General features: G+C 53.2%; 1 protein-coding gene across 1 annotated transcript; it reads left to right on the top strand.

Annotated features, from left to right (window-relative positions):
• The first annotated feature begins 13,603 nt into the window (after window positions 1-13,603).
• Window positions 13,604-66,038, top strand: ADGRA2 (adhesion G protein-coupled receptor A2). Its single transcript, XM_038746324.1, has 19 exons — window positions 13,604-13,881; window positions 35,261-35,332; window positions 48,827-48,898; window positions 49,226-49,297; window positions 49,523-49,594; window positions 49,940-50,103; window positions 50,696-50,909; window positions 51,677-51,841; window positions 52,256-52,454; window positions 52,754-52,903; window positions 53,057-53,218; window positions 53,518-53,745; window positions 54,615-54,831; window positions 55,902-56,119; window positions 59,179-59,306; window positions 60,303-60,426; window positions 60,606-60,754; window positions 64,489-64,578; window positions 64,787-66,038. The coding sequence occupies exons 1-19, from the start codon at window positions 13,613-13,615 to the stop codon at window positions 66,036-66,038; spliced, it is 4,017 nt and encodes a 1,338-aa protein (XP_038602252.1). The 5' UTR covers window positions 13,604-13,612.
• Window positions 66,039-67,187: the final 1,149 nt, after the last annotated feature.

Here is a 67,187-nt window from a genome sequence, read left to right as displayed (position 1 = left end):
AGGACCTATCGTCCCTCCCCCTAGGGATTCCTCCAGGGCTTAGATCAGATGGGGACTTCACTAACAGTGAAAATTTTTTATTTTGGGAACCATGACTGCCAGTCCATTAAATCCCATAGGTATGGTTAAATCGGCCTTGCAGCTGAGTATTAAAAATTCACCAGCTCACAAAAAGATTTTAATGGCCATCCCTCACTATGAGAGAGGCAAGGGGAATAAAGTCAGTGCTCTTCACAATTTGCCCTACATAAATTGTTAGTTTGGGTGAATGGTATTTTATACAGCTGGGTGGGAGAGGGGGGCTAAAACTCAATCACCCTGCGCCATAGCCTCCCATTAGCCCCCCATTTTAATTCCTGGATCTCCCCAAGATTTCAGGTCTGCTTCTGTTTTCTGGGGTGAAGAGGGGTGAGCTAACAGGGTAGGAAGGAACTGAGGTACATTCCTCCTTTTGAAAAAAAAAATGCAATCAAATTCCGTACTTCCATCACGCAGCCAACCCACCTCTCAGGCCCAAGGCTTCTCAGGAAACTACCCTACTCTTTTTCTTCCTTAAGCAGCCCGGAAGGGTGATCAGGATCCCTTCTGCCTGTTGCCTCTATCTGTGACTCCTATTTCCCCCACGAGGAGCTGATTTGTTTTCCCTAGACAGGCACGGCACTGTCGTGCATCTCTGGATCCAAGCTGACCCCATAGCCGAACTGCAAAATAAAATAAATGTGTGACCTTATTCACCAGATGTTCAAAGGAACGAGCACACACTAGGGCCAACTTTGAAGCCAAGGAGGGAAGATGAGGGAAGGGGGAGGGAAGGGCTCGCTGCGGGGAGGGGGGAAGGAAAGGAAAAAAAGAAAAAGAAAAACTTGGCTGGACATGAAAGGTGTCTTGTCTGTCTGTTCCCCATTAGACGCAATTCTCTTGCAATCTGCAGCCTCGACATAATTCTCCCCACCAGAAACTCTCTGGAGAGATAATGTCAGAAGGAAAAACAAACCAAACAGCATCTTCTGAGGGCAAAGTCACTTAAAAACCTATCTGGGGAGAAACGGCAGAGATGTCAGCGCGTCGGGGGAGAGCGCCTGGCTGACAGGGACGGCACATGTGGAGAAACGTTTACTCTGGAGACGTGACAGGGAGGGGGAGGCGGGGTGAGCAGGAGACAGAGGTCAGCCCTGCGGCCTACGTCAAGCTGACCTCAGGAGCTACTACCACAGGCCTCTTCTTCCATTGACCTCTGTCGGCCTTTGGTCTGGCTTGCCCGTCCTTATTTACCCAACTCCTGGGGGCCCTTGTCGTTTATGACCTTCCCCGCCATTCCAAGAAATGTGGAGGGTCTTTCTACCCCTAAGCCTCCCAGCACCCGTGTCCTGGAGGGGGGCTGGAAGCACCCCAGGGAGGGAGGGTCATTTCTGGAAAATGCTTCCTCCCGTCCTATCCTACAGAAGTAGAAAAGACCCATCCCGGACTTTAAAGGGCTGAGGCCCATCGGGCCTGAGGCGGGGAAGAAGGAGGTGAAGAGACAAATCTCCCTCCCAGTGATCTCTCTCTCAAACATCCTTCAACCTCCATAGTCTTGGGTCCCAGTTCCCGGGGAGCAGGGGGCCCCACCCCGGCCCAGATGTTGTAGTTGGCTGGTGGGAGTGGGCGTAGCGGGGTTAGGGGGAGGAGGCTCTGGGCTCGCGTTTCTTGGGCCCGGCATCCTGCTGCCGAGGAGGATTTTTTTTTCAACTAATCAGAAGAGAAGAGAGAGCGTTTTCCTTCCTTGGGTCTTGTTTATTAGTTAGATATCTGATTTCAGCAGAGGAAGCCGGGGCCAGAGCAAGGTTTTTATTGGCTGCGAGTGAGAGGAATTCAGAATTTGCCTTTGATTTGGCTTCCCCCAAACGAGGGGCGCCGAAGGGTGTTTTGCCGCTTGGATGGGGCAGGCCGGCAGTTGGCTCCCCAAGAATGAGGAGGAGGGGGTGGAGGGAGAGTGGAAGTAGAGTAGCCTGGCTGGGGCTGGTAGGGGTTTGAGGAAAAGTTTAGATCTGGGGGTGGGGGGCTCACAGAGGGAGTCCAGAGAGGCACCCGGAGAGCAGTCCCAGGACTCTTAGTTTGGATGAGGGTAGGAGCGTCCAGGAAGTTGTAGCTTGAGGATCTGGGAAGGCCGCAGCAGGACAGGACAGAGGACTGATCATTGCAATGTGCCTGGCAGTCCAAACCAGAGATTTGCATGCAAACACCGCCGCCGACACTGGCCTCTCAGTTCCAGTGAAGAAGAGGCCTAGGCAAGGTCCTTACTGGCCAGACCTGGTCCCCCGCTTCTGGCTTTCATTTCAGACCTCTTTCCCCGCATCATTCCCCACTGTAGGCACAGGTCTTCCACAGACAGCCTTTGGCCTCTTCCAAAGAGAGAGGCTGCTCTGCTTGGAGTCTGGAATCAGCTCAACTGGGCTGGCAGGGGAGCTGGGCTTCTAGAGCCTCGAGTGCATCTCCATTTCCCATTGACTTCCAGGAAGGAAGACCCTCTAGCTCTGGCCAGGAGGAAGGGTGGGGACAAGGCATCTCTACACCTTTGGTCTTCCAGCCCTGCCAGCTCTTCTCTCCATTCGCCTGCCCATGAAACACCTCTAGTCCCCATCAGTCCATCAACCACTCTGCCTTTCCTGATCTCTCTCTCTCCCTCTCCCCCCCACCCCCTTAATGGCATTTGTTGAGCACTTACTATGAGCCAGGCACTGTACTAAGCACTGGGGTAGATACAAGATAAGTTTGGACACAGTCACGGAACCCACAGAGGCTGTCTTAATCCCCATTGTACAGATGAAGTAACATGCACAGAGAAGTTAAGTGGCATGCCTATCGTCACCCAGCAGACAAGTGGCAGTGCTGGGATTAGAACCTAAGTCCTCTGAGTTCCAGGCATGCTCTTTCCATTAGTCCATGCTGCTCTTCTTTCTCTCTCTCTCTCTCTCACACACACACACATATACACACTCCTCCCCCCACTCCCATCTTCATTACGCCACCAGAGACCAAAATAGCCAATGGTCTGGGCTGCTCAAAGGGGACCGAGTTGCTCTTTTGGCTTAATTCCCTTTGATGTGGCACCAGATCCACTCAGCACTAAATGTCTGCCATCATCTGGTGGCCAGTGTGGGCAGGGGGAGATTTGAGGGTTGAAGTAGGGGCTTTTCCAAGAGACGACATTCTAATTGCAAGGTTTTGCAAGATGGTATGTATGTGCCTGTCTCTCTGTCTCTGTGGGGTGGGGCGGTGCGAGAAGAGTGTGCCTCTATGTTTGGGATATGTCACGGGGAGGACATATATGTTTCTGCTATTTAGGCATATGTATTTTGGTCCATGTGAACATATGTTTGTGCTCCTGTCTTTCTGTGAGCGTACATCGTTGTGCTTCAGCTTGAAGGTGTGCCGATATGTGCAGGTCAGAGGTTCCGCTGGATGGGGACATATATGTAACCCAGGCTCTGGGCAGGTGTCTACTCTGCGACCTCTCCATCACTACTGTGGTCACCGATTAAGCTCCCAGCTTCATTTCTGTTTGGTCTTTTTTCTGGCAAGGCGACCCCTAACCCAAAATGGAGGGAACAGGGCCTCCACTGTTTGCGCTCTGAGGAATCCGTTCATAAAAAGGACTTTACGCAGCAGGTTTGAGAATGCTCCCGAGAGAGAAAAGTGCTGATGCCAAGGTTCTAGTCCAGCAGCTTCACATCCCCAGGCTAAAAAAAAAGGTAAAGGGTCCAGCCTCCTGGGCCAGCTCCATGCTAGGCACGGGAGCGGTCATGACTGAAGACCTGCAAGAGTGGAGGGTACACCCCCAGAAAACTCAGTGGGGGCAGATTTTGCAGAGGGAGGGGTTTGGTTAATGGAGAGAGGGTGCTGCTGGAAGCCAGTGGGCCTGAATTCTGATCTGACTCTGCCCCCACCACTTAGTGACCATAAGTCAGTCACTCCACATCTGCAATCCCTAGAGTTATTCATCTGTGAAAGGAGGAGAACCCTGGACTCTCCCTGCCTGACAGAGAATAAAATGAGACTATATACATGGGAGGCCTTGTGCTCTGTGAAAGAAAGGCATTTTGGAAACCCAGCGTGTTATTCTTTCAGGAACCAGAAGGCACTCACTGCCAGGTTCCAGGTCCTAATGGAACTGGGCTCCAGCCTACATCATCATCATCATCATCATCATCATCAATCGTATTTATTGAGCGCTTACTATGTGCAGAGCACTGTACTAAGCGCTTGGGAAGTACAAATTGGCAACATATAGAGACAGTCCCTACCCAACAGTGGGCTCACAGTCTAAAAGGGGGAGACAGAGAACAAAACCAAACATACTATCAAAATAAAATAAATAGAATAGCTATGTACAAGTAAAATAAATAAATAAATAGAGTAATAAATATGTACAAACATATATGCATATATACAGGTGCTGTGGGGAAGGGAAGGAGGTAAGATGGGGGGGATGGAGAGGGGGACGAGGAGGAGAGGGGGAGCTACATCGGGAACTATAGCAGAGTCTAGAGAAAACAATTGAGACCCACAAATGAGAGGAAAAGTCCACTAAAGGAGACGTGCGTTAGGGCAGAAGGCAAGCGTGCTTGGGCTCTCAGCAGGCAGGAGGACTAGGAGAGCTTGAGAGGGAGAGAATGAGGACCAAGGGAGCTGAAGGGGGAGACCAGCAGGCCAGGATAGAGTCACAGAGGTCCATTCAATTGTATTTAAGTGCTTAGTGTGTTCAGAGCACTGTACTAAGTGCTTGGGAGAGTATGGTACAACAATAAACAGTGACAATCCCTGCCCACAAAGAGCTCACAGTCTAGAGGAAGGGAGACAGACTTCAATACAATAAATAAAATTACAGATATGTACATAAATGCTGTGGGGCTGGGAGAGGGGGAGAGAGCAAAGGGAGCAAGTCAGGGGGATGCAGAAGGGAGTAGGAAATGAGGAAGCCAGAAAACCCCGAGGAAGTTGATTGGTTTGTTGATTTGGTCAGAGTGGGAGAGGGAATCAGAAGGTGAGCAGCTGAGGTCTGCCTAGGGCTTAAGTAACAGGGAGGGAGAGTTGCCAGCCTTCCCCCTGCTTCCCACCTTAATGGCGGGAGGCTAGTAATAATAATAATAACGATGGGATTTTATTAAGGGCTTACTATGTGCAAAGCACTGCTCTGAGAGCTGAAAAAGCCAAAGAATTGGGCTGGGGGGCAAGGTATGGGGCAGCAAGTCTCCTGGAAATTGGACGAAGGATTGTGGCTCCTCTGAAAATCACAGCTAAGTCCTGCCTTCACCCTGGCAACTGCACTAGCTCAATCGATCAATTTATTTATTATTTATTTTATTTTATTTTATTATTTATTTTGTTAAGCGCTTACTATGTGCCAGGCACTGTTCTAAAGCGCTGTGGTAGCTACAGAGTAATCATGCTGGACATAGTCCATGTTCCACATGGGGCTCACAGTCTTAATCCCCATTTTACAGATGAGGTAACTGAGGCACAGAGAAGCAAAGTGACTTGCCCAAGGTCCCACAGCAGATAAGTGGCAGAGCCGAGATAAGAACTCAGGTGTTTCTGAGCCCACGCCCCGTGCTCTATCCAGTAGGCCACTTTGGGAAAGCACAGTAAAATAAGAATCAGTAGACACAATCCCAGCCATTAAGGACTCTGTCCAACCTCATTCTCTTGTATCTACCCCAATGCTTAGAACTCTGTTAGATGCATAGTAAGTGCTAAACAAATACCATAAAGAAAGCAGCTAGCAGATCAATTTCAGTTAGGGGAAGCAGTGATCTAACTTTTGGCTGCAACCTTGAAGTGAGAGTGAAGGAAAGGGTGGAGTTCCACTTTGGAAATGTCATCCAAAGGGGTCCATCTCTCAGACAGTCATGTTTTGATGGCCAATCGGACAAATAGGCACGCAAATAACTTCTCCCTGTGCCTTGGGCATCTGAGCCGAGGCTGATCAAGTAGGGGCGTTACTCAGCTCTCCACCCCCAGTGCCTCCACCACACATTTAAATCTCTGGCTGGAGGTAGCAAGGAAGGCACCCTGCTGCCACCTCACTGGTACCCACCCACTCTAACCTTTGCTTATTTGCAGGCTGGTCTAGCCTGGGAGTCAAATGGATTTGAGTTCTAATTCCAGCTCCACCATTTGCCTTGGGCTAGTCCCTTAACATCTCTGCACCTCAGTTACCTCCTCGATAAAATGGGTACTAAAATTGTGAGCCCCATGTGGGACGTGGACTGTGTCCAACCTGATTAGCTTGCATCTACCCCAGCACTTTGTACAGTGCCTGGAACATATGCTCAGTACGGTGCTCTGCACACAGTAAGCACTCAATAAATATGATTGAATGAATGAATGACCGCTTATCAAATAACAAAAAAAAAAAAAGATTTCCAGGGCATCCCAAGGACTGATGCCAGTAATGTCCATCCTCTCAAGAGCTGGAGGAAGAGAATACAACTGTGACTCTGATTTGGAAAGAGCTGGGTTCTTTTTCCTTCTCCACTCATCAACATCATTTGGACTTTCTCTCTCCTCCCTCTTTCTCCTGTACTTCCTCCCTAGGAGCCTGCATTCCTTCTCCGAGGAGAGCCTAGTGCCTGTATGTTTCCCCCACATTACCGAGGCCTGACTGGAAAGACCAGTGTGAGGCAGGGGGAGAGAGGAAGGGCAGACTGACTCCGGCTCCCAAGCAGCTGTCTGGGGAATGAAAGGCAGCAGCTGGGCAGACCAACCGCCCAGGGTGGGCCTAGAAAGAGCTGATCACATCCCCATGGCAGATAGGGAGTGGCTGGGACCCGCAGGATGGGGGTGGAAGCCCTGAGAAATGGAAGCTGTTTGGACGGGCGTGGACATACCGGGTGGACAGGAGGATCTAATAATTTAGTCACAATCTGCCACCAGTGGTCCTAGGTTTGATAACTTGGGCCACCACCGAACCTCTCCGAGACTCAGTTTCTACAGGTGTAAAATGTGAATGAAAACCTCTGCTCACTCCTTACGTCAGAGTGAGTTAGGAGGTTTGAAGTATTTACAGCTGTCCTTTATTTTGGAAGATGTCCCCACTGACCAAGACCCCTTGTCTGAGCCTGCTGGTCTGACTGAAAAAAAAAAAAAAAACCAATGCGTGACTGGCAATCCATTCCATAATGGGTATGCCTATAAGGAGGTTCAGTCTATCAATAGTATATATATATATATAACAAATACCATCATCATTATTATATATATATAATAATATTATAATATATATACAATAATGATGATGGTATTTGTTAAGTGCTTACTATGTGCAAAGCACTGTTCTAAGCGCTGGGGAGGTTACAAGGTGATCAGGTTGTCCCATGGGGGGGCTCACATTAATCCCCATTTTACAGATGAGAGAACTGAGGCCCAGAGAAATTAAGTGACTTGCCCAAAGTCACACAGCTGACAGTTGGCAGAGCTGGGATTTGAACCCATGACCTCTGACTCCAATCAATCAATCAATTGTATTTATTGAGCGCTCACTGTGTGCAGAGCACTGTACTAAGCGCTTGGGAAGTACAAGATGGCAACATATAGAGACAGTCCCTACGACTCCAAAGCCCGGGCTCTTTCCACTGATGTGTGTGTGTGTGTGTGTGTGTGTGTGTGTGTGTGTGTGTGTGTATACATATATACATATATATACATACATATATATGTGTGTGCGTTTGTGTATAAATATATATATATTTTTAAGTGGTATTTGTTAAACACTTACTATTTGTTAAACAGCACTATACTAAGCGCTGGGGTAGAGAAAAGCTAATCAGGTTGGATACAGTCCATGTTCCTCATGGGGCTCACAAGCTTCATCCCCATTTTACAGTTGAGGTAACTGAGGCACAGAGAAGTGAGGTGACTTGCCCGAGCTCACACAGCAGACAAGTGGCAGAGCTGGAATTAGAACCCAGGCCCATGCTTATCCACTAGACCATGCTGTTTCTCATCTTTAGGGAGCCCCAACTTGTACAGAGCACTGCACTAAGCAGTTGATAGATTACAGTCAAGGTGGAAGGCACTATCTATAAGTTGAATATTACAAATTCTTCATTTATATTTCTATCTGTCTCCCCTTCTGGACTGTAAGCTCACTGTGGGAAGGGAATGTATCTACCAACTCTGTTTTTAGACTGTGAGCCCACTGTTGGCTAGGGACTGTCTCTATATGTTGCCAACTTGTACTTCCCAAGCACTTAGTACAGTGCTGTGCACACAGTAAGCACTCAATAAATATGATTGATTGATTGACTGTATTCTCCCAAGCGCATATTGCCGCGGTCTGTGAACAGTAAGTGCTCAATGCCTACTGATGATGAAGATGATGATCCATGCCTCAGAGAGTTTACAGTCTAACAGAGAAGACAGACTTGAAATACTTTTTAAACAAAAGGCCGAAAAATATGTAAAGCAATGTGTACCAAAGTGCTCTGGGTGACTGTGAGTGCATAAGTGCTATGGTGCTTATGAAGCACCATATGAAGTGCTATGGTGCTTATTATGGTGCTCAGCTGAAGTGCTGAGATGGAAATCATGAAGATGTGACCTGAGAAGAATAAAATTTAATAGCAAAAATACCACAGGAGGAGGAGATGTTTCAGAGACATCACCCCCCCACCCCCAGCTGTCGCCAATCCGTGGAGCATTTCTCCCTTCTTCCGCTCTGAGAAACCACTCTCCAACCTCAGCCGTTTCCAATTCATCCTTGTCCCAGGTGGAGCTCACAGTCTCCATCCCCATTTTACAGACGAGCTAACTGAGGCCCAGAGAGTAATAATGATGGTATTTGTTAAGTGCTCACTATGTGAGGAGATGTGATTTTAGGAAGGCTTTGAAGATGGGGAGTGTGGTGGTCTGTCGGATATGAAGGGGGAAGTTCCAGGCCAGAAGGAGGATTTGGGGAAGGGTTCGACGGTGAGCTAGACAAGATTAGGGTACAGATAGACAAGACTCAGTAGGGGGATAGACAAGATTAGGGTACAGATAGATAAGATTCAGTAGGGGTATAGACAAGATTGGAGGAGTAATGTATGTGGGCTGGGCTGTAGAAGGAAATCAGTGAGGTAAGATGGGATTTACTTGTGCATATTTGCTATTCTATTTATTTTGTTAATGATGTGCATTTAGCTTTAATTCTATTTATTCTGACTACTTGACACCCGTCCACATGTTTTGTTTTGTCGTCTGTCTCTCCCCTTCTAGACTGTGAGCCCGTTGTTGGGGAGGGACCATCTGTACATGTCGCCAACTTGGACAGCCCAAGCGCTTAGTACAGTGCTCTGCACACAGTAAGCTCTCAATAAATACGATTGAATGATTGAAGGACTGACTGAATGAATCCTTGCTTGCTTTCACTCAGCCCTTTCTTCTACTCAGCAACATTCCTCTTCTTCTTCATTGACTCAATCAATCATTGACTCTCATGCCTCCTCTTCTTCTTCATCGACTCCCATGCCCACTGGCTTTGGAGTTACTTTAAAGGTGACAATGAACGTCGAGGGAGCAGGTGAGCCCTTTTGGAGAATGAATACAAAGTAAGGAGAGTAAGGGACCCAAAATAGAGTTTGGTGGGATGCCCACATTCAGGGGGAGAGAGGTAGAAGAGGAGTTAGCAAAAGGGATTGAGGAGGAATACCATAGAAGCGATAGGAGAACCAAAAGAGAACTATGTCAGTAAAACCAAGGAAGGATAGCATTTCCAGGAGGGAGTGGTCCACGGTGTCAAAAAGGTGTCGATAGAGCAGGTAGACACGAACCCTGCCCGTAAGGAGTTTCCAGATTGGCGGGAGGTGGAGGAAATAATTAAAATAAACCACAGTCGGAGATGTACGTAAGTGCTGCGGGGGTGCAGTGAAAATCAAAATGCTTAAGAGGTACAGATCCAAGTGCCTAGGCGCTGCAGAAGGGAGGGCAAATAAGAGAAGTGGCCGCTCAGTCAGGGAAGGCCCCTTGGAGGAGTAATGATTTTAATAAGGCTTTGAAGATGGGGAGAGTGATCGTCAGTTGGATATGAAGGAGGAGGGCGTTCCAGACCAGAGGGAGGTCATGGTTAAGGGGTCAGCGGCGAGAAAAGGAGAGCGATCTGTCCCCCGGCTGCTGCACATCAAGCCGGTAGGTTGGCTGTGATGGTCTCCTCTGCTATGTCGTCGCATGGTTTGAGACAGATTCACTCTGTCTGTAAATGATTGGTTCTGCCCTCCCTGTTGCTGTGTACCTCCCTTTAATTCACCATACAGGACCTGCCAGGAATCCTGAAATGAAGCTTTGAGCTTTAGTGGGAAGCTGACTGTCCTCCAAGATCTCCTTGTTGGTAGTGTTCCCGCTGTACGGTTCATAGGAAACACTATAATAGAGAAGCAGCGTGGCTCAGTGGAAAGAGCGTGGGCTTTGGAGTCAGGGGTCATGGGTTCAAATCCTGGCTCCACCAATTGTCAGCTGTGTGACTTTGGGCAAGTCATTTTGCTTCTCTGTGCCTCAATTACCTCATCTGTAAAATAGGGATTAAGACTGTGAGCCGCCCGTGGGACAACCTGATCACCTTGTAACCTCCCGAGCGCTTAGAACATTGCTTTGCAGATAGTAAGGGCTTTATAAATACCATTATTATTATTATTATTATTATACTCTGCACACAGTAAGTGCTCAATAACCTCCGTCCCTTCCCCACAGCACCTGTATATATGTATATATGTTTGTATATATTTATTACTCTATTTATCTATTTATGTATTTTGCTTGTACATATCTATTCTATTTATTTTATTTTGTTAATATGTTTGGTTTTGTTCTCTGTCTCCCCCTTCTAGACTGTGAGCCCACTGTTGGGTAGGGACCGTCTCTATATGTTGCCAACTTGTACTTCCCAAGTGCTTAGTACAGTGCTCTGCATGCAGTAAGCGCTCAATAAATACGATTGATTGATTGACGATTTTGATATACAGCCAAGGTAGCAGAATTCTTTGGTACAAAGAGGTGGTGTAAATATGAGTCCTCAGAATTTTTCATTGCTTGCTCTGCATGCTATCCCATCATCTCATCAGCCCTAATTCCAATTCTGACTCTAATCAAGAGGACAAGATCTCCCATCCTCGTGTCTCTCCCCACTTCAATCCATACTTCATGCTGCTGCCCGGATTGTCTTTGTCCAGAAACGCTCTGGGCATGTTACTCCCCTCCTCAAAAATCTCCAGTGGCTACCAATCAATCTGAGCATCAGGCAGAAACTCCTCACCCTGGGCTTCAAGGCTGTCCATCACCTCACCCCCTCCTACCTCACCTCCCTTCTCTCCTTCTCCAGCCCAGCCCGCACCCCCCCACTCCTCTGCCGCTAATCTCCTCACCGTGCCTCGCTCTCGCCTGTCCCGCCATCGACCCCCGGCCCACGTCATCCCCCGGGCCTGGAATGCCCTCCCTCTGCCCATCCGCCAAGCTAGCTCTCTTCCTCCCTTCAAGGCCCTACTGAGAGCTCACCTCCTCCAGGATGCCTTCCCAGACTGAGCCCCTTCCTTCCTCTCCCCCTAGTCCCCCCTCCTTCCCCCCCATTTTACCTCCTTCCCTTCCCCACAGCACCTGTATATATGTATATATGTTTGTACATATTTATTACTCTATTTATTTATTTATTTATTTTACTTGAACATATCTATTCTATTTTATTTTGTTAGTATGTTTGGCTTTGTTCTCTGTCTCCCACTTTTAGACTGTGAGCCCACTGTTGGGTAGGGACTGTCTCTATATGTTGCCAACTTGTACTTCCCAAGCGCTTAGTACAGTGCTCTGCACACAGTAAGCGCTCAATAAATATGATTGATTGGTTGATTGACAGGTCTCTTCCTCGCTATGTGTCTCAGTTCCCAGGTTAGGAAAGTGTGAGTAGTTTCCTGACTTGCTTCCAAGCGGTGTGGATAAGGGGGAGACCAGTAAATAACTAGTGAAAAGGCCTAAATAACAAGCTCCAAATGGGCCACACTGGTCTAATGTGGGACAAGTTCTTTGAAGGAGCTGCACGGATTGGCCTCCAGGCAGCCCAGGGTCAGGGTTTGGGGTGCTGAGGCACGGGATCGGGGGTCGAGGGGAAGCGAAACAACCCCATCGCGAACTACCACAGAGCAGCCTAAGAGAGCTAGCCAAGTGGGGTTGGGGGAGCCCAGGGGACCGGAGGTTGGAGCTCCTGAATCTGGGGGCTGGAGAGTCGGGGCATGGAGGAGAGGAGAGGGAGCATAGTTTAGTGGATAGAGCATGGGCCTGGGAATCAAAACATCATGGGTTCTAATCCCGGCTCTGCCACTTGTCAGCTGTAGGACTTTGGGTAAGTCACTTCACTTCCCTGTGCCTCAATTACCTCGTCTGTTAAATGGGGATTAAGACTGGAAGCCCCACGTGGGACAGGGACTCTGTTCAACCTGATTTTCTCGTATCCACCCCAGCGCTTAATACAGTGTTTTGCACACAGTAAACGCTTAAAAAACGCCATAATTCTTTATCCCCCCCCTCCCCAGACTGTGGGCCCGTTGTGGACAGGGATTGTCTCTATTGCAGTATTATACTTTCCAAGCGCTTAATACAGAGCTCTGCACACTGTAAACGCTCAACAAATACGATTGAATGAATGAATGAATGAATGAATGAATGGATGGATGGATGAATGGATGGCTGGCTGGATGGATGGATCCGAGGGGGTCGGAGGCAGAGCGCTTGTGGAAGGGCTGAGCCCCCTCCAGGGTCCGGGAGGCGCTAGGGCCTTGCGGAAGGGCCGGTGGGGAAGGGGAGGAGGAGAGGGAGGGACTGGGGGATGGGGGTGGGGCTGGGGCTGGAGGCTGAGGGGTGGGGCTGGGGATGAGCCCCAAGTGGGACAACCTGATCACCTTGTAACTTCCCCAGCGCTTAGAACAGTGCTTTGCACATAATAAGCGTTTAATAAATGCTATCACTATTATTATTATCATGGGGCGCTGAGGGTGGGGCTGGGGGTGTGTCTGGGGATGGGGCTGGAGGCTGGGGACTGGGGATGGGGATTGGAAATGGGGCTGGAGGTGGGGCTGGGACTGGGGATGGAGGGGGGTCTGGGGCTGGAGGTGGGCTGGGGCTGGGGGATGGGGCTGGGAGCTGGGGGTTGAGGGGGGGTCCGGGGCTGGGGGCTGGGGGTTGGAGATGGGGCTGGAGCTGGGGCTGGGGACTGGGGACGGGGCTGGATCTGGGACTGGGGGCGGGTCCGGGGGCGGGTCGTGCCTGGGCGTGGCGGCGAAGCAGCCTCCCTCCCTCCCTCCCTCCGTCCGTCCGTCCGTCCGTCCGTCCTCCGTCCGCAGCAGCCTCCGTCCGCGTCCCGGAGCCGCGTCGGGGCGGCAAGCGCCGCGCAGCCCGGAGCGCAGCCCGGAGTCCGGGGGGGCGTCCGTCGCCCTCCCTCCCTCCCTCCCTCCCCTCCCCGCCCCCAGCCCGCTCCCCTCGGCCCGGCCATGTCCCCGGGCCCCGCTGAGCGGCCGGAGGACGGGTCCCTCCCGCCCCGGGCCCGGCCGATGGGCTGACGGGGGCCGCCGGGGGGGGGGGGGGGGGGGGGCCGGGGGCCGCCGGGGGCCGCACCATGCCCGGCCCGGGCCCGCTGCTGCTCCCGCTGCTGCTCCCGCTGCTGCTCCCGCTGCTGCTCCCGCCCCTGCTGGGCCAAGCTTGCCCGGCCCCGATCCGCGGCTGCAAGTGCGCGGCGGACAGACCCAAGGGGGCGGCGGGGGCGGCGGGGGCGGCGGGGGCGGGGGGCGTCCCCCCCAGCCCCAGCCGCCGGAGAGTGGTCTGCAGCGGCGGGGACCTCCCGGACCCGCCCGAGCCCGGACTGCTGCCCAACGGCACCGTCACCCTGTGAGTAGCCCCATCGCCCGCCCGTCTCCCCCGTGCCCGGCACTGTGCTAAGCGCCGCGGGACCGGGGACGGAGCCCCCCTTTCGGAAGGCCGCGGGCTCTCCCCCCAACCCGGCCCCCGCCGGCCCCGGACGGGTCGCTGCTTCACTTTTCTGGGCCCCCGAGACCTCATCTGGAAAATGGGGAGCCCCACGGGGGACGATCTGATCGCCTTGTAAACGCTTAACAAATCAATCGATCGATCGTATTTATTGAGCGCTGACTGTGTGCAGAGCACTGGACTAAGCGCTGGGGAAGTACAAGTTGGCGACATCTAGAGAGAGACGGTCCCTACCCAACAGTGGACCATCGTTATTATCATTATTCTCTGGGCCCCCGTCACCTCATCTGGAAAATGCGGAGCCCCACGGGGGACGATCTGATCGCCTTGTAAACGCTTAACAAATCAATCGATCGTATTTATTGAGTGCTGACTGTGTGCAGAGCACTGGACTAAGCGCTGGGGAAGTACAAGCTGGCAACATATATAGAGAGACGGTCCCTACCCAACAGTGGACCATCATTATTATCATTATTCTCTGGGCCCCCGTGACCTCATTTGGAAAATTGGGAGCCCCACGGGGGACGATCCGATCGCCTTGTAGACGCTTAACAAATCAATCGATCGCGTTTATTGAGCGCTGACTGTGTGCAGAGCACTGGACTAAGCGCTGGGGAAGTACAAGTTGGCAACATCTAGAGAGAGACGGTCCCTACCCAACAGTGCACCATCGTTATTATCATTATTCTCTGGGCACCCGTGACCTCATCTGGGATTGCCTTGTATCGAACCCACCGCTTACAACAGTGCTCGGGACGTACTAAACGAGTAACAAATATCATCATTATTATCATTATTCTCTGGGCCCCCGTGACCTCATCAGGAAAATGGGGATGGGGACGGGAGCCCCACGGGGCACGATCTGATCGCCTTATATCGAACGCACCGCTCACAACAGTGCTCGGGACGTAGTAAACGCTTAACAAATACCATCATTATTATCATTATTCTCTGGGCCCCCGTGACCTCATCTGGGATCGCCTTGGATCGAACCCACCGCTCACAACAGTGCTCGGACGTACTAAACGCGTAACAAATGCCATCATTATTATCATTATTCTCTGGGCCCCCGTGACCTCATCCGGAAAATGGGGAGCCCCACGGTGGACGATCTGATCGCCTTGTGTCGAACCCACCGCTTACAACAGTGCTCGGCTCGTAGTAAACGCTTAACAAATACCATCATTATTATCATTATTCTCTGGGCCTCCGTGACCTCATCTGGAAAATGGGGATGGGGACGGGAGCCCCACGGGGCACGATCTGATCGCCTTGTATCGAACCCACCGCTTACAACAGTGCTCGGGACGTAGTAAACGCTTAACAAATACAATCATTATTATCATTATTCTCTGGGCCCCCGTGACCTCATCGGGGATCGCCTTGTATCGAACCCACCGCTTACAACAGTGCTCGGGACGTAGTAAGCGCTTAACAAATACCATCATTATTATCATTATTCTCTGGGCCCCCGTGACCTCATCTGTAAAATGGGGATGGGAACTGGGACCCCCACGGGGGACGATCTGAATGCCTTGTATCGAACCCACCGCTTACAACAGTGCTCGGGACGTAGTAAACGCTTAACAAATACCATCATTATTATCATTATTCTCTGGGCCCCCGTGACCTCACCTGGAAAACGGGGATGGGGACTGGGAGCCCCACGGGGGGACGATCTGATCGTCTTGTATCGAACCCACCGCTTACAACAGTGCTCGGGACGTAGTAAGCGCTCAACAAATACCATCATTATTATCCTTATTCTCTGGCCTCCGTGACCTCATCTGGAAAAAGGGGGTGGGGACTGGGAGCCCCACGGGGGACGATCTGATCGCTTTCATTCATTCAATCGTATTTATTGAGCGCTTACTGTGTGCGGAGCACTGGACTAAGCCCTTGGGAAACCCACCGCTTACAACAGTTCTCGGCACGTAGTAAGCGCTTAATAAATGCCATCATCATTATTAATTATTCTCTGGGCCTCCATGACCTCATCTGTAAAATGGTGATCGAGACTGTGAGCCCCACGTGGGACAGGGACTATGTCCACTTCGATTTGCTTGTATCCACCCCAGCGCTTAGAGTACAGTGCCCAGCACAAAGTAAGCGCCTAACAAATACCATCATTATTATTATTACCGCCGGGCCCGGGGAGGGACTGCCGAGGGCGCCCTGGCGGAGGAGGAAGAGGAGAAGGAAGAGGAGGAGGAGGAGGGGGAGGGGGAGGAAGAAGAGAAGGGGGAGGTGGAGGAGGAAGGGAAGGAGAAACAAGGAGGAGAAGGAAGAGGAGAAGATGGAGAAAGAGGAGGAGGAGTGGAGGAGGAAGAGAAGGAAAAGGAGGAGAAGGAAGAGGAGGAGATAGAGGAGGTGGAGGAGGAAGAGAAGGAAAAGGGAGAGGAGAAGGAGGAGGAGGAGGAAGAAGAGAAGGGGGAGGTGGAGGAGGAAGAGAAGGAGGAGGAGGAGGAAGAGAAGGGGGAGGTGGAGGAGGAAGAGAAGGAAAAGGAGGAGGTGGAGGAGGAAAAGGAGAAAGAGGAGGTGGAGGAGGAAGAGAAGAAAAAGGGAGAGGATAAGGAGGAGGAGGAAGAAGAGAAGGGGGAGGTGGAGGAAGAGAAGGGGAGGTGGAGGAGGAAGAGAAGGAAAAGGAGGAGGTGGAGGAGGAAGAGGAGAAAGAGGAGGTGGAGGAGGAAGAGAAGGAAAAGGGAGAGGAGAAGGAGAAGGAGGAGGAAGAAAAGAAGGGGGAGGTGGAGGAGGAAGAGAAGGAGGAGGAGGAGGAGGAGGAAGAGAAAGGGGAGGGGGAGGAGGAAGAGAAGGAACAGGAGGAGGTAGAGGAGGAAGAGGAGAAAGAGGAGAAGGAAGAGGAGGAGATGGAGAAGGAGGAGGAGGTGGAGGAGGAAGAGAAGGAAAAAGAGAAGAAGGAGGAGGAGGAGGAAGAAGAGAAGGAGGAGGTGGAGAAGGAAGAGAAGGAAAAGGAGGAAGAGAGGGAGGAGGAGGAAGAGAAGGGGAGGTGGAGGAGGAAGAGAAGGAAAAGGAGGAGGAGGAGAGAGAGGAGGAGGAGAAGGAAGAGGAGGAGATGGAGGAGGAGGTGGAGGAAGAAGAGAAGGAAAAGGAGGAGGAGGAAGAAGAGAAGGAGGAGGAGGAGATGGAGAAGGAGGAGGAGGTGGAGGAGGAAGAGAAGGAAAAAGAGAAGGAGAAGGAGGAGGAGGAGGAAGAAGAGAAGGAGGAGGTGGAGAAGGAAGAGAAGGAAAAGGAGGAAGAGAGGGAGGAGGAGGAAGAGAAGGGGAGGTGGAGGAGGAAGAGAAGGAAAAGGAGGAGGAGGAGAGAGAGAGGAGGAGGAGAAGGAAGAGGAGGAGATGGAGGAGGAGGTGGAGGAGGAAGAGAAGGAAAAGGAGGAGGAGGAAGAAGAGAAGGAGGAGGTGGAGGAGGAAGAGAAAGAAGAGGAGGAGGAGGAGTTGGAGGAGGAAAAGGAGAAAGAGCAGGAGGAGAAGGAAGAGGAGGAGATGGAGAAGGAGGAGGAGGTGGAGGAGGAAGAGAAGGAAAAGGAGGAAGAGAAGGAGGAGGGGGAAGAGAAGGCAGAGGTGGAGGAGGAAGAGAAGGGGGAGGTGGAGGAGGAGGAAGAGCAGGAAAAGGAGGAAGAGAAGGAGGAGGAGGAAGAGAAGGGGGAGGTGGAGGAGGAAGAGAAGGAAAAGGAGGAGGAAGAGAAGGGGAAGGTGGAGGAGGAAACTAGAACAGTGTTTTGCACATAGTAAGCGCTTAATTAATGCCATTAAAAAAGAGGAGGAGGAGGACAAGGAGGAGGAGGAAGAAGAAGAAGAGAAGGAGGAGGTGGAGGAGGAGGGGGGAGGGCGGACCTGGGGATGGGGGTGGGGGGATCGGACCCCCTCGGGGCCAAGGTGGGAGCCCTGCAGCTCACCTGGCCGGGAGGAGGTTGGGGTCTCCCAGCCCCCGACCCCCTGGGCCGCAGCGCCGCTGGCCGTCGGGCCGGACCGAGTGTGCCGGGGTGAGGGGAGGCCAGGGGCTGGCTGCGGGGTCTGAGGAGGAGGGCTGGGGGGGGCCGGGGCCGGGGGGCCGGCGGGCCCGGGGCCGCTCTCCGAGGGCAGCCCGCGGCGTGGGGGCCGGCCCGACGGCTCCTCCGACGGGGCCCGGGGGCCTGGGCAGCGGGGGGCCCCGGCATTTGGTCCTGCCGGCCGCAGTCAGGAGGCTGAGAATCAGGGCGGGGCGGGGCGGGGCGGAGCCGAGGGGGAAGCGCTTCCTACATGCACCCCTCGAAGGAAAAAGCCTTTGAAGTGGACTGCCCACTCGCTCGCTCACTCACACACTCGCACACACGCTCACCCCCTCGCTCGCTGGCTTTCTCATTCGCTCTCACATGTTCACTCACTCATTCACACACAAACGCTCACTCACATGCTCACACACACGCTCACTCACATGCTCACACGCACGCTCACTCACATGCTCACACGCACGCTCACTCACATGCTCAGACACCGAGAAGCAGCGTGGCCCGGTGGAAAGATCCCGGGCTTGGGAGTCAGAGGTCGTGGGTTCTAATTCCGGCTCCGCCACTTGTCAGCTGGGTGACTTTGGGCAAGTCACTTCACTTCTCTGTGCCTCAGTTACCTCATCTGTAAAATGGGGATTGAGATTGTGAGCCCCCCATGGGACTACCTCCCCAGCGCCTAGAACAGAGCTTGGCACATAGTAAGTACTTAACAGATACCATCATCATCATTATTATTATTATTATTTCACACGCTCACACACATGTTCTCACATGCTCACATACTCCACTGTCTCATTCACTCTCACATGTTCACTCACTCACACACACGCTCACACATGCTCACTCACATTCACTCACATGGTCACAAAAACACACTCACACACTCTACTCTCTCATTCACTCTCACATGTTAGAGAAGCAGCGTGGCTCAATGGAAAGAGCCCAGGCTTCGGAATCAGAGGTCATGGTTCAAATCCGAACTCTGCAAATTGTCAGCTGTGTGACTCTGGGCAAGTCACTTAACTTCTCTGTGCCTCAGTTACCTCATCTGTAAAATGGGGATTAAGACTGTGAGCCCCACAGGGGACAACCTGATCACCTTGAATCCTCCAGTGCTTAGTACAGTGCTTTGCACATAGTAAGCGCTTAACAAATGCCATCATTATTATAATTACGTTCACTTGCTCACACACACACACACCCTGACACATGCTCACACGCTCATTCCCATGCTCACACACACACACACACGCTCAAACACATGCTCCCTCCCTCCCCCTCTCGCTTCCTCATTCACTCTCACCTGTTCACTCGCTTAGTCTCCAGCCGGCTCAGACGGTCCAACGATAGTTGTCCAACAAAGGACAACTATCCTACGTCCTCCCTTTGATCTGAAACTCCCTCCCCTTTCATATAGGCCAGACCACAACTCTCACCACCTTCAAAGCCTTCTTAAAATCACATCTCCTCCAAGAAGCCTTCCCCCCAAAAGCCTCCTTTTCCCCCACTCCCTCTCCCGTCTGCATCTCCTATGCACTTGGAGCCGTACCCTTTAAGCCCTTGACACTCACCCCACCCTAAGCCCCACAGCAGTTTTGTACATATCTGTAATTTATTTATTTATAGTAATGTCTGTCTCCCCATCTAGACTGTAAGCTCCTTGTAGACAGGGAATGCGTCTATCAATTCTGTTATGTTGAATCGTACTTTCCCAAGTGCTTAGTACAGTGCTCTGCATTCATTCATTCATTCAATCATATTTATTGAGCGCTTGCTGGACGCAGAGCACTGTACTAAGTGCTTGGGAAGTACAAGTCAGCCACATATAGAGACGGTCCCTACCCCACAATGGTCTGCACACAGTAAGCGCTAAATACACAGAATCAGGGCATAAGTTGCTCTGTCTACTCGTTTTGTTTTGTTGTCTGTCTTCCCCTTCCAGACTGTGAGCCCGTTGTTGGGTAGGGACCATCTCTATATGTTGCCGACTTGTACTTCCCAAGCACTTGGTCCAGTGCTGTGCACACAGTAAGTGCTCAATAAATTCTAGACTGTGAGCCCCTTGGTGGGTAGGGACCATCTCTATCCATTGCCGATTTGTAGTTCCCAAGCGCTTAGTCCAGTGCTCTGCACACGGTAAGCGCTCAATAAATACGATTGAATGAATGAGGGGTGGGGCGGAAAGGGGAGGTGCTAATCCTCAGTCCACGGTCAGTCTCCAAAAATTTGGGAACCCATCTGCACTTCACTAAATCGCACTTGAAGGAAAGGAAAATCCAGCCCAGACCCTCCTCCTCCTCCCCATAAGGACAGCAGGCTCCTTTAGCAGCCCCTCGTTGCTGGTCCAGGCCCGTCGCCCCTCTCCCTTTTCCCACCGTCATTCACTTAATCTTATTTATTGAGCGCTTACTGTGTGCAGAGCACTGGACTAAGCACTTAGGAAGTACAAATGGGCAACAGATAGAGACGGTCTCTAGCCGACAACGGGTTCACAGTCTAGAAGACCCCTGGTCGGTCCAGCAGCGCCACGTCCACTGGACACCCCTCTCCAAGGACTCCTCTCCGATCCTGGCTTTCCTCCCCTTCCCAAAGCGGAGGGCTAGCTTCCAGCTGGGTTCAAATTCTTTTCCCAACAATACTCCGAGAGGCCTTTGGCCGGCGGGGGTCGGAGACGGCCTGCTTCCTGACAGGACACGCAACCGGTCAGCTCTGGGGCTGACGCCTGCCTGAATTCAGGCTCCGGCCTAATCTGTCCGGAGGAGGCAGGGGGAGACGGGGAGGAGAGGTCAGCTCCGCCTGCTTCCGCTCTGGCTGTTTTTGTCCGTGGCCGGGGAAGGGGGTCAACTGTTACCGAGGGTCAACTGTTCTGGGACCCAGAGTCTAGCATCGACGCGGGTTTTTCCGGGCTTAAAATCGAGCGCAGATCAAAAATCGCAGCCCTCTCGTAGTGGCTGTTAACGGGCTCATTGGCGTTGACGTGACGAGCGTGGCTCAGTGGAAAAAGCATGGGCTTTGGAGTCAGAGGTCATGGTTTCAAATCCCGGCTCCGCCACTTGTCAGCTGTGTGACCTTGGGCAAGTCACTTAACTTCTCGGAGCCTCAGCTACCTCATCTGTAAAATGGGGATGATGACTGTGAGCCCCACGCGGGACAACCTGATCACCTTGTAGCCCCCCCAACCCCAGCGCTTAGAACAGTGCTTTGCACATAGTAAGCGCTTAACAAATGCCATTATTATTATTATTATTATTTCTGCAGACGCAGAGAAGCAGCGGGGTCCAGGGAATACAGCCCAGGCCTGGCAGTCAGAAAGACCCGGGTTCTAAACCTAGATCTGCCACTTCTCTGCTGGGTCACCTTGGGCAAGTGACTTTACTTCTCTGTGTCTCAGGTGCCTCACCTGGAACGTGGGGATTAAGACTGAGCCCCATGTGGGACAGGGACTGTGTCTAACCTGATTAGCTTGTATCCACCCCAGCGCTTAGTACAGTGCCTGGCACATAATAAGAATAATAATAATAATAGCATTTATTAAGCGCTTACTATGTGCAAAGCACTGTTCTTAGCGCTGGGGAGGTTACAAGGTGATCAGGTTGTCCCATGTGGGGCTCACAGTCTTAATCCCCATTTTACAGATGAGGTAACTGAGGCACAGAGAAGTGAAGTGACTTGCCCGAAGTCACACAGCTGACAATTGGTGGAGCCGGGATTTGAACCCATGACCTCTGACTCCAAAGCCCGTGCTCTTTCCACTGAGCCATGCTGCTTCTCTAAGTAAGCGCTTAACAAATACCACAGTTATTACCAGTAGATGTGGCACCTGAGTGCCCCCATAGGTGGAATGCAGCCCTTAGTGTGCGTGGGTACTGATGGCTGGTGTGTGTTTGTGTGTGTGTGTGTGTGAGTGTGTGTGTGCTTGTGCACGCGTGTGTGCGTGTGTGCATATGTGTGTGTGTGTGTGTGTGTGTGTGTGTGTGTGTGTGTGTGTGTGTGTGTGTGCCCAAGCCCTTTTGTCAATGAGTGCCTGAAAGTCCCTGTGAGCGTGGGCCTGGATGTGTCTATGTCAAGCCGGAGAAGTTTAACAGAGACAGACCGCGGGAAGGTGGGTGAAAAGAAACAAGCCGAGAGTCTGTCCTGCAGACTCCTAATGTTTTCCATCCATGGCTGATTGTCACTGGCTCGGCTGGGAGGTGAGACAGTTCATTGGAGAGAACACCCAGGGTGACAAAGATGAAAACCTTCCCCACCCGAATGTCTCCGGGGTGAATGGACTTTGGGTTTCCCCCTCTGGCCCCCAGGTCCTGGGCCGAGAGAAAGTAGGGGTGAGGAGGGGGCGGGGATGGGAGGAATTCCAACCCCCCTCCCCAGAGGAGACTTCAGCCCTGGGCCAGGGTCCGGTCCTTCGGGCGGTCCTTTGGGGCTCCCTCCTAACCCGAATGGGAAGCTTAGTCAAGTGGAGGAGAAAGAGAGCTCCCGGCTAGTCCCCCTTCCCTTCCTCTCTGGTATGTTGCCTCTATGTCTACCCCCATTCCAGCTGCCCTCGTCACTCCCACTTTTTCCATCTACAAAGGGGTGCCCCAGATGAAATCCAAAAGCAGGGCTTTAGGGTAGGGAAAGGGATCCCCATTCTCCATTAAAATGGGCAAATCGGGATGACATTTCTCTCGAAGCACCCCCCTGCCCTCCTTCCTCCCCAACCCCCCATTTCCCACACACTCGGGGCAACATCTTTAACATAAAATTGGAAGAATAGGGCACTTGATCTGAGGTCTTGCCAGTTTGCACCCGGTAAAACCCAATCTTTATAGGAAGCTGCTGTTTCAAGTGGTCGGCAGAGCGAGAGGAAGAAGCACTCAGTCCTTTAAAACCTGAGGTGACCGAATAATATTTCTGCTGAGGCAGCCTTCAGCATTTGATTCATTTCCCTGCTACTGCTCTGCCCCATTTTTGTTCTCACTCGTCTTCTTCTTCTTCCTTTCTCTCTGACTTCCCCCAGCTCTCCAAGTGTCAGTCACCTGTATTTATTAAGCACTTACAATCAGTCGATCTATGATATATATTGAGTGCTTACTATGTGCAAGAGCATTGTTCATTCATTCATTCAATCGTATTTATTGAGCGCTTACTGTGTGCAAGAGCACTGTACTGAGCGCTTGGAAACTACAAGTTGGCAACATATAGAGATGGTCCCTGCCCAACAACGGGCTCACAGTCTAGAAACACTTGGGAGAGTACAGTCTAATAGAGTTGGTAGACACGATCTTTGTCCTCAGGGAGTTGGCAGTGTAATATGTACACGCTCTCTCCCCTATCTAGCTTACCAACAGCTCCTCGTCTATTCCATTCATCCTTGACCTCTGGCCTTGACCCTCCACCCGGGATGCTGGTAATCCCCAGAGTAAGTAGTATCCTTTGACTCTCATTTAAGGAGACCCCACTCATTCGTTTAGGGAAAAGCAAGTCTTCCCAGTCCCCAGTCTTCCCCTCTACTCGTTTGCTCCCAAAGCAGAACTCCATGCTGTTTCTGCTGCCACCTATTCAACTTGACATTAGAGAAAGCACAGTGGTCTTTTCTGATCCAACTGATTTCCTCCCACCTTTTCACCTCCCAATTTCTAAAACTCTAGATTTGCAAAAGCCACCCACCACCTATAGCTGTTTTTGGCCACAGTGATGCCCTGGGCTGAGTTAAGCAGCGTGGCTCAATGGAACGAGCATGGGCTTTGGAGTCAGAGGTCACGGGCTCAAATCCTGGCTCCGCCACTTGTCAGCTGTGTGACTTTGGGCAAGTCACTTCACCTCTCTGTGCCTCAGTTACCTCATCTGTAAAATGGGGATTAAGACTGTGAGCCCCCCGTGGGACAACCTGATCACCTTGTATCCTCCCCAGTGCTTAGAACAGTGCTTTGCACATAGTAAGCACTTAATAAATGCCATTATTAGTATTATTATCCAGGGGGCACTCAATGAAGTATATCCTTACTGATACTATTGCTACTATTACCCTGGGGGAAGATGCTTTCAGGTCTGATATTGAAGGAACCTGGAGGTAGGAGAGAGCTGCAGCCAAGGTGAGCATGGGGAATGACCCGCTTTTAAAAATTATTATTATTAATACTAGTAATAATACACACTTACTATGTGTCAAGCACTGTTCTAAGCGCTGGGGTGGATGCAAGATAATCAGGTTGGACACAGTCCCTGCCCCACATGGGGCTCACAGTCTAAGTAGGAGGGAGGTGAATTTAACCTCCGTTTTACAGAGGAGGAAACTGAGGTTCAGAGAAGTTAAGTGACTTGCCCAGACCAGTGGCAGAGTGGGATTAGAACCCAGGTCCTCCAATTCCCAAGGCCCGTGCTCTATCCATTAGGCCTCACTGCTTCCTGTTGATAAGCATCAGCCAGAGGAGGCAATTCTCGGGATAGAGACTCTTTTCCCTGACACAGGAATTTTTCCTACCCGGGAAAGCAACTGTTTCATGGTCCCAGATAAGCACTGTCTCTTGCCTATTTCTGGGGATCCCGAGTCACATGACCTAACTGGGGACTCCCTCAGACTCCCTCAGTCTCCCTCTGGAGACTTTTCCAGAGCCCGAGTCTCTCTGGAATGAAACTGCCAGCTTAATTGTCAGGCAGAAGGGTGCCTTGCGTTCGGGCACGCACCCTCTCTGAGCAGAGGTGTGAATTCCAGGAAAGCGGTCACTCTCTGCATCACCCTGGGGTCCCCCTAACAGGCAGACCTCTGAGTCCTAAACCGGAGAAAACTGCATACTCCACCCATTCCTCCACTGCCCAGGGCAGGGACAACCCCGGCACTAAACAATGAACTGTTACCGCCCCGTCTGGGATTCAGTGCCACGACCCTGGGCAGGAGGGCACTACGTGCTCACCAGCAGACAGTTGTGTCCCCTGGGTACCTTGCTGGCCCCAAAGAGAAGGCCGTTCCCCTGTGTTGTTCGATGGCTCGTCTCGGTGCGGGGAGGAGGTTGCGAAGAGTAACGTGCCAGTCACTTTTTGTGGGTAGGCTCCCAGCTTTCCAACCGGATCCTAATTGCAAACAGCCTTTCCCAGCTGTTGCTGTGGAACACTTAGGGCTTCCAGCTAGCACGTCCCCAAATGTCCTGGTAGATCACTGCCTCTATCCCAAATTCTTTAAATCCAGCCCCCACCCCCCTGCCCCTACCCCCACCAAAAGGGATGGGAAATGTGTGGGATTCAGCTGCACCCAATGGGGCTGGCAGGGCCCATCTCAGTAAGCGATCAATAAATATTATTGATTGATTCCTGTCTTACGATAAAGAGTCTCTTCAAATTAGCCTGTTCACACTTAGGTGATACCCAGGCACCTCTTTACGAAGTGATCACCTGTAGTTACTTGGAATAGAGGTAGCAGATGGTAAGTTGGAAGCCCAGAATCTTAAACCAGAACTGGGAACCAATGCAGATGTTACTCAACTTAACTGTAAACTAGGGATCCCCGCAATTCTGATATTCTTCCCTCCATCCACTCTCTGGGCCCCCAGCTTCTGGTTGTAGAAACCCTTTATCTTCCTGATTCTGGGGGTTTGATAAACCTTTCCGGCTCCCGCCTCTGTGCTCAATTCCTCCTTGGTAATTGGCTGTGCTCCTGCTGATGTCATTAGGTGAGTGATTGACAGCTATGTGAATAGCTTTCCACCCTTGGAAGAGGGTCTTGAGGAGCTAGTGGTTTGCCTGTTGTAGAGGCTTCTGGAAGTTTCCATTTAAGGCCAGGGCAGCCTGTCACATGAAGGCTCACTAATAGCCACGGTTTTCTCTATCTCTGGAGACTCGTGCTGCTTAACCTGTAGAAGCAGGTAAGTGGGCCCGGCCATCACCATTAACCCCCTCCATCGACCCTGAGGTGCCTGGTTAGTTGGGAGGATATTGACTGCAGGCATGGGACTGAACGTTTCTCTTTCTCACTCTCTCTCTCTCTCTCTCCAGTCCCTCTGTCTCTCCACGTCTCTTTGTGTCTCTGGCCGACTGTCCATCTCCTGCTCTCTCTCTCTCTCTCTCTCTCTCTCTTTCTCTCTCTCCTTCCTCCATATGGTTCTCATAATGTCTGGGCTTGGAGACAGCAGCCAGAGGAAGTGGCTGTGCACAGAGAGCTTTTGTGAGAGAGAGAAGAGGGGGAGGGGAAGAGGAGTGGAGAAGGAGGGGAAAAAGGCAAAGAGGGCACTCCATGGGCGCCTCCAGTTCCCTCCATTTCTTCCTGCACTGCTCTGGAGACCTCTTTTGGGCTTCTCAATGAGCTCCTTATTCCCATCCGTGGATCCTTCCTCTAACAGAGTGTGGCATTCTCTCTCCCCTTCCCTGTTCCTCAACCCTCCCTCACTCTTCCCTTGGTTTAGAGCTGGATGTTGCAGCAACAGCACTTACGGGTAGAGAAACTTCTCTAGTGAAGTGGGAAAGGCTGTCTGCCCATGTGGAGAAGGCATAGGGCTCCAAGCATAAACATGTGAGGCACACAAAAAACATCCTAATGAATGTCCCAGTGGGGGTGGCAGTGGTGGCCGCAGAAAAAGTTTCTAGACCTGAGAGGGTGATCACTGACTTGAAAGATTTCTGTTTTGCTGGATGATTCTGAGCAAACCCCTTCCCCTCTCATGGCCACAAGTATCCCCTTTGAAAGATGGAAGAAAAATCCCTGCCTCTGACCTTCTTCTTTCTCTCCCCACTCCTCCTGTCTCCTCCTCCTCCCTCCTGGGGATGAGGGAACCACCTGTAGTGTCTGTGAAGCAGGAGAGGCACGTCTCCAAATGAGATCTGGGGGTCACATTTTAGGGAGAAAGGTTTCTAATTGGTTCCACATACAAGTCACTGAGAACAAATTCAGAACAGAAGGGGAGAGGTGAAAAAAGCCCTCCTCCCCCTTTGCTTTTCTCACCCAGTCCCTCTGGAGAAGGCAGAGAGGGAAATAATTCCTAGGGAAGCTGAGGCACAGGGACAAGTGACTCAGGCTCATGACAAGACCCCAGCTCTGCAGCCTTTTCTCTGTCCAACCATTTTCCCCGGCCTTCCACTTTGGGCTCCTGGCTCCCTGCTCCCCTTGGGGACTGGCCTGGCCCCCCTCCCCACCAAACATTGCTCAAGGAAGAGGGGTTGGGAGAGGAGGTGGGAGAGGGGAAGCAGCACCAGAACTGAACAGACATGGGAAGGAGTTGGAGGAAAAGCCTGGCGTCTGCTGGGAAGGTGCTTCACAGTGGGGCTGTTTATTTTCATTCCCTAAACTAAGCCACCCAGTTCTATTTAGGGACCGGGCCCTGTCAGCTAGAGAAGTCTCCCCTGACCCCGGCCCCCCACCACCCTCTTTTCCTTCCCTACCCCTTCCTTTTTCCCCTCTCTCCGCTCCTTTCTTCTATCCCTTTTCCCCTCCACCTCCTCACTCCCAAAAGACTCAGCAATATTCCTTCATTCTCAGGCCCCGGGGTCGGTGGGCTGCTGGCACTTAAGGGTTCTGCTGGCCCAGAAGGGGCTGGTTTCTTCTCCAGTTCAGGGCTTCGGTTTCCCTCCTGTGGTGGAGCCCCCAGCCCTTCCAGGGGAGCCCAAGGGACATAAAGGACACAGTGAGAAGGATGGGACCAGGTGAATGATAGGTCTCCCAGAAGCAGAGAGAAAAGAATCGATCCGTCATGGGGAGAAGAGGAGAGTAGGGGGGTTGGGAGGAGTTTCTGCTGCTGGAATTGGAAAAACTAAAGAGCTGCCCTCCGGAGGGGCCTGGCTGAGGGAGGTCAGCACTACAGAGGGCACACAAACAGACAGAGCTGCCAATAGCTTATCCCCAGGACTCCCCGGGATGGAGTTGAACTGCCCCTGGGGAGGGGAGGGTTAAGTGAGAAGTTTCTGGGGCCTGTTGGTGGGAGCGGAAATGCCTTCCCTCCCCCGTTCCCTAGACTCCCCTCCTCCCCCCACCCCCTTCGCCTCCCCCCTGCCCTGTTCCCCACTCCCCCCTCTGCCCGGCCCCTGCCCTGGTTCCCTGCTCCTGTACAGTCGTGTGTTTGAGTTAACTGGGATCTAGGAATGTTGCCCCTCCTCACCAGAGGCAGAGCAGGGGCCAGTCCAGGGGCCGCAATGGTGGGGCTCCTCAGACCAGTCTGGTGGCCACAGGCTGCCCTCAGGGAGCCCTCAGAGAGCCCTCAGCACCAGTTCCAGTCAAGGTGTCTCTGTTGGGAGATTTTCCCCTTCTTTCCCTCAGGGACTCTTTTCCCACGGCTTCTTCTCCTGCCGCCCCAACAGGGGCCACTGACCCTCCTCTACCACCACTACCACCACCACCTCACACCACCTCTCGGGAACCCCCACAAAGGAGTTGTTTCGCTGCCAGAATTTGGGGGAAGATCCTGCTAGAGAACCCAGGAGTCTGAGAGGGAGTACAAGGGGGCAGGGAGAGATCAGGGAGATCCAGGGAGTCCCATGGAGTAAAGGGACAGAGAGAAGGTAGATCCAAGAGCTCCTGGGCCTGACTGGAGTTGAGTAATGAAGTTGGACAGCGAGGTGGAGGGGACCCTGATAATCCCCTCTAGACAGAAAAGTTTTTGTGAGCAGGGATCGACTCTACCAGCTCTACTGTATTGTACTCTCTCAAGCGCTTAGTACACTTAGTGCTCAATAAATACTCTGGGCCAGTGGGGAGGCCTGAGAAAGGGAAAGGAGAGTTTGGGTTCACAGAAAGAGACCTCCTTGGACTTCCTACCGATCAATCAATCAGTGGTATGTATTGAGAACTTACTGTGTGCAGAGCACTGTACTAAGTGATTGGGAAAATACAATACCACAGTCAACAGACACGTTTCCTGCCCACAGTGAGATTACAGTCTAGAGGAGGACTTTACCTGTAATAATAATGATGGTATTTATTAAGCGCTTACTATGTGCAAAGCACTGTTCTAACCTATACCTCTCCACCCCACCCCAGAGAGGCACTGGTGGTGATGGGCTCTAATCCCAGCTATGCCCCTTGTCGGCTCTGTGGCCTTGGGCAAGTCACTTCACTTCTCTGTACCTCAGTTATCTCATCTGTAAAATGGGGATTAGGACTGTGAGCCTCATGTGGGGCAGAAACTGTGCCCAACCCAATTTGCTTGCATCTACCCCAGAGTTTAGTACAGTGTCTGGCACATAGTAAGTGCTTAACAAATACCGTAATTATTATTATCTGGTAGTCACTGGGTCCCACCATACTGGGCGCCAACTGTTGCCAACTTGTACTTCCCAAGCGCTTAGTACAGTGCTCTGCACACAGTAAGTGCTCAATAAATACGATTGATTGATTGATTGATTGATTGATTGGATTGAGTTCATGAGTCCAATCTGCAATCCTCCTCCCATAGTCCCCCCCCACCAACAAATGCCCCTCTCTGTAGGATATAGCAATATAATAATAATGATGATGATTGTCAAGTATTTACTATGAGTCAAGCACTTTACTAAGCACTGGAGTAGATAAAAAATTACCAGGTCCCACAAGGGGCTCACAGTCTAAGTACAAGAGAGAACAGGTATTGAATCCCCATTTTGCAGATGAGGGAACCGAGGTGCAGAGAAGTGAAGTGACTTGCCCAAGGTCAAACAGCAGAGAAGTAACAGAGCTGGGATTAGAACATGCTCTTTCCACTAAGCCATGCAACACTAGTCCTAGTAGAAGTAGTGACCTGGACACCTCCTCCACCTTGTAGCAACTGTGCGAGGCCAAGGGTAGCGAGAGGACCACGGCCCCATTACTGAACTTTATGAGCATTTTCCGCTTCCCCCCCACACGGTCCCCACGGAGCCCAGGCAAACCCTGATCAATCAGTCAAGTCATCCATCAGTGGAATCTGTTGAGTGCCTACCATCGTCAGAACTCTGTACGAAGCACCCTAGGAGATCTCGTACATTAGAGTGAGATCTCTAATGATGATGATGATGTCTACCCTATCCCAGAAGCCCCTCACTCTATCCCAGATCACCAATCTCCCAGACCTCTGAGGGAATCTGGCCCACGGGAGAAGTGCCTGGAGTCCTGTTACAACTGAAGACACCTGTCATTGCCCGCCAAAGGAAGCTCTCTCTCTTGGAGCAAGGCCAGTGGGAAGAGCCAAAAGGATATTTCCCTGAGCTAACCTGATTGGGTCTCTGGATCTGGAGTCCAATAGGCTCCTCTCTCCCGGGCTCCAGCTAGGATCTACATCCACTTTAGAGCACCCCAGTTTGGCACTGGAGCCTTGGATAATTAAGCCCTCTATTGCTATCCTCTTCCTCAGCCTAGTTCAGAGAAAGGTGGGTCTATTTTCCCCCTCTAGTCTATAAACTTCTTGAGCGTGGGGCTCACACCTACTTCTCTCTTGCATTGTGCTCTCACACGGGCTTAGTACAGTGCTCTGTACACAGTAAATAAATATCACTCAATAAATACCACTGATTGATTGATCGACTAAGGCTGGAAGAGATGTTTTATGCAGAAGGGACAGGATGGGTCATTTGACTGGCCCAGTTCTGATGCACCATCTTGGGACTGGAGGGTCAAAGGGCAGAGTTCACAGAGTGTTAATAAGAGGTGGGTGTTGGGGGAGTGATGAAGTGAGGATTGAAAGGGAGGCCCCGCCTCTCAGTGGCAGCATCAGAACTTGCCCTTGTCCCCTCAGGACCTGGATCTGGGCGTGGACAGTTCTTTGGCCAGAGGAAGAGGGTGGAGGTTGAGGGGAAAAGTCCCTGCTACCCCAAATCTGGCCCTGGCACTTCCTGCCAGCTCCTTCCATTATCTGAAGGCTGGAAAGCAGAGGGAGAAGGAAGAGAGTAGTTGCAACTTGCTTGGTCCAGTACTGCTGATTCTATTCACTTACGTGCATGGGCATACACTGAGTACACGTGTTTGTATGTGATATCGCAAACACATGTCTTTATGTACGTGTGCATACTCTCAGCAGGTGGGCAGGGTGGGCGTGCTTAGATTCTAACTCAAGTGTGTGCCCGCACAGGACTGCTGCCCAAAGGGGCACCTAGTGAAGTTCTCTCTGTCTCTCCATCTGACAGACTCTGCAGGGGGCCAAGTGGGCAACCCAGGAACCTCTGTGCCTGCTCAGAGCTGTCATCCCCTTCAGCTCAAGGAAGCCCAAACAGGGTGGGGAAGAGGAGGGATGAGGGGGAGCACAGTGAGACCTGCCATTCTGCAGCTCTGTTGGGGCTCTGCTCAAATGCGGGCCTTCCTAGCAGACTCCAGCCACTTGCTCCATTGAACTCTCACCTCATTAGTGACTAACTCAGGAATTACTTCCCCCCTCCCCCTCTCAGAAGCTCCCAGATTCAGGAAGGGCCCTTCCCTAACCACCCTCCCGCGACCCAGCCCCGCGGAGAGGCTCCTGCAGTTAATGGACCCTCTGCCCAGCATTTTGACCCCTCCTTGGCCTCATGTCTGTCTCTGAGACTCAGAGCTGAGTGTTTCAGCTCTGCCTTCCCCGGCTGCCTCCCCAGGGAAGGACTCGGGTTGGAGGCAGGGCTCTGGCAGAGTCTGGGTCTGGGGGAGACTGGCAGGGAGGGGCTGGGTCTCGGAGAGCTTTTCGCAGAGAGGAAGCACTGGGTCTGGGGGTGACTGGAAAGGAGGGGCTGGAACTGGGGGAGGTTCTGACAGGGAAGGGATGGGGCTGGGAGAGACGGACAGGGAGGGTCTGGGGAAAACTCTTGAAGGGAGGAGGTGCTGGGTCCAGGAGAGACTGGCAGAGAGGGGCTGGAGGAGACTGGTAGTGAGGGGCTGGGTCCCGAGGGGCCTCTGGCAGGGAGAGGCAGGAACTGGGGGACAATCTGGCAGGGAGGAGGGGCTGGGTCTAGGAGAGACCCTGGCAGGGAGGAGTTTCTGGGTCTGGAGGAGACTGGCAGGGAGGAGGAGCTGGATCCGAGGGATACTGGAAGGGATCCAGGGGAGACTCTGACAGGAAGGGACTGGGTCTAGGGGAGACTCTGGCAGGGAGGAGGTTTTGGGTCCAGGGGAGTCTCTTGCAGGGAGGAGGTTCTGGGTCTGGGAGAGACTGGCGGGGAGGAGCTGGATCTGAGGGAGACTGGCAGGGATCTGGGGGAGACTCTGACAGGAAGGGACTGGGCCTAGAGGTCCTGGGTCCAGGGGAGACTCTGGCAGGGAGGAGGTTCTGGGTCCAGGGGAGGCTGGCAGGGAGGAGGGACTGGAGCTGAGGGAGATTCTGACAGGGAGAGGCTGGGTCTAGGGGAAACTGACAGGGAAGAGCAAGGTCTGAGGGAGACTGTCAGGAAGGAGGTGCTGCTGCGGAACAGGACTGATGGGCTGAGGAAGGGAACCCCATATGGAGAGCAGCCCTTACCCGTCTAAGGAGCGGCCCAGGAAGGTCTGGGGTGAGAAGGAAGCCTGGCTACGGAGCTCCTCCTTTCCTGACTGCGCCCCTGGGTCGCATCCTTGAAGGCAGAGGCGTCGTGGGGACTCTGGCCGTGGGCCGGAGAGGCATTTTCATCCACCCCGTTACTCCCAGGGGGAATTTAGGTCAGTGTTTCTCCCTTCCCACCTTGAGCTCTCCGCTCCCCCGCACAAAATGCACGCACGCAGTATGTTAGTTCTCCGCAATTCATACTAAAGAACTAACAGTCCAAGAACTGTCTGAGGGAAGAGGGGGCATAGGAGTAGCTGGTAAGGGAGAGTCCGCAGGACCCCTTGGCAGAGCCTGGGTTTGGGCTGCGGGAAAAGCAGCCCCCCCCCACATAATAAAAACAACTTGTCCCGGTTTCTGGCGGGATCAAAGAGCCCTCCCTCTAATTCTGACCCACGCTTGGTTTCCCAGCCCTGGATAGAGCCCCCCATTCTCTCAGGGCCTCGCAGGGCCGGAAACGTGGAAGCAAACGGACCGGGAAGCACCGCCCTGAGCGAGGGAGTCGAGAGGGTGGAGGGTGGGGGCGGATTGGGGAAAGGGCAGAGGGGAGGTGTCCCTACAGGGCCCCGCCCGAGGTCTGGGGCACAGCTGGTCGCTGCCCTTGGCCGCCTGTCCGGGAGGCCCGCATTGTTCTGGCCAGGGGGCCCCTCCCCTCTAATACCCAGTCGGGGGGCTGGGGTGAGCCCTGCTTCCCTTCGGGAAGTGGAACAGCAAGCATCCCGACTGTGGGGCGGGGGGACGGGGGATGGAGCTGGGGGAGGTGGGCGACCCAAAGCTGGGGAGGTGGGCGGCCCACGGTTTATCCACCTCCCCACGGCACCTGTATATATGTTTATACAAATATATTACTCTATTTTACTTGTACATATTTACTGTTCTATTTATTTTACTAATGATGTATATATGTTTGTGCATATTTATTACTCTATTTATTTTACTTGTACATATCTATTCTATTTATTTTATTTTGTTAGTACGTTTGGTTTTGTTCTCTGTCTCCCCCCTTTTAGACTGTGAACCCACTGTTGGGTAGGGACCGTCTCTATATGTTGCCAGCTTGTACTTCCCAAGCGCTTAGTACAGTGCTCTTCACACAGTAAGCGCTCAATAAATACGATGGATTGATTGATTGATTGATGTGCCTTTAGCTTTACTTCTATTTGTTCTGACGACTTGACACCGGCCCACATGTTTTGTTTCGCTGTCTGTCTCCCCCTTCTAGACTGTGAGCCCGTTATTGGGTAGGGACCGTCTTTATATGTTGCCCACTTGCACTTCCCAAGCGCTTAGTACAGTGCTCTGCACACAGTAAGCGCTCAATAAATACGATTGATTGATTGATCTGCACACAGCAAGCGCTCAATAAATACGACTGAATGAATGAATAAATGAATAAAGGGGGGCCGTCCTGGGCGACGCTTCGGGGCTCCCCGAGGGGGAATCATTCATTCGTTCGTTCAGTCGTATTTACTGAGAGCTTACTATGTGCAGAACACTGGACTGAGCGCTTTTTAGACTGTGAGCCCTGTGTTGGGTAGGGGCTGTCTCTATATGTTGCCAACTTGGACTTCCCAAGCGCTTAGTACAGTGAGTAAGCGCTCAATGAATACGATTGATTGATTGATTGATTGATTGATTGATTGGAAAGTACAAGTCAGCAACAAATAGAGCCAATGGCCGCCCACACCGGGCTCACAGTCTAGAAGGGGGGAGACGGACACCAAATCAAGTAAACAGGCCGTCAGCGACCCCTCCTCTGGCCCTGCGGATCCCCTGCCCGTTTTGGTCACCCGCGAAATCCAGGCCTTCCTCGGACCCCCGGGCCCGTCCTCCCAGGGCTCCGGAGGCTCATTAAGGCTCTTTAATGAGCAATTAGCGTCCGGGGCCGGAGTCCCACTGCGCCTCTCCCGGCCCGGCGCCTTTCCCCTGCCCAGGAAACCTGAACTAGGGCGGGAGGGAGCAAGCCCACCCTCGCTGGGAAGGAAAAACCCATCCTCCCCCTTCCCCAACGGGGTTAAAGTTGGCCTGAGCGCCAGGGGAGCTGCTCCCCTCGGCCGGGCTCATTCAATCGTATTTACTGAGCGCTTACTGTGTGCAAAGTACTGTAAAAAGCGCTTTAGTTCGGGAGTCCACGGATACAGACCTCCCCTCAACCCCCCAGCCTGAGACATCCTCCCTCCGCCAAGCCGAGGGGACCAAGGAGGACGTGGGTCACCCGAGGTCGCGCTCCCTCAGCTTAAAGGAGTCAGCTTTGGGAGGATAAGAATAATTGTGGCGTTTGTTAAGTACTCACTAGATATAAGCAAATCCAGAGGGACAACATCCCTGTCCCACGTGGAGTTCACAGTCTTTAATTCCCATTTTACAGATGAGGAACTGAGACGCAGAGAAGTGAAGGGGCTTACCCAAGGTCACCCAGCAGACAAGTGGTGGAGCTGGGATTAGTCCTTCTGACTCCCATGCCCGTGCTCTAGCCACTAGGCCATGCAGGAGGGCACAGAGACTGTGTCTAACCCGGTGATTTGGACTCTCCCCCAGGTCTTAGTACAAGAGAGGATGGGGTATGGGCACGCTTCCCCCCTCTCCCCAGCCCTGAGCTGTTTCTCCCCTGGGGCTCCAGCCCCAGAGGGTGACCCCCACTCGGGCATCCAGAGGGCATGGGTTAAGAGGCTGGGCCTGGCCCAGGACAAATCAAGAGGCCCCACCTTGGTCCTGGGCCTGTTTGTGGGCTGGGGCCGGTGACGGGGGGGCTAGCGGGGTCCAGTCGCCTGCTCCGGCGCTGAAGGGTCAGGAAGAGCGTGGTTGTGCAGCTGAACCTGAGTGGGTCTGTGGGTCTCTCTCCACAGGACCCTGACCATCCCACCCAATCCTCTTTTCTCCCCCGCAGGCTCCTGGGCAACAACAGGATCGTGGGCCTGAGGAACTGCTCCTTCCATGGGCTGCACGCGCTGGAGAAGCTGTAAGTGATGGTTGCTCGGGGTTGGGGCGGGGGGGGGGGGGCGGTGGCGTGGAACCCCACCGGGGTCATCGCAACAGGAGAGAGAGGTCCAGGCATTCAGGTGTTTCCCGTTCCCCTGCCTCCCCTCCGCCTCTCCCTCTCCGGACACCCCTCATCCCCCATTGGTCTTCACGGGCTCTCGCCTCCCTCCGGATGCATTTCCCAAATGCCTTTTTTCTCTCCTAAAGCCCAGTAGTCCAGCCAGGCAGACAGTCATCCTGTCAGAGGAATGATCGTTTACTCCTGATGATACCTACCCACCAAGTGACCCTATGGGGGTGGGGAGGAGGGCTTCTGGGAGCTGTTGGGGTCGAGAAAGGATCTGAAGGAGGAGAGGCCACACGAGCGGAGGGTCAGGGCCACGCACGAGGTGGGGGGGAGAGAATGGTTAGGAGGTTTCACTGCTCTCCCTCCTTTTTTTATGGTATTTCTTCATTCATTCATTCATTCAGTCGTATTTATTGAGCGCTTCCTATGTGCAGAGCACTGTACTAAGCACTTGGGAAGTACAAGTTGGCAACATATAGAGACAGTCCCTACCCAACAGCAGGCTCACAGTCTAGAAGGGGGAGACAGGCAACAAAACAAAACATATTAACAAAATAAAATAAATAGAATAGAGTAATAAATACGTACAAACATATATACATATATACAGGTGCTGTGGGGAGGGGAAGGAGGTAAGGTGGGGGGGGATGGGGAGGAGAGGAAGGAGGAGGCTCAGTCTGGGAAGGCCTCCTGGAGGAGGTGAGCTCTCAATAGGGCTCTGAAGGGAGGAAGAGAACTAACTTGGCAGATGTGCGGAGGGAGGGCATTCCAGGCCAGGGGGAGGACGTGGGCCGGGGGTCGACGGCGGGACAGGCGAGAATGAGGCACGGTGAGGAGATTAGCGGCAGAGGAGCGGAGGGTGCGGGCTGGGCTGTAGAAGGAGAGAAGGGAGGTGAGGTAGGAGGGGACGAGGTGATGGACAGCCTTGAAGCTGAGGGTGAGGAGTTTTTGCCTGATGCTCAGATTGATTGGTAGCCACTGGAGATTTTTGAGGAGGGCAGTAACATGCCCAGAGCGTTTCTGCACAAAGAAACATTTCTTAAGCACTTAGTGTGTGCCAGGCACTGTTCTAAGCGCTGGGGTGGGTACAAAGTATTCAGGTTGGACCCAGTCCATGTCTCATCTGGAGCTCACAGCCTTAATCCCCTTTTTACAGATGAGGTAACTTGGGCACAAAGAAGTGAAGTGGCTTGCCCAAGGTCACACAGAGCAAACGAGTGGTGGGGCTGGGATTAGAACTCAGGTCCTTCTAACTCCCAGGTCCGGGCTCTAGCCGCTAGGCTATGCTTCTTCAAGTAGCATGAGCCGAAATAGGCAGATGCTTCAGGGCCTGGCTCCTCTGGTGGAATCAATCAATCAATCGTATTTATTGAGCACTTATTGTGTGCACAGCACTGTACTAAGCGCTTGGGAAGTCCAAGTTGGCAACATATAGAGACAGTCCCTATCCAACAGTGGGCTCACAGTCTAGGGGGGGAGAATCTGTGCCCCAGCTCCAGAAGTCAACCTATCAGTGGCATTTAGTGAGTGCTTACCGTGTGCAGAACGCTGTGCTGAGATTCTGCAGCGCAGGGTTTGGGGATCCTGCAGGAACTCAGCACCTGGGGTAAGGGCAGAAACCTTCACCAAATCAATCAATGGTATTTATTGAATGCTTACTGTGTGCAGAGCACTGCCTAAGCACATTAATTCGTTCAATCACATTTATAGAGCGCTTACTGTGTGCAAAGTACTGTACTAAGCCCTTGGGAGAGTATAATATAACCCAAAACAGACACGCTCCCTGCCCACAGTGAGCTCACATGGGAGAGCTCAATACAATAGAGTTGGCTCTTAGACAATAAGCTGCTAGCCTGAGTTACTGACATAAGCTTTCTAAGAAAGACCCATCCCATTGAAGGGAGATGGAGCCTGGAAATAGGCCAAGAGGAGCAGAGGCCATGACTCTAGGAGATGGAGGGAGAACACGTGTGTGTGTGCGTGAGTGTGTTTGTGCGTGCCATGTACAGAGTGACACATACCGCATTGCTTGGAGTTTGTCAGCTCGGTATCCTAAGTAATGCGTAGGCCTGACAGGAAGAATGAGAAGTCACGAAAGGAGAGATTTGAAAGTATCCCGTTCGCCAAAAGCCGATGAAATGATTTGACTTTCCACGCAAGCGGTTAGGAATTCAGTATTTCAGCTCCTAAACTTGAGTGAGCTCAGTGACCGAGAACTGAGTTCAGGAGCATCGTACTTAAGTTCCAGTCTTGTTCCAGCATCTTTAATAGGGCAAAACCAGAGAACTGTTTTCCAGCCACGTGTCCTGGAAGTGATTAGGAATGGAGTTCTCCCTCTTTCCAGGGACAGTGGTGTGTGTCAGTACCTCTGACCGGTCTCTCCCTCCCACTGGTCTTTCACAGGTCCAAGACCTTTCCCAGGTCTGATCCAGGTCAATCAGAGTTTCAGAGCACAAATGTTCCTTCACCCTAGTTTTCCTTCAATTTAATACCAAGCCCCACTTAACACAAATAGCAAACTGAGACTTACTTGAGAACTGAGGCTCAAATGAAGCACCGGTTACCCCAGACACACACTGCAAACTACTACTACTAATAATGGTATTTATTAAGCGCTTACTATGTGCCAAGCACTGTTCTAAGCATTGGAGTAGATACAAGGTAATCAGTTTGTCCCTTGTGAACCTCACAGTCTTCATCCCCATTTTCCAGATGAGGTCACTGAGACACAGAGAAGTTAAGTGGCTTGCTCAAGGTCACACAACAGACAAATGGCAGAGGCAGCATTAGAACCTACATCCTCTGATTCCCAAGCCTTGCTCTTGCCACTAAGCCGTGCTGCTTTTCTATTAGAAAGGTTCATCTTAGTGGGAAGGCTTAGATGTTGTCCTGCCTTAAAGCAGGGGGATGTACTCAATGACCCCTTCCAGCCCTATTAGTCCCTGAAATTAGTTCATTATTGCCCTTATATTGGTCACCTGAGATTGTCTGCTGTATTGAAAGAGGGGAGGAAGGGGTGAAGGAGAACAGCCTCAGTTACTTGAAAAATTAGTAAGGGTCTACGTTGCAGTGGCTTTGTTTGAAAATGACTAAGTGCAGCCGAACAGACTGGCTTCTTGTAGTAATCCAATTTTGCTCTTAGTCCCAGCTTGTCCATTGTGGGTCACCGCCCGACTATGTTAGTCCAGAATCTGTGTTTTTAGGTTGAAGAGTGTGTGTGTATGCATGAGCATTCAGTGTATGGAGAGAAGGGGGACAGGACAGGTCTCCTTGAGGGTGGGAGAGACAGAGGAGAAAGTGCCTGTGACACTCTCCAGGGGTCTGTACTCCTGAGTGGAGGATTATATTTTCCCATCCTCTGAAGGATTCTGTTGGCCTGGACTCTTACTTTGAAAATAAATGGGCCGGCTGGAAAATATTAAATGAAAGCTGAAGAGGAATTAAGTTATGTTAGACCCTCAGAATTAAATGAAGAGTCCCACATATCCCGGGCTGCAATGATTTTGTGACTTTGCACCCTGGTTCTCAGCCTCATAACTCTGACTTAGCCCAAAGCATTCAAGAGAAGATGGCAGACCACTTTTGCATCAGTCTCCTTCGTGTTGTGAGCAACTCCCGCACTTAGAATGGGTTCGGGGATAGCCAAACTGTTTACAATAAAGGGGAGACTGGAGGGAGGATGTCCCATTGAAATTGTCCCTTACTCCAGGATCATGGTCACCTCCGCTACCATCTGCCAGTGGACTATCCCCAGAAGTTGCTATTTCTTGATTTTTTTCCCCTTCCCACTTTCCCAAAATTACTCATCTGCTATCACACACTATATACCCGAAAGCACATGACAGGGAAGAGGTACGGGGAGAGTTAGTGATATTCACTGCTGGACCATAAGTAGCCCGGAGCTCTCAGTTTAGAGAACACCTCTAGACTGTAAGCTAGCCAAAGGCAAGAAATGTATCTGCCACCTCTGTAATCTCCCAAGCACTTAACACAGTGCTCTGCACCTAGTAACTGCTCAATAAATACCACTGGTTGACCAGAGCAGGAGACATTAAGAAAGAGGGTGCATGTACACAGACACAAGGGGCCGGGCTGGGGGGGAAGGGGGCCGATGAGGGCAGCGTGGTCTGCCCCTTAATGATTTGTAGTCACCTAATGAGATTAATGAGCCCTGGGGGCTGGTATGCGCCTGGTGCTGGGGCACTCATTAGAAACAGACGCTCTCGGGAATCAGGGAGCAAGGGGAGGGTGCAGGTTCTTACAGGCCAGATGGTTTCAATTAGTTTGGGATTGGGGGAGGGAGGCGAGGATGATTCCCCCCTCCCACCCCTATCCCCCCGTCCGGGAGCTGGGGGAATGCGCCACAGAGACTGCCACCCCCAGTGTAGGCTGAAGGCCTTCTTTCCTCCAGTGCCGCTGCGGCTCTGAGAAGACAAGGGACTCGCCTCTAGCCCCCAGTCGGAGGAACGGCAAGGAGGCCCAGCAGACCAGGACCCTCAGATGCTGCTGTGGCCTCCAGAGCTCCTCCCCTCCTAGCAGCAGGCAGAGGAGAACGTGGGGACCCGGGGTCGTGTTCTCTGCGTGTGTCTGCCTCGCTTGGCTTTCTAATTAACGCGGGAAGTCTTGTAGGGTTGGAAGGAGGAGCCGTTCTGTGGCCTCAGACCCTGTAATTTGGTCTCCAAACCTACGAGCAGGGAGGTCCGTGGGGGCTGGAGGGAGCCGGCTCTGGGCCGCTCCCCTCCCCGCACACCACTACCCGGCCTGCTCAGTTGCTACCTGGGAATTACCAGGAAATCCAACAGGAGGAGAATCAATCAATCAATCAATCGTATTTATTGAGCGCTTACTGTGTGCAGAGCACTGTACTAAGCGCTTGGGAAGTACAAGTTGGCGACATATAGAGACATGGAGACAGGAGAGTCAGACTTCTGTGAGGGCACCTGGCCGTGCATGTGCCTGTGTGTCTGGGCATCCAAGAAGTCTCCCTGAGTGTGTGGGAGGAACAGTCCCAACCCAAGGGCAGAGAACTGTCTAGTGGGAGGAAGGAAGAGGGTGGAAAGGAGTCCCCCACCTTCCTCCAGGGGCTTTCCAATGGAGCCAGGCCTTGTCGAAAGGGAGTAACAGGCCGTCTCCCCAGCTGGGAGGGGTGAGAAAGCTAATGAGCTGTGTCCTGGCTCTGAAAGAGCCACCTATCTCCCTTCCTGCAAGGGCCAGATGCCTGCGATGAAGAGAAGGCTATAGCCAGTTAGTCTTCTCCCCTGAAGCTCCTTCTCCCTGGCCTCCACAGGCCAAGTGGGTGGGACTGGGGTTCTCAGATTTGGGGGTGCGCAAGCAGACCCCAACCCCCTTGTCCCCTGAGTGGGGAGGGGATGCGGCCTGACTCTCCAGGGCAGGCCCTGTTTTCTGGTACTTTGGAGGAGAGACGTACTACCCCAGATCCCTCTGCCGCCTTGGTATGGGAGGGGATGGGGAGGAAGGGGTGGGGAGGCAGCGCCATTGTCTGGGGGGCTTGTCCAGGATTGGCGGCCCATGTGGCCCAGGTCTCTGGGCTCCGGGCTGCCCAGACTGGCTCCCGGCTGCAGGAAACCGAGGGCAGGAAGAGGCAGTGGGGCCCGTGCAGCATAACAGGCAGAGAGCTCCCATCTGCAAAGCATCAGCTGGGCCAGCAGGGTGGGGGGAGGAAATGGGAATAAACACAAGTTAGCCGGGAGGGTGGGGGCGGGGGGCCACGGCCTCAGCCCCTTGGCAGCCCATGAAGGGAAGTGACACAATGAGGAATGTGTTTCCCTCTGCCAGTCCTGCGCGGGAGCCGTGCTTCGGGCCGTGGGGTAGGAGGCCGGGCCGGGGAATGACCTGGATAGCGGAGCAAATGCTGAGGCCCGTCCCAGGCATGGGACTGGGAAGGAGCCGGAGGGCTGTGGCATTAAATTGTGGAGAGGGGGTCCAACGGGGTCTCCCTCGGGAGCACCACGTGTGCGCGTTCGGGGGTCTCAGGGGCTGCGTGAGTAGGTGCAGCCGTTGCCTGAATGTTTACTTATGTATGTGAGTTGGCATCCCTACACGTCCAGAAGAGAGTGAGTGTGTATGTTGGGATCCTTTTCTTTCCTCATGCTAGTCAGGGGGTGCTGGGCTCCTCTGGGGCCGGGTCCTTTGTACCCCACTGCTCTGCTCCGTGGGATTTCTAGGGACAGGGTTCAAGATGGGGGAGGGTTGAGGCATGAGTGACAAGAGTGGAGGAGGAGGAGGCCAGAGAAGGGGTGAGTGTGTGTAATTTACACTCACTCCGGCTGTTTATGTTAAGTCTCTGGTTTTCAGCCAAACTGCCCCCCTGATGGGGATGGGACCGCCCCTGTCCCAGCTTCCTTTCTCCACAGCAGGGATCAAGCTCCATTAACCCCTCCCTAGTCATTGTCCAAGGCGCGCTGGGAGGATCAATTCCCTCCAGAATTGATCGTCAGCTCTCCCTCCCAGCAGGGCTCCGGGGTCTCCCATGCAGTGGGCCAGTCAGGGAAGGGAGATGATTTGGGTGCTTCTCCGGGGCTCTAGCCCGAGCGGGGCGATTCCCCAGCCTTCATTGTGGGCGGATGCTCCCAGTAGGCCTCACTCAGGGATAATCTCCTCCTGGCCACTCCAAGCCCCACCCAAACAGGCTAGGGGGTTCGCCTGGGCCACATCAGAATTCATAGAGAGATACTGCGCTCGGCCTGAGCTCTAGAGTCAGAGCTTTCCAACTGGAGACCATGATTATTCTTATTATTATTATTACTAATAATGAGTGAACTGTTCTAAGCGCTGAGGTAGATACAAGTTAATCCGGCTGGATCCAGTCCCTCTCTAACATGGGGCTCACTGTATAGGAGGGAGAACAGGTCCTGAATCCCCATTTTCTGCTGAGGAAACTGAGGCACAGAAGTTAAGTGACTTGACCAAGGTCACGCAGCAGACACCCGGCAGACCTGGTTAAAACACAGGTCCTCTGAGTCTCAGGTCTGTGCTCTTTCCACTAGGCCTCGACTGGGAAATTAATTAGTCAATCAGGTGGTATTTATTGAATGCTTACTGTGTAATGAGCACTGTACTAAGCACCTGAAAGAGAACAATGCAGTAGAGTTGGTAGATGTGTTCCCTGCCCACTCAGGAGCCTACAGTCTAGGAGGGGTGACCAACATTAAAATAAATTACTGCTGAGGGAATGGGAGAGTATGAGGATAGGTACATGAGTGCAGGGGGGTTAGGGTGAGCATCAAGTGCTTAAGAGGTACAGATCCAAGTTCAGAGGCAACGTAGAAGGGAGGCTGAATAAGAGACGTGAGGGCCTAAAACAGGGAAGACCTTTGGAGGAGGTGTGATTTTAGGAGGATTTTGAAGGTGGGGAGAGTGGTGGTGTGTCAGATATGAAGGGGAAGGGAGTTCTTGGACAGAGGGAGGATGTGGGCATGGAGTCATTGGCGAGAGAAAAGAGATTGGGGTTCAGTGAGTAGGCTGGTGGTAGAAGAGCGAAATGTGTGGACTGGTTTGGAGTAAGAGGCAATGTAGAAAGGTGAGAGCTGATTTAAGTGCCTTAAAGCCAATGGTGAGGAGTTCTTATTGGATTCTTCACCCTCCAATCAATCATTCAACGCTATTAATGGGGTGCTTACTGTGAACAGAGCGCTGTACTAAGTGCTTGGGAGAGAACAACGTAACAGAGTTGGTAGACACGTTCCCTGCCCACTAGGACTTTACAGTCTTGAGGTGGAGGCAGTCGTTAAAATTAATTATGGTTATGTCATTAAGTGCTGTGGGGCTGAGGGTACAGCTCCGAGTGCATAGGCAATGCAGAAGGCAGAGGGAGCAAGGGAAATGAAGGTTTAATCGGCGAAGGCCTCTTGAAGAAGATGTGGTTTTAATAAGACACATATATACTATATGACAGTCGTATATGACAGGGAAGAGGGAGGTTGTCGGCTAGGGATCGGTGGAGAGATAGATGAGACTGAGGTTCAATGAGTAGGTTGGCATTGGAGGAGTAAAGCATGTGGCCTGGGTTGAAATAGGAACTCAGCGATGTAAGATAAGAGGGATGAGCTGATTGAGTGTCTTAAAGTCGATAGGAAGGAGTTTTTGTTGCAGAGGTGAATGGGTAATCACTGGGGGTTCTTGAGGGATTCATTCATTCATCCAATCGTCTTTATTGAGTGCTCACTGTGTGCAGAGCACTATACTAAGCGCTTGGGAAGTACAAGTCGGCAACATATAGAGACGGTCCCTACCCAATAATGGGATCACAGTCTAGAAGGGGGAGACAGACAACAGAACAAAACATGCAGACAGGGGTCAAAATCATCAGAACAAATAGAATTAAACCTATATGCACATCATTAAAATAAATAGAATAAGTACAAGTAAAATAGAGTAATAAATCTGTACAAATATATATACAAGTGCTGTGGGGAGGGGAAGGAGGTAGGGCAGGGGGATGGGGAGGAGGAGAGGGAAAAGGGGGCTCAGTCTGGGAAGGCCTCCTGGAGGAGGTGAGCTCTCAGTAGGGCTTTGAAGGGAGGAAGAGAGCTAGCTTGACCACTGGGGGTTCTTGAAGAATGAGGAGATGTGAACTGAATGGTTAAAAAAAAACTGATCTGGGCAGCGGAGTGAAGTGTGGCTTGGAGAAGGGGAAGGCAGGAGGCAGATAAGTCAGAGAGGAGGCCGATGGTGTGATGGATACAGCCCGGGCCTGGGACTCAGAAGGTCGTGGGTTCTAATCCCGGCTCCGCCACTTGTCTGCTGTGTGATCTTGGGCAAGTCACTTCCTTCCTCTGTGCCTCAGTTACCTCATCTGTAAAGTGGGGATTGAGACCGGGAGCCCCATCTGGGACAGGGACTGTGCTTACTTCTATCCACCCCAGTGCTTAGTACAATGCTCGGCACACAAGTAAGCGTTTGACAAATACCACCGATATTATTATTCGAGGTGGGATAAGATCAGCGATTGGATCAGCACAGCAGCAGTTTGGAGGGAGAGGAAAGGGTAGATTTTCATTCATTCATTCAATCGTATTTATTGAGCGCTTACTGTGTGCAGAGTACTGTACTAAGCGCTTGGGAAGTACAAATGGGCAACATATAAAGACGGTCCCTACCCAACAACGGGCTTACAGTCTAGAAGGGGGATGTGAAACTTATGCCGATTTAAAAACATTACAGAGAAAGAATAGGAAGGAGACTGACGAAAGGTAAATAGGCTACTTCTGACACCGTGGATTGCTCCCTTTTCCTGGAAACACTACGTAACCTTGCTTTTACTGCCACAGTTCTCTCCTCTTACCTTTCTGACCAGTTCTTCTCAGTCCCCCTCTCTGGCCCTTCCTCTGCCTCAGTCAATAAGTAGTATTTATTGAGTGCTTATGGTGTACACAGCACTGTACTAAGTACTTGGGCTAGTAGACACATTTTCTGTCCTCAAGGAGTTACAGTCTAGTATGGGAATACGGACATCAAAATAAATTACAGATGGGGGAAATGGCAGAGTATAGCAATTTCTACTTAAGTACTCTCATTCTCTAATTGTGAGTGTCCTTCAAGACTGTTCCGTGTCCCTTTCAATTTTTGTGATGTTGTGAAGGTAGATGGGGCAGGATTTAGTGACAGATTGAATATGTGGGGGGGAATGAGAGAGATGAGCTGAGGATAATGCCAAGGTTAGGCGTCTGGGAGACAGGGATTCATTCATTCATTCAATCGTATTTATTGAGCGCTTACTGTGTGCAGAGCACTGTACTAAGCGTTTGGGAAGTATAAGTCAGTAACATATAGGGACTGAGACTGTGAGCCCATGAGGGACAGGGACCATGCCCAACCTGGTAAACCTGCATCTACTCCAGCACTTTATAGTGCCCGGCACTTAGTAAGGGCTTAACAGATACCACAATTATTATTATTATAAGTTGTGCAGATAGAGGAAAAAGTATCACCCCTGCCGGGCCCACAAGCAACAGTCTACACTGTGAGCCCCCTGTTGGGCAGGGACCGTCTCTATATGTTGCCAACTTGTACTTCCCAAGCGCTTAGTACAGTGCTCTGCACACAGTAAGCGCTCAATAAATATGATTGAATGAATATAGAGACGGTCCCTACCCAACAACGGGCTCACAGTCTAGAAGGGGGAGACAGACAACAAAACAAAACATGTAGACAGGTGTCAAAACCGTTAGAAGAAATAGAATTATAGCTATATGCACATCATTAATAAAATGGAGTAGTAAATATGTACAAGTAAAATAAATAGAATAATAAATATGTACAAATATATACAAGTGCTGCGGGGAGGGGAAGGAGGTGGGGGGGGAGGGGGGCGATGGGAAGGAGGAGAGGAAAAAGGGGGCTTAGTCTGGGATGATAGTAATGGTGTCTCCAGTGATAGGAGTTGCTCTGCTCTTTGGGCACTGTCTCTGACCCCCAGCAGCAGGAGTGTTTGAGGATCTTTGTTCTATCCCTTCCCCTTCCCTGTCCCTTCTGAGCCTATTCCTGACTTCCTCTATCAATCGAATTTATTGAACATTTGCTGTACTAAGCACGCGGGAGAGTACAATATAACAAGAAACAGTGATAGGAAACAGTGATAGGAAAAGGCAGGGGAAAAACTCTGAGCGGATCCATGCGGGATTAGCCTTGGAAGCCAGTCCAGCGGGAGGGAGGAAAAACCTCGGTTCCGTGCCATTTAAGGTCTTGAAAAGCGCCTTACTCTGCATTCCAGCTTGGAGCACCTGGGAATATTGGCCTTCCTTAACCTCCCCTGCCCTCTCCCGCAAGCCACCTGGCCTTCGGTCGGCGGGCCAGGTGGGCGGGGGCCCGCAGGTGTGTGGAACTGTCCCTTCAGCACTGCCTCCTCCTCTTCCTCCTCCTCCCCCGGCAGGGGAGGACAGGTGGACAATCTGGTCATCATCATCATCATCAATCGTATTTATTGAGCGCTTACTATGTGCAGAGCACTGTACTAAGCGCTTGGGAAGTACAAATTGGCAACATATAGAGACAGTCCATACCCAACAGTGGGCTCACAGTCTAAAAGGGGGAGACAGAGAACAAAACCAAACCTACTAACAAAATAAAATAAATAGAATAGATAAGTACAAATAAAATAGAGTAATAAATATGTACAAACATATATACATATATACAGGTGCTGTGGGGAAGGGAAGGAGGTAAGATGGGGGGGATGGAAAGGGGGACGAGGGGGGAGGAAGGGGCTCAGTGTGGGAAGGCCTCCTGGAGGAGGTGAGCTCTCAGTAGGGCCTTGAAGGGAGGAAGAGAGCTAGCTTGGCGGATGGGCAGAGGGATTGGGGGCATTCCAGGCCCGGGGGAGGACGTGGGCCGGGGGTCGAAGGATGAAAGGTCCTGGTTGCTAAGGAGAGGAGGAGCTCTCCGAGGCCCCCCGTCCCAGCTGAAGCCCTTATATAATCGCTCCAACAGCCAGCTTTCCTCCCGGCTGCTGAACTCCCTACCCTGGTATTCTTCCTGAGCCCAGATTTCGGGGCTTGCCGGGGAGGCCGGGCCCTGGCTCTCCGCCCTGATTTCTCACCTGGGCTTGATAATGTGCCGCCCGACACGCTCAAACGGACAGGTTTAGAAGAAGAGAAGCAGCGTGGCTTTGTGGATAGAGCCAGAAGGACCTGGGTTCTAATCCCAGCCCTGCTGCATGTCTGCTGTGTGACCTTGGGCAAAGTCACTTCCCTTCTCTGGGCCTCACCTGTAAAATGGGGATAAGAGCGTGAGCCCCGTATGGGAGAGGGACTGTAACCGACCTGATTAACTTGTATTTAGCCCAGTGTTTAGAACAGTGCTTAAGAAGTACTATTCTTCTCTTATTATTATTATTATTAATAATAATAAAAAGAGGGGTTTCCCTCCCCCTCATTCTGAATTCTTTGTCTCAGTTTTCTCCAGGTCAAACATGTTGTCAGTCCATACTATAATTTGTTTTGTTCTGTCTCCCCCTTCTAGACTGTGAGCCCACTGTTGGGTAGGGACCGTCTCTATACGTTGCCAACTTGTACTTCCCAAGCGCTTAGTCCAGTGCTCTGCGCACAGTAAGTGCTCAATAACTACGATTGAATGAATGAATGAGGGGCTTTACTTTTTTATGGTAATTGTTAAGCACTTACTGTGTTCCAGGAACTGTACGAAGCACTGGGGTAGATGAGGCACTGAGAAATGAAACGTCTTGGCCAAGGTCACAGGACAGGCAAGTGGTAGAACCCAAATTAGAACCCGCGTCCTCTGCCTCTCAGGCCCGTGCTCTTTCCACTAGGCCATGAGGCTTTTCAAAGCCTACTCTGTGCAGAGCACTGTTCTAAGTGCTATAGTTGACTGAAAGGACAATGGGATGCCTCACTCCAACCCGGAGTTTAGTCCCCTCCTTATAATAATAATAATGATAGCATTTATTAAAATGCTTACTGTGTGCAAAGCACTGTTCTAAGTGCTGGGGAGGTTACAAGGTGATCAGGTTGTCCCACGGTGGGCTCACAGTCTTAATCCCCATTTTACAGATGAGGGAACTGAGGCACAGAGAAGTTAAGTGACTTGCCCAAAGTCACACAGCTAGCAATTAGCGAAGCTGGGATTTGAACCCATGACCTCTGACTCCAAAGCCCATGCTCTTTCCACTGAGCCACGCTGCTTCATCCCCGTCAGCCCTCACCCCAGCTACCTCCAGCCATTTAGGGGGCAGAGGGCCCTGCCCGCTCTGAGTTTGGGACACAGGGACCAAGGCCCCAGGGAGTTGCTCTGCTCCTTGGGCACTGTCTCTGACCCCCAGCAGCAGGAGTGTTTGAGGATCTTTTTTCTATCCCTTCCCTGTCCCTTCTGTCCCTGTTGAGCCTATTCCCGACTTCCTCTATCAATCGAATTTATTGAACATTTGCTGTACTAAGCGCTCGGGAGAGTACAATATAACAATAAACAGATGCATTCCCTGCTGAGCCCCTGCATTGGGAGTCATGGACCCAGGGACTGGGTAGTAACATTCAGCAGTGGGGGTGGAGGAGGTCCGGAGGGTAGAGAACAAAGAGATGAGAGCGTCCTAAGAGAGTCTGAAGTTTCTAGTTCATCTGGAAGTTCTGCAGAAGAACTGGGAGGGAAAGGAAGCAGCATGGCCTAGTGGATACAGAGCATGGTCCTGAGAGGCAGAAGACCTGAGCTCTAATCCCAGTTCCACTTGTCTGCTATGTGACCTTGGGTAAGTCACTTCACTTCTCTGTGGCTCAGTTACTACGTCTGTAAAACGAGGATTAAAACTGGGAGCCCCGGGTGGGACATGGACTGTGTTCAACCCGTTTAGCTTGTATCTACCCCAGTGCTTAGTACAGGGCCTGGCACATTGTAAGGGTTTAACAACAAAAAGTAAGCCTTGTCCCTCTGCCTCCCCAGGGACCTGAAAAACAACCTCATCAGCACAGTGCAGCCTGGAGCCTTTTTGGGACTGGGGAAGCTGAAACGTCTGTGAGTATCTCTGTTTGGGTCCTGCCCAACTGCCTCACCTCTCCCTCCCTCTTTCTTCCTCCCCCTCCCATTTTCCCTCCTCATGAGAGTGTGCACTCTCTCTTTCTCTCTCCCTCTCCACCCCCCCTTGTAGATCTAACAGATTCCAAGCCTCCCTTCCCCACTCACCCCTAGCCCTCGTCCCCTTCGGACCCAATTCCCAATTTCCCCTCCCTCACTTTACCCTCAGATCTCCCTCTCCCTTGCTCCCAGCCCTTTGCCCTCCTTTTATGCCCCCTCCCGCTTCACTGAAGCTTCCTGAAGCTGTCGGGGTGTCTCTATCTCCAGAGACCTCTCCAACAACCGGATTGGCTGCGTCTCCTCTGCCATCTTCCAGGGACTCTCTAGCCTCCACCGACTGTGAGTGCCAGGGTTTGGGGGGGAAGAGAAAATGGACTGGAGGAAAAGCTGTGCCTCCACTGAGGACCTGGGGGGAGGGAAGGTAGCACCAGGGCTGGAGGGAGGGGGTAAGGGAAGGGGTTACATGACCAACCGTGAGTCCACCATCCCCCTATTCCCCAGAGGCCTCAGGGCTGCCTAGTGCTGCCTCCCTTGGGGCTCAGACTCTGCTCTCTCTCCCCACAGAAACATGTCCGGGAACATCTTCTCTAGCCTGCAGGCTGGGGTGTTTGATGAACTGGATTCCTTGAAAGTTGTGTGAGTATCTCCTCTGCCCCACTGACTCGCCCTGTGCCCAAGGGAGAGGCCCTCGTATTTGTTTTCATGGGCACATCTATCCAAGCCTCCACACACATTTTCCTGACTGGCCATTCCCAGCCCCAAACCAATCCTTTCCTTTTCCTCTCCTCCTCTGCCCCCGAGCTCTTTGCTCCCCCTTGCCCGGATGGCCACGGTTCATTCATTCATCATCAATCGTATTTATTGAGCGCTTACTGTGTGCAGAGCACTATACTAAGCTCTTGGGAAGTACAAGTTGGCAACTTATAGATACGGTCCCTACCCAACAGCGGGCTCACCGCGGCCTTTTCGCCCTTCTGTCAGGGACTTTGGCACGGAGTACCTGACCTGTGACTGCCGCCTGCGCTGGACCTTGCCCTGGGCCCGCAACCACTCGGTGCAGCTGTCGGAGCAGACCCTGTGCGCCTACCCCAGCCCCCTGCGCGGCCAAGCCCTGCGCGGCCTCCGGGATGCCCAGCTCCGCTGTGGTGAGTGACTCCCCTTCCTCCTCACGACCCACAGGCTGCCACCCCCTGAAACCTCTCCCTCCAGGGGCCTTCCTGCCAGAGACCCACCCTCCCCCAACTTCAAACTCTCATCTGAAACCGGGATTCCTAAACAGCGTCCTGCTGCTCCCTGGCCCTCTGCTCCTGGGCCCATTTTCTTTCCCCCTTGTCTTCCTCTCCTGCTCTGCTCAGTTGGGTGTGAGATGCAGTTAACTCTGACCGTGGTGCATGGAGGGGGGCTTCCTAGCTCCAGTTTCTGCCATTCTCCCCTCTCCCTGAGGATCTCCAGAGCCCCTCACTTTCTCCAGCCCTTTGCCTTCCTTCTCTTTCTCCTCCCCCCCTTCCCTGCCCTCCTTCTCTCCCCTCTCCTCCCCTTCTCTGTCCTTCTTCCCTTGCCCATCCTCCTCCCCTTCCTAGTCATCCTTCTCCTTCCCTTCCCTGCCACCCTCCTCCTCCCCTTCTCCTCGCCCTCCTTCTCCTCCACCTTACCACCACCCTCCTCCTCCTCCGGCCTTCACCCTCCTCGCGGTCCCGTCTCCCTGCCAGGGCTCACTGTGGTTCTGCTCCCCCGCAGCGGGCGCCCCGGAGCTGCACACTCACCACGTGATCCCCTCGCTGCGCCAGGTGGTGTTCCAGGGCGATCGCCTGCCCTTCCAGTGCACCGCCAGCTACCTGGGCCGCGGCACCCGCATCCGCTGGTACCACAACCGGATGCCCGTGGAGGGTGACGAACGGGCAGGTGTCATCCTGGAGGAGAGCCTGGTTCACGACTGCACCTTCATCACCAGGTGTCAGCCCCTGCCCTTTCCGGGCTGGGCCTGGGGTGGGCCAACACTGGCCTCCCTTGGGGTTGGGAGAGGAGTCGCCGTAGCGGCGTGGGATTAGAGGACGTGGTGTCTCAGTTTACGGGATGGAGTAACGGTTGGGCTGGCGATGTCCCGCGGAAATACTGCCAGCGTGGCGGACGTGAAGACCCCGGTCCCGAGGGATCCCTGAACTGAACCACCTTGAGCTAGAAAATGACAACCGTTATGATGCTATTTATGTAGCACTCAAGTTGAACTGAGCCCTGGGACGGATCCAGGCCGATCAGAGGCAGTCCCTGTCCCACACAAGACTCACAATCTAATAGGTATGGGAGAGGAGGTATCTTATCCCCGCTTTACTGATGGGGAAACTGAGGCACCGAGTAACTCGACCAGTGGAAAAGAGCCCGGGCTTTGGAGTCAGAGGTCATGGGTTCAAATCCCGGCTCCGCCAACTGTCAGCTGTGTGACTTTGAGCAAATCACTTATCTTCTCTGTGCCTCAGCTACCTCATCTGTAAAATGGGGATTAAGACTGTGAGCCCCCCATGGGACAACCTGATCACCTTGTAACCTCCCCAGTGCTTAGAACAGTGCTTTGCACGTAGTAAGCGCTCAATAAATGCCATCATTATTATTATCATTAAGACTATGCAGTCGGCCGATGGCAGTATTGCGATGGGAATCTGAGCCTCCCAGCTCCCGGTTTAAGACTCTCTCCCTCCCTTCCCGGCCCCCTGTCCCCTCCAGTGAGCTGATCCTGTCCGACATCCACGTGTGGGCTTCCGGGGAGTGGGAGTGTTCCGTGTCCACCGCCCAAGGGAATGCCAGCAAGAGCGTGGAGATTGTGGTGCTGGAGACTTCGGCTTCCTACTGTCCCGCCGAGCGAGTTGCCAACAACCGGGGAGACTTCAGGTGTGGGCCGGGGGGAGGGGGAGGAGAATGGTTTGGGTGATGGGGGTGGGGAGGGCTGGGTTGGGGTCTGACACCAAGTTCTCCTGCCATGGGTTCCCCTAGTTTCCCCCCATTTCTCCGCTCCCCTTGGTTGTTGTCGCTACGGGGAACACTTCCTCCTCCCCCCGGCCATCCAACCACCTGCATTTACTGAGGCCCCTCCCGTTGGAACAGCAAGACTCTGTCCCAACTCAGACGACGATAACTTGTAGCCAGGGTGGGAGGGGAGGCTGGCTATGGTGAGAGTTGGGAGAGAAAGGGGGTCCCGTAAGGACGTCTAGAAGGGGAGAAGGGCAAAGGCCCGGCGAGGCCCGTGGCTGGAATCGTCGGGGATGCGAGGTTCCCGAGGGACCAGTTTCCCATCCTCTGCCTCAGGTGGCCCCGCACCTTGGCGGGCATCACCGCCTACCAGTCTTGCCTGCAGTACCCTTTCACCTCTGTGCCCCTCGGCGGGGGCTCCCCGGGCACCAGGGCCTCCCGCCGCTGCGGCCGTGCCGGCCGCTGGGAACCAGGAGACTACTCCCATTGTCTGTACACCAATGACATCACCCGGGTGCTCTACACCTTTGTCCTGGTGAGGCTGGTCGGGGCTGGGGGATGCAGGGGGGGCGGAGTAGGAGAAGAGGCCTGGCTGGGCCTCGGGGCATAGGTGGGTCCAGGACACTGGTGGGGGGACGAGATGGGGAAGAGCTGTGTCTTTGGGGCTGGAGGTGGGCGGGGGGGTGCAGTTGCTGGGAGGAGTTGGGATTCCAGTCCAGGCTCAGTTTTGCGCCTGAGGCTCTGCCCTCTGGGTGTGTGGGGGGCTGGAGGAAGGATAGCGCTAAAGAGGTAAGGGGGCCGGGGCTAGAGGGGTCTCCTCTTCCCGCCCCGCAGATGCCCATCAATGCTTCCAACGCACTGACCCTGGCGCACCAGTTGAGGGTGTACACTGCCGAGGCGGCCGGCTTCTCCGACATGATGGACATTGTCTACGTGGCTCAGATGATTCGTAAATTCCTGGGCTACGTAGACCAGATAAAGGAGGTGAGGCTTCTCCGCCCGGCTCCGGCTCCCCGGCCACCCTGCCTCCCTCCTCCCCACCCCCCCACCCAGCACCCCGATTCCTTAGCCGCCCCCTCCCCGGTCCCTCAGCCACCCGCTCCCTGACCTTTCTCTTCCTGGCCTCCCCCGTCCCAGCTCGCGGAGGTGATGGTGGACATGGCCAGCAACCTAATGCTGGCGGATGAACACCTGCTGTGGCTGGCCCAGAGAGAGGACAAGGCCTGCAGCGGCATCGTGGGGGCTCTGGAGCGCATCGGGGGGGCCGCCCTCAGCCCCCACGCTCAGCATATCTCTGTGGTAATTGGAAGGGGGGGGGGGAGCGGGGTCAAGGGAACGTGGGAAAGGGCATCCTATCAGAGGTCGTCTCCACCCTGAGGGCTCAGGAGAGGGACCAGTGACCAGTACGTGGCTTAGGGGGAGAGGGACGGTGTTTGAGGGGAAGGCAGATACCGAGCTCCAGCCCTTACCAACAGGCTTGCCCCCAGGTGGAAGGGGTTAGAGGTCCCGCGCTATAAGCTGGTGGGGCGCTTAGTTTCCGGTGTTGGTGGGTAGGTGGCACCTCCCAATCTGTGGGGTGACTGGGCTCCCGTCCTCAGAACTCGCGCAACGTGGCTCTGGAAGCTTACCTCATCAAGCCCCACAGCTACGTGGGCCTCAGCTGCACGGCCTTCCAGCGACGAGAGGGAGGAGGGGGCCTGGGGCCAAGGCCCGGCCCCCCGAACCAGGATCCCCGGCCGGACCCCGAGCCCCCCTCCGACCAGCAGCTCCGCTTCCGCTGCACCACTGGACGGCCTAACGTCTCTCTGGCTGCCTTTCACGTCAAGGTGGGGCAAGGGTGGGGAGGGCGTTGGGTTTGAGTGGTGCATGAGAACGGAAAGCAAGGGAGAAGTGAGCTGGGGGCAGATTAGAGCTCACCTCCTCCAGGAGGCCTTCCCAGGCTGAGCCCCCCCTTTTTCCTCTCCTCCTCCCCTCCCTCTGCCCTACCACCTTCCCCTCCCCACAGCATTTGTATATATTTGTACGGATTTATTACTCTATTTTATTAATGCTGTGTATATAGCTATAATTCTATTTATTCTGATGGTACTGACGCCTGTCTACTTGTTTTGTTGTCTGTCTCCCCACTCTAGACTGTGAGCCCGTTGTTGTGTAGGGACTGTCTCTATCTGTTGCTGATTTGCACTTCCCAAGTGCTTAATACAGTGCTCTGCACACAGTAAGCGCTCAATATGATTGAATGAATGAATGAATAAGTGTGTGTGTATGTGAGTCTGTCTGTTTGTGTTTGGGTGTGTTGGGGTGCGGAGGGGTGAACTCCAAGGAACAGCGAATCCAAGAAAGGGGAAGAAGGAAGCCTGGGACAGACTGTGGATGGGGCTGAGGCAACGTTTGGGGCCTATTCATTCATTCAATCGTATTTATTGAGCGCTTACTGTGTGCAGAGCACTGTACTAAGCTCTTGAGAAGTACAAGTTGGCAACGTATAGAGACAGTCCCTACCCAACAGTGGGCTCACAGTCTAGAAGGGGGAGACAGACAACAAAACAAAACATATTAACAAAATAAAATAAATAGAATAAATATGTACAAGTAAAATAGAGTAATAAATATGTACAAACATATACATATAAAAGTGGGCCCCAGAGGGCCAAGCAGCTGCGCTGTCTCTGAGGAATCCCCATGTCCTTCCCAGAACAGCGTGGCCCTGGCCTCAATCCAGCTGCCCCCGAGTCTGTTCTCAACCCCGCCGGCCGCCCTGGCCCCCCCAGTCCTCCCAGACTGCACCCTACAGCTGCTCGTCTTCCGCAACGGACGCCTCTTCCGAAGCCATGGGAACACCTCCCGCCCGGGGGCTTCTGGGCCGGGCAAGAGGCGTGGAGTCGCCACCCCGGTGATCTTCGCGGGAACCAGTAAGGGGCCTTTACCTCTCCTCCGCACCCCCCAACCCGGCCCAGATAACCCCAGACCGCCCCCAATTCCTTGGCAACCCTCCTCCGCCCCCCAACCCAAGCCTCGGTCTTCCCTGGGGGCGTCATAATCATAATAGTCGTAATTAATAATTATAGTATTTGGTAAGTTCTTACTAGACATTGCGCACTGTTTCAAGTGTTGGGGTAGATACAAGTTAATCGGATTAGATGCTGCCTCTGTCTCACACAGGGCTCCCGGTCTAAGTAGCAGGGAGAACAGGTATTTAATCCCCATTTTACAGTTGAGGAAACTGAGGCACAGCCAAGTTACCTGCTTAAGGTCACAGCACAGGCAAGCGGCAGAGCTGGGATTAGAACCCAAGTCCTCCGACTCCCAGTCCCGTGCTCTTTCCTCATCATCATCATCAATCGTATTTATTGAGCGCTTCCTATGTGCAGAGCACTGTACTAAGCGCTTGGGAAGTACAAATTTGCAACATATAGAGACAGTCCCTACCCAACAGTGGGCTCACAGTCTAGGCCATGCTGTGGCTGCGCTGCAATAGAACTAAACACGGTCCCAAAGGGTGGGCTGTGGTGGGAGAGAGCAGGCCGCCTGCCTGCTGAGGGAAGGGGATTCTGGAAATCAGAATTAGAGAAGCAGCGTGGCTCAGTTGAAAAAGCACGGGCTTTGGAGTCAGAGGTCATGGGTTCAAATCCCGGCTCCACCACTTGTCAACTGTGTGACTTTGGGCAAGTCACTTAACTACTCTGAGCCTCAGTTCCCTCATCTGTAAAATGGGGATGAAGACTGTGAGCCCCACGTGGGACATCCTGATCGCCTTGTAAATTCCCCAGCGCTTAGAACGGTGCTCTGCACGTAGTAAGCGCTTAATAAATGCCATTATTATTATTATTAAATCAGCCCCAGGATGACACAGGGAGCGGGGCCCCTTTCCCTGTCCCTCCAGTGTCTGAGGGGCCCCGTAATCCGTCAACCCACAAATGCCAGCTCTGCCCCAACTTTGTCCTGTCCCGTCCCATCCCATCTCCTCCTCTGTCTCTTCCAGGTGGCTGTGGGGTAGGGAATCTCACGGAGCCCGTGGCTGTCTCCCTGCGACACTGGGCCGAAGGGGCTGATCCCGTAGCAGCTTCCTGGACCACGGAGGGCCCTGGAGGGCCGGGAGGGCCGGGAGGCTGGAGCTCTGAGGGCTGCCAGCTCCGCTCCAGCCAACCCAACGTCAGCTCCCTGCACTGCCAACACCTGGGCAATGTTGCCGTGCTCATGGTGCGTACGGCCCCGGGGGGCAACACGGTGTGACAGGGAGGGTGGGCGGGCAAAGGACAGCAGTGGAGAGGCAAGGAAACTAAAGGGGAGGAACTCGACTTCTTAGGAGATGCGGGAGTGTATGGGTGGGTGGGGTCACAAGGAGGAGACATCAAGCAATGGTATTTAATGAGTGCTTATTCTGTGCGGAGCGTTGTAATACAAGAGTTGTTAGATCAATTCCCTGCCCGCAAGGAGATTGGGGACGGGCAGAAGAGTCAGACTGGTGAACCTCCTGTTCGCCCCTTCTCTCCTTGGGACTTTGGACTGGTCTGGTGCTGCCCCGGGATTTACACCTCACTTGGGGCTCCACGGGAAAGGTGTAACCCTCAGGGCCGACATAGTCCATGGGGATCCAGGGGTTTCCAAGAACCGCAGGAAGACTGCCCGGCTATGACGCCTTTCTATTCCCTGGGTGGGCTGGGGCACTGTCTGTTAGCCCGGGGAGGGTCGGTTCAGCCTAGCTCCCTCCAAGGCCACCCCAGACCTTTTAGACTGTGAGCCCACTGTTGGGTAGGGACTGTCTCTATATGTCGCCAACCTGTACTTCCCAAGCGCTTAGTACAGTGCTCTGCACACAGTAAGCGCTCAATAAATACGATTGATGATGAGAACAGCAACCCAAACCCACATGGGTGGGGTCTCAAACTGCTCCCGCCTCTCCGGACCCAGGATTGAGGACAGGTCCAGAGTCCTCTGGGATCCACTCTCGAGAGGTGCAAACCCCAAAGGGGAGCCCCAGGCCCTTTTCTGCCCCCCGGGAGGGAACAGCAGATAAGCTCGTTGTGGGCAGGGAATGTTTCTCCCAACTCGGTTCTACTATGCTCTCCCAAGCACTTAGTACAGTGGTCTGCGCAGAGTAAGTGCCCAATAAATACCATGGATTGATCAAACACCACTCATCCAGTTCTTACTGGCTCTCCGGAGGATGGTGCTTGAGGGCCAGAAACAATAGTAATGATGATAATGATGATAATAATTGTGGTATTTGTTAAGTATTTACTATGCCAGGAACTGTTCTAAGCACTATAGAAGATACAAGATAACCGGGGTGGGCCTAGTCCCCGTTCCACATAGGGCTCACAGTCTTAATCCCCATTTTACAGATAAGGGAACAGAGGCACAGGGAGGTTAAGTGACAAGTGGCAGATGAGTAGCGGAGCTGGGATTAGAACTCGGGTCCTTCGGACTCCCAGGCCCATTATTCTATTCACTAGGCCACGCTGCTTCTCTTTCTCCTGTGCCTTTCTTCCTGTCATGGGCAGATCCACAGGTGGAATCCCTGGCCCTGAGAAAGAGGAGGCAGGAGTAGCAGTGCCAAGATTTCACACTGCTTTACCCAATCAAACCTAAACTCTCCCATTTGTGACAAATCCGGGGAAAACGCTTAGCGCCCGGAGCTAGTCAGAGGTCTGAGAACCACGCGGGCTATGCCTGAGAGGGGAAAGCAAGACTGTGAGCCCACTGTTGGGTAGGGACTGTCTCTATATGTTGCCAACTTGTACTTCCCAAGCGCTTAGTACAGTGCTCTGCACACAGTAAGTGCTCAATAAATACGATTGATTGATTGAATGAAAGCAGGAGACCTTCCCCCACCATGTCTGGGAGCCCTCTCTTAAGCCTCTACCCTTCCCTGCCACCCGCTTCCCACAACTGTTCATTCAATCATATTTACTGAGCGCTTACTGTGTGCAGAGCGCTGTACTAAGCGCTTGGGAAGTACAAGTTGGTAACATATAGAGACGGTCCCTACCCAACAGTGGGCTCACAGTCTAGACTGCTGCTTGTGAGCCCGGCAGAGATGATACTTTTTCCTCCATCTGCACAACTTATAATAACTGTGGTATCCGTTAAGCCCTCACTAAGTGCCGGGCGCTGTACCAAGTGCTGGAGTAGATGCAGGTTTACCAGGTTGGGCATGGTCCCTGTCCCTCATGGGCTCCCAGTCTCAATCCCCATTTTACAGGTGAGGCCACTGAGGCACAGAGAAGTGAAATGACTTGCCCAAGGTCCCACAGCAGATAAGGGGCAGAGACGGGATTCGAACCCCATGACCTTCAGCCTGCAGGCCCGTACTCTATCCATCTCGCCGTGCTGCTCCTCTATGCTTGGGTAGGGTTAAGAAGGGCGTCAGGCCTGCTCGGGGGTGCGTTGGTTAGGCTTCTGCCCAGCCGTCATCACTGCCCGGGCAAGCGGGGCACTGAGAGAGAGGAGCTGGGCAGCCCGGGCTGCTTGCGGCCTTATATCCGCTCTCTGTTCCCAGTCATCCTCCCTCCACGGATCCCAGGCTCCCACCTCTGACCCTCCCCCTTCTTCATCATCATCATCATCATCAATCGTATTTATTGAGCGCTTACTGTGTGCAGAGCACTGTACTAAGCGCTTGGGAAGTACAAGTCGGCAACATCTAGAGACAGTCCCTACCCAACAGTGGGCTCACAGTCTAAAAGGGGGAGACAGGGAACAAAACCAAACATACTAACAAAATGAAATAAATAGAATAGATATGGACAAATAAAATAGAGTAATATGTACAAACATATATACATATATACAGGTGCTGTGGGGAAGGGAAGGAAAATATAGACACATATAGACAGGTGCAGGGGGGGGTGAATATATTTATATTATATAAATAAAATAGGTGAATAGGTGAAGTAATAAATACATACAAACATATATGCATATAGACAGGTGCGGGGGTGTCTGAATATATTTATATTATATAAATAGAATAGGTGAATAGGTGAAGTAATAAATACGTACAAATATATATACATATAGACAGGTGCAGGGGGGTGAATATATTTATATTATATAAATAGAATAGGTGAGTAGGTGAAGTAATAAATACGTACAAATATATATATATATACATATACACAGGTGCGGGTGTGTGTGAATATATTTATATTATATAAATAGAATAGATGAATAGGTGAAGTAATAAATACGCACAAATATATATGTATAGACAGGTGCGGGGGGGGTGAATATATTTATCTTCCTGACTCTTCCAGGAGCTGAGCGCTTTTCCGCAGGAGGCGGGGGGCGCGGGAGCAGGGCTGCACCCTGTCATCTACCCCTGCACAGCCCTGCTGCTGCTCTGCCTCTTCTCCACCATCATCACCTACATCCTCAACCACAGGTGGGTGGGCTGGCTGCCGAGAGAGGGGTGGGCAGAGGCACGGAGGGGTGGACGGGGAGGGGAAGGAGCTGGTCGTACGAGTTGGGGGCAGTGTGAGGAGCGGGGTGTGTTCGGGGGGCTGTAACTGGGGTTTTATGCCTGAGCCTGCGAGTGAGGTAGATGCATGGGGAAGTGTGGGGGTGGGGGACGGATGCGGCACGGGAAGCCGCATGGCCTAGTGGCAAGAGTGCGGGCTTGGCAGTCAGAGGACGTGGGTTCAAATCCCTGCTCCGCCACTTGTCTGCTGTGTGACCTTGGGCAAGTGACTTCATTTCTCTGTGCCTGTTACCTCCTCTGTAAAATGGGGATTAAGAATGTGAACCCCACGTGGGACAGCCTGATTACTTAGTATCTACCCTGGTGCTTAGAACAGTGCTTAGAACATAATAAGCGCTTAACAGATACTATAATTACTGTTATGCACTGGGAAGTGGAGGTGTTTGTGGGGGATAGACACATGGGGAAGTGTAGGGGTGTGTGTGTGTATTTGGGGGGTATATACTGATGGAACTAGGGGCTGTGGGGAGCTACACCTAGGGGCTGAAGTCTATAGGCCATCCTGGGTGAAGGCGGGAGAGCCCTAAACAAGAGGAAATGGAATTCAATGGCATTCAAAATAATAGGACTAAGTGTCAAAAAAGACCTTCTTCATTGTAAGAGTGATTAAACCCTAGAACAGGCTATGAAGGGAAATCCCAATTCCTGGATGTCTTTAAAAATAGAAGAGCCATCCTTCGGCCCCGTCCTTTGCGGCTTTGGCCTGGGGTCTACGGGGTAGGTGTCGGTGGGGTGGAAGGTTGGACGTTCACAGGTCTGAGGGGTGCAGAGGGCTGTCTGCCCCTATGTGCCCGCCCGCCCACCCCAACGAGCTGTCCCCCGAGCACACGGGGAACTGGGGGTGGGGCGGGCCCCGCTGGCCGAGCCCCGTGCCAGTAGCACTGTCTGTGTCCGTGTCAGCTCCATCCATGTCTCGCGGAAGGGCTGGCACATGCTGCTTAACCTCTGCTTCCACATGGCCATGACCTCGGCCGTCTTCGCAGGTGGCATCACCCTCACCAACTACCTGATCGTCTGCCAGGCCGTAAGTCCCGCCCGCTCCGTGTCCTCCTGAAGGCACGTGAGGAGGAGAGGCCTGTTTCCACGGGCCGCGGTGGGGAGAAGGGTGGACCCAGTGGTGGGGTGAGGGGCCAGTGGGAGCGGGAGGGGGATGTGGGGCCCGGAGCAGGGTGCCACCCAGGTGACCTCTTCCCTCCCCGACAGGTGGGCATCACCCTGCACTACTCCTCGCTGTCCACGCTGCTCTGGATGGGGGTGAAGGCCCGCGTGCTCTACAAGGAGCTCACCTGGAAGGGGCCGCCCCCCCAGGACGGGGGGGACCTCGGTCCTCCTGCCCCACGCCCCATGCTCCGGTTAGAACCAGCCCTGCCCCTTCTGCCCGGCTCCTCCTCGGGCCCTGGTCTGAGAGGGAGCGGGGGTGCTTGGTGAGGCAGACGGAGGGGTTGTTGCGCTCAGAAAGCCTCGCTCCCAGTCAGGTGGCGTTGGCAGAGAAGGCACGGGCTCAGGGCCGGGCCCAGTGGTGCTTCATTTGGCGGGGTGAGGGGGGTAAGAAGGGACCCCCTTCAAGCACACGGGGACTAGACTGGGGCCGTCTCCAAGGGCGTTAAGGGGGGGGTGAAGGGGAGGTGGGAACAATTAATCCATCGTATTTATTGAGCACTTACCAAGTCCCTGAGCTCCTCTACCCCTACCCCCAGTGATCAGTCAACAATGGTATTTATTGAGCGCTTATTATACGCAGAGCGCTGTACAGACCGTAAGCTCGTGGGCCGGGAATGTGTCTCTTTTGTAGTCTCCCAAGCACTTAGAACGGTATAGGGGTCAGGCCTGGGAATCAGAAGGTCGTAGGTTCCAATCCTGGCTCTGCCTCTTGTCTGCTGTGTGACCTCAGGCAAGTCACTTCGCTTCTCTGTGCCTCAGTTACGTCTTCTAAAAATGGGGATTGAGACTGTGAGCCCCATATGGGAGAGGGACCGTGTCCAACCCGACTTGCTCGTATTCACCCCAGCTCTCAGTAGAGTGCCTGGCATGTAGTAAGTGCTTAACAAATACCATTATTATTACTACTATTATTATATTTCAGTGCTCTGCACAAAGTAAGCACTCAATAAATATGACTGACTGTACTAAGCTCTAGGGAGAGTAAAGTACAACAGAGTTGGTAGACATGATCTCTGATCACAAGCAGTGTGGCCTAGTGGATAGAGCAAGGCCCTGGGAGTCAGAAGGACCTGAGTTCTAATCCCGGATTTGCCGCTTTTCTGATGTAGGAACTTGGTCAAGGATCCTCACTTCTCTGGGCCTCAGGTACCCCATCTGTAAAATAGGGATTAAGACTGAGTCCCAAATGGACTGTCCAACCTGATTACTTTGTATCTACTCCAACACTTAGTACAGAGCCTGGCACATAGTAAGAGTTTAACAAATACCATAAAAAAAGGAGCTTACAGTCTAGTGGGAGAGACAGACAGTGCTTAGTACAGTGCCTGGCACATAGTAAGGGCTTAACAGATACCATAAAGAAGGAGCTTACAGTCTAGTGGGAGAGAGAGACATTTAAATAAATGTCAGAGGGAAGCAGCAGAGTATAAGGATATGTACTTCAGTGCAATGGGGCTGGGAGTGGGGTGAGTATCAAAGTGCTTTAGGGGGTATAGATCCAAGATGACGCGGAAGGAGGGCAACTATGTTGGGGGAAAAGAGAGGGTGGCCAGAGAAGACACGATTGCAGTAGGGCATTGAGGAGGGAAGAAGAGAGGTCTAGGGGAAGGGCGTTCTAGGCCAGAAAAGAAGGACTTGAGCAAGGGGCCAGTGGTGAGAGACGAGACGGAGGCCCAGGGCTAGGTTGAAGTTGGATGAGAGCCAAGTATATGGCCTGGATTGTAATAGGATATTAGTCAACCTAGGTAGGAAGGGGAGAGCTTACCCGATTCCTTAAAATCAATGGAAAGGAGTTACTGTTTGAAAAGGATATGGATGGGCAACCTTTGGAGGTTTTTGAGGAGTGAGGACATGTGTGCAGAATAGTTTTTTAGAAGAATGATCACTGGCAGTAGTGTGAACTCAAGTGGGAGAGACTGGAGACAGGGAGGTCAACAGGGAGGGTGATGCAGTAGTCGAGCCAGGATGTAAGTGCTTGGACCGGCAAGGTAGCAGTTGGGATGGAGAGGAAAGAGCAAATTCTGGAGGTGTTATTGAGGGAAAATTGACAGGAATTGGCGAGAGACGCATCAGGCAGGTTGAAGGACAGAGTTAAGTAGAGAATAATGCCGAGATTATGGGCTTGTGAGGCAGGGACAATGATGATGTTGTCTACAGTGATGGAAAAGTCAAGGGGAAAACAGGGTTTGGGAAGGAAGACTAGGAGTTCTGTTTTGGGCATGTGAAGTTTAATGTGTTGGCGGGACATCCAAGTAGAGATGTCCTGAAGGCAGGAGGAAATGTGAAGCTGTAGAGAAGGACAGAGATCAGGGCTGGAGAGGTAGACATGGGAATCATCCGCAGAGATGGCAGTCAAAGCCATGGGAGAGACTGAGTTCCCTGAGGGAGTGGGTGTAGAGGGAGAATAAAAGGGGACCCAGACTGAACTTTGAGGGACTCCCACAGTTAGGGGCTGGTGCAAGAGACTGACCACGAGCAGCCAGAGAGAGAAGGAGAACCAGGAGTGGATGGTAGCGTCAGTGAAGAAGCGGCGGGGAGAACCAGAGTCCAAGGCAGCTGAGAGGTCGAGGAGGACTAGGATTGTCCAATCTCCCTCCTACCCTTCCTCTCCAAGTTTCTCCAATCCCCCTCCTACCCTCCCTCTCCAAGTTTCTCGAGTGAGTTGTCTTCACCTACTTATTGCCTCTACTTCCTCTCCTCCAATTCTCTCTTCGACATTCCTGTGATCTGACTTCCACCCCCTCCACTCCGTGGAAACTGCCCTCTGAAGTCACCAATGACCTCCTTGACAAATCCATCGGCTTCTACTCTATCCTCATTGTCCTTGACTTCCCTTTAAAGATAGGGTATACCCGGGCATGTTCGAAAGCAGTGAGGAAAGCGAACGGCTGAAGACGGCAGTCAAGGAGGGAAGAGGAGAAGGTGCAAATGTTTAAATAAGTTCTGACAGGTTGGGGTTGGAGACACAGGTGACGGGGATAAATTTTAAAAAGAGGCAGGAGATACTGCTGGGAAAAATGGGAGAGTCCATGAGCGGGCAGGAAAAGGGTGGGACCGGAGTGGAGCCGGGGAGAGCTTAGGGAGCTCGTGCCTAATGGTTTCAATTTCATCGATGATCTAAGTGGCAACGTTATTAGGCGCAGGTGATGGGGGAGGAGAGGGACGGGGATTTAAGGAGGGAGGTACAAGTCTGAAAGAGCTGGCGTGGGAGCAAAGGCAGGAGGGGAGACTGTGGTCACGGAGTGAGAGTTCAAAGGTGGCATAAGTAGAGATTGTGGAGTGGGTAGAAAGGATGAAATTTCCAATAGCTCCTCCAACCTGTGGGTGGCCTGACATTTGTGTGGGAGGGACCGTCCCTGACCCACGGCCCACACGAAGCAGTGTGGCCTAGTGGTCAAAGCATAGGTTTTTAAGCACTCAAGCAGCTCGCCCCCTCCCACCTTACCTTGCTGACTTCCTACACACTTCGCTCCTCCAACACTGCCCTGTGATCTCACCTATCTGGCCACTGACAACTCGCCCATATCCCTCCTCTGGCCTGCAACGCTCTTACTTCATATGTGACAGACCATCATTTCCCACCTTCAAAGCCTTATTAACATCACATCTCCTCCGAATGGACTTCCCCGACTAAGTCCTTATTTCCCCGACTCCCGCCCCCTCCCATTCTTTGTCACCTAGCACTTGGACCTGTCCCCTTGAAACACTTGCTATCCACCCCTTAGGTTATCTATCCTTAATTTACTTTTTTAATGTCTGGTTCCCGCTGTAGCCTATAAGCTCGTTGTGGACAGGGAAGGCATCTACCAACTTGCCTGTACTGTACTCGGCCCAAGTGTCTAGTACGATGCTCCGCACACAGTGCGCTCAATAAATCCCATCGGTCTATTGATCCTTCTCCACTGACTCTCCTGTTTCCCTCCAGGTTCTACCTGATCGCTGGGGGCATCCCACTCATCATCTGTGGCATCACGGCTGCTGTCAACATCCACAATTACAGGGATCACAGCCCCTAGTGAGTCAAGGGTCTGCTCACCCTCGCTCTTCCTGGCTAGTCCCTCCTGCGCCAGGAGCGGGACTCCCGGGGCTTTGTACGGAGCGCGTCCCCTCCCCGCAACCCACCCTCCCCAGGTCCAGACGTGGCCCTTCCTCTCCCTCCTCCTCTTCTCCGGCCTGCTCTCCCTGTCCCGATTGACCTCCCCTCGCTCTCTCTCTCTGTCTAGCTGCTGGCTGGTATGGCGTCCGAGCCTGGGGGCCTTCTACGTGCCGGTGGCCTTGATCCTGCTGGTAACCTGGATCTACTTCCTCTGTGCCGGACTGAGCTTGCGAAGGAACCGGGGGCAAGGCCCCAAGGGGGTGCCCGGCGGGTCCTCGCCCGAGCCGGGTGAAGAGCTCCCGGCCCGACTCCGAGCCAGCGGCCCCCTGCTAAGCGACTCGGGCTCCCTGTCGGCGGCCAGGGGGCCGGGGGGGACTTCGTCGGGCGCTGGAGGGGCCGGGGATGGGGTCTACGGTCCTGGGGCCCAGCTGGGGGCCCTAGTGACCACCCACTTCCTGTACCTGGCCCTGTGGGCCTGTGGGGCTCTGGCCGTGGCCCAGGACCGGCTGCCCCAGGTGCTGTGCAGCTGCCTGTACGGGGTGGCCGCCGCCGCCCTGGGCCTCTTCGTCTTCACCCACCACTGCGCCCGGCGCCGAGACGTCCGGGCCTCTTGGCGCACCTGCCGCCCGGCCCCGCGAGGGCCGCCCCGCCCTCTGCCCGTCCCCACCGAGGAGAGCTCCCCGGCCTTCGGGGAGCGATCCCCCTCCCTCAAGTCCTCCCCGGCCGGCGGCGGGGGCGACCACGCCTCACACCTCGGCCCCTGCAAGCTCACCAACCTGCAGGTGGCCCAGAGCCAGGCCTCCGAGGGGGGCACGGCCTCTCGGGGGGAGGAGCCCGAGCCCCCCGCCCCCCGTGTCCCCACCTCCCGCCACCCCAACGGTCTCCACCCCGGGCGCCGGCCGCACAAGAGCCGGTGCAAGGGGCAGCGGGGCGGAGAGGGGGGAAGCAAACAGCGGGCGAAGGCCCCCAGGGGAGGGGCGGCCCCGGCCTCGGAGCCGCCGCCGTCCAGCGAGAGCGGCAGCCTGCGCCACAGCCCCACCGGGAGCTATCCCGGCAGCAACTGCAACAGCCCGGGGACCGGCCCGCGGGGCGGGGAGCCCGGCCCCACGCCCTCAGAGGGCAGCGACGCCAGCGGGCCTCCGGGACCCGAGCTGGGGAGGGCGGCCCAGCGCCGCAGCGCCAGCCGGGACAACCTCAGAGGAGGGGCGGGGGGAGGCCTGGAAAAGGAGAGCAAGCGCCGCTCGTACCCCCTCAATACCGCCAGCCAGAACGGGGGCCTGAAGGGCGGCAGGTACGACGACATCAACCTGGCCGTTGGGGAGGGGGCGGCTGGCAGCTGCATGAAGACGGGTCTCTGGAAGAGCGAGACCACGGTCTAGAGCTCAGGGGTGGCTGGGAGGAGCAGGGTGCCACCCCCGCCCCTCGCTCCCTGCTGCCCGAGTCTAGGGAGGACGGGGAGCCCTACCCACCCCACATGAGGTTAGCCACACTTGGGGCCGGGAGCTGGCCGATCGTAGTCGCCGCCTGCCCTACTAATGGACACTGCTCCTTGCCCTGCCTGTTCTCTGGGAGGGAAGGCAGGGGAGGGGTCCCTGGCTGGGACGCTGCAGAGAGGAAGTGACAATCATTGGAATCTATGCAGTTTACACGTGAAGATGCCTATACACCGTCCAGGAGAAAATGTTCATTTTCCCCACCTCTTTGGAGCAATGCCCCACCACACTACACACACACACACACACACACACAAAAAAAAAAAAAATCAGCAGAAGGCAGTCTCTGGGATCCAAATCCCAAGGTTCCTTTGCTCTCATTTAGGCACTCTTCCCACTGAAGCCTACAACACACACAAAAGAGGACAGAGGTGTCCTCTCGAGCCCCTCTGTTGCCGCCGGAGGCAATCGGATCACTTTCCGTGAGCCAACCCCCGCATCACTCGAGGTTTGGGAGCAGCTCTGGGTTCAGAAGAGGCTGGGATTGAGCTCAGTGCTAAGACTGCCTGCTCCAGAAGCAGACTGTGCAAAGGGGGAGCGTGGGATCCCCGAAGAGACAACACAACCTTGGGGAAAAGAGGACGGGGCGGGGAGAGGGGAGCACGTCTGAACTTTCTACAACCAAAGAGGGAACCAGGGGGCCACCAAGGGGGGGACGGCCCCTGACTTGTAGCTCGATGCAGACCAACAGACACCCCTTTAAACTCTTCCTGCAACAGAGCGGCTGACCCTGCCAGGCAGCTAGGAGAGGAGGTGGGGAGGGCTTGGGACAGGTGTCTGAACTGTCCTCACCCAAGGAGAGTGAGTCTAAGGCCAGCAAACCCCTGAGTTGAGGTGGTGGGACTGGGGAAAGCACTTACTTCCCAATTCCAAAGCCTAGCCCACTCCTTCAGCAAAGGACAGAAATTCCTGCTGTTAGCTGTGGCATCTCCCCGGGGGACAGTGGTGAGGAGCATTCCCTACCTCTCCTGAAGTCGGAGGGCAAGCCGCCCGTTGCTGTCGGCTGGCACCCCGGGAAGACGTTCCTCTCACAGC

Source organism: Tachyglossus aculeatus, chromosome 5 (genome assembly GCF_015852505.1).
Source record: "Tachyglossus aculeatus isolate mTacAcu1 chromosome 5, mTacAcu1.pri, whole genome shotgun sequence".
In the NCBI taxonomy this organism is placed as follows: Eukaryota; Metazoa; Chordata; class Mammalia; order Monotremata; family Tachyglossidae; genus Tachyglossus; species Tachyglossus aculeatus.
The sequence above is the reverse complement of the archived record's forward strand: the minus strand, read 5'-3'. Positions and strand labels throughout refer to the sequence as shown.

What these genes read in the sequence shown, in the direction of transcription:
- ADGRA2 (XM_038746324.1), top strand. Translation starts at nt 13,613, where the DNA reads ATGCCCGGCCCGGGCCCGCTGCTGCTCCCGCTGCTGCTCCCGCTGCTG. An exon ending in ACGTAGACCAGATAAAGGAG is followed by an intron (nt 52,904 to 53,056) that starts GTGAGGCTTCTC and finishes CCCCCGTCCCAG; the next exon opens with CTCGCGGAGGTGATGGTGGA. An exon ending in TGGCTGCCTTTCACGTCAAG is followed by an intron (nt 53,746 to 54,614) that starts GTGGGGCAAGGG and finishes TGTCCTTCCCAG; the next exon opens with AACAGCGTGGCCCTGGCCTC.